Genomic DNA, 72,089 nt, shown 5'->3' on the forward strand with positions numbered 1-72,089 from the left:
AACAAAATAATAATAGTGGCCATCACAGACTTTGAATTCAGCACTGAATAAATCTACAATAAAATTGTTCATCTTCCTAAAAATACAAAATCTTTTTATCTTATGAATTTTGCTGGAGGACATGACAAGGTACGATTGCAAGTGATATCTTACATCAGACAGTGCTACATTTTTTGAGATGAGACAAATGTCAAATCAATTATAATTTCTCTTCAGGGTGCCTTCTCCATGATAGTTACATGGATAATCATCTGACTGAGGCCGTAGAGTTGTATATTGCTGGATGGCTGCAACCATTGGTGGTGATTTTCCAGTCAGTGGTCACCCATGACAATGAACTCAGAGTTAATTTGAGTAGTGAAACAAGTTACGGCTTGATTAGCAACAGTTGGGTCAGTACTTTGGAGCTATGTAAATACAAGCAACATTAAGTGTCTTGAATGCATTGGCCTTTATTCTGAGTAATATTGAAACTTGATGAAATGACTGAAATAATTGCTTGTCATATTGGAAGTATATAAACTGACCACTGCAAAGGACAGACACACCACCCACACCTTAGTCAATTTTCCCTGCTCTAACAATATAACCAGAGGGCATATACAGATTTATTGTCAAAGTCAGTCAGTTTTAACCAAGATTCAGTGAAAATTAGGATTTCAGGCTCGTAGAAGTTCAGCCGCAAGTGTATTATGCCTGTTTTATTATGCACACTCCTGGTTTTCATTTGTATAGTCCAAGTCATGAACATTTATGCAGTCATTTTTTGGAGGAGTCTATTATAATGTAGATGCTGCATTGAGAGGAGTAGGCAAGACTGGGGGCCTGCACACCCTTGGACCCAGAGTGGAGCTGTCCATAGTAAATATATTGCATTGCTCATATCACCTACAGCATTAATGTCAACATGCTGAGGAAAGGGCCTAGAAACTTCAAGCAACCTTAACCCTGAAGAGCCATGGCAACTCTGTGGGTCTCTGTGACCGCAATGCCAGACAATCTACATTGGGAAAAGGGTGAGTCAACACAACAGCATAATAACGTGTACCTTTTTTGGACTTCCAGTGCCAGACAAAGCCCCTTGCCCTCTGCTCTCAAGTGTTCATATTTTCCTTATACATCCAATTTAGAACCAAAACTGTCATATAATTTAAGGGGTCTACTTTTCTTGATTGAAATTTCAAAATCTCAAACAAGAAAAGTAGAAACCCACTTAAGCAAAAGTGCACCTCATCGAAAGGTCAGTTTCGTAAAAGCAGATTCACCAAATCGGAAAAAAAAAACTACTTTAAATGCTATTTTGCAGGGGTGCAGGCTCTCTTGCACCCCCTATGTGGGGGGCTGTTCCCGCCACCCCCCCACTTAAATATACTAACTCCAAGATTGCACTACAGTGGGGAAAAAGGATACATTTCCTTATCACCACTGTAATGTGCCTTGGTGACTTGGCTTTTGCAAAATTGCACTGTCAATGTAGTGCACTTTTGCTTAAGTGGGTTCGATCATCTGTCTGTCAAGAAAGTGTGTTTTTGACAAACAGAAGTACACCCCATTTAAGCATCCTGAGTGACAATTTATAAGTCCTTATTTATCCTTTCTTCTTTCTCCTGCACAGTACCAACTTGCAATTCCCAATGTATGTTCTCCATTTGCCCTGTTACATAGAGTTCATATCAGTGTAGAAATTAGCTATCCACAGTGATCTGTAGCAGTTAGCCTAATGATGTGGCTATTAATTTGACTTTTTTTAATAAACTTTATACAGTCACTAATGCAGACTTGTCTTCACCTGACTGGTCAGGAGAAATGTATCTAAGGCAGATCATGGCAAAATGTATTTCACTACCTAGGTACAGCTTTGGTTATTGGAAGAAGACTTCACTGTTTAGTGTGATGGCAAAAAAGACTGATTAAATCAGTTATGAATATGTTTATAAGACTCATTAAATATGTCACAGTCATAAATATGTTTATTCTCTAACATACATTTGCTAATGTAATGCTGAGGATTAAAGCTATGTACTTCTAATGAGTTATATCCTTTAGTCCTTGGACCTATTCCCTCAATTTCCATACATTTGCTCAATGTGAGACTCTTAGGAAATCACACGTGTGTGTGTGTGTGTGTGTGTGTGTGTGTGTGTGTGTGTGTGTGTGTGTGTGTGTGTGTGTGTGCATGTGGCACACACACACACACACACACACACACACACACACACACACACACACACACATGGTAAAACAGTAAACCATTGCTTCTTCAACTTATGCGTATTTTTACAATGGTACATAACTCCACACCTATTTCCTACAGCCCTCACAACATTATCTTCTCAGCATACATTGATGATGTAATCCTCTATGAAGCACACTCGGACACTGTTAATGTCAGACTTGTGCCATGGCCCTAGTTTTAAGTATTCTGTTCTCTAGTTTGTGTAACTACTTAGAAAGTGGATTAAATCTCATGACTGTCAACTTGTGTGCACGTACATACATACGTACATACAAATATTTCAATCACTGGCATTAACGCCCTTCTAGCTTGTCAATATACCAAAACACTTGTCCCCATAATGTGTCCCTCATCATCATCCTCATCAGCCCATTTTTCCCATTTTTTCTGCATGGGGTCAGGGTATCGTGTTAACAGTTGCCAACTCTTTCAATTCAGTACCACACTCCTGCCATCTTCAACACTCATTACTGACTGTCACAGATCTTCTTTCACATAATCTATCCACCTCATTGCTGGATGTCATCACTTCCTCTTATCTGCTTCCTGTCTGTCCCAAATCTTCCTCACCAGATTGTCTTCTGCTTTTCTGCCCATGTGTCCAAACCACCGTAATCTGCTCTCTTTGAGCTTTTCTGCAATTGCAGCTACTTTGGCTTTTGCTCTGATGTCCTCATTTCCTCATCTGTCCCACAGTGTGCATCCTACCACCCATCTCAGACACTTCTTTACCACCAGCTCTAGCTTCTTCAACTGTTCTGCCTTTACTGCCCAGGTTTCTGTACTATACAGTAGTACTGGTCACACCACTGTCTTGTACACCTTACTTTTCAGCTTCTTTGGCATTCTTCTGTTATAGACTACACCAGACACTCTATGGCAGTTGGCTGCAGCCCCTCTGATTCTATCCTTGACCTCTTCATTTAGACTTCCCTTCTTCTTCTTAACCACCCCTCCCAGATACTTGAAACTGTTTACCTGTTCCACTATCTTCCCTTTTATCTCTATTCTCAGCTTTCTCTGATTTCCCCAATTTGTTGCCATTACCACCATCTTATCTTTGCTTAGTTTCATCCCAGGTACCTTCAGGTTTGCATTCCATTTTCCTATCCTTTGCTGAAGTTCTAGCTCAGAGTCTGCCTGTAATGCCACATTGCCTGCATACAGCAAATTTGTTAATCTGTCCCTTTCGACCTGTATGAACAGCAGTGGGTTCAGAGCTGAACCTTTGTGTACACCCAATCCCAATGGGAACCCCTCTGTGAAGCTGACCACTGTTTGTACTTGAGTCATTGGGTCCTTGTACATAGCCTGCACTAATTCTATCAATGTTTCTGGGACTTCAAACCACCTCAGGACTGCCCAGATCAGCTTTCTTAGGACATATGCTTTCTCCAAGTCTAGGAATGCCCAGTTGGACTCTCTCCTCATCTCTAGCTTCTTTTCAAGTATGTGTCTCACTGCAAACATCAGGTCAATTGTGCTGTATCCTGATCTGAATCCAAACTGCTCATCTCCCATCTTACATTCTACTACTCTGCATATTGGTTTATCAGTTACCCTCCCCCGAACTTTCATGCAGTGCGACAGGAGTTTGAATCCTCTGCACTGCCAACAGTTGTGGATGTCCCCTTTGTTCTTATACAGTGGCACAAGTATACTTATTCTCCAGTCATCTGGAATATGCATTTCTTTCCACATTGCTATTAGTACCCTCAGGAGCCATTTCTCCCCTATCTCACCCAGCATCTTTATCATATCTGCTGTAACCTCATCTGAGCCTGCTGCTTTCCCTGACTTCATTTTCCTTAGTGCTGTTCTTACTTCTTCTAGGGTGGGGTCCTCTTATTCTCTCATCGTAGGCTTTTTCTGGGGCAGTACATCTTCTGTAGGGTTTGCTTCATTCAGAAGCTGCTGGAAATACTCCTTCCATCTGTCTTTGATGTTCTGTGGGCTGCTAAGCAGGTTGTTGCTGGCATCCCTTATGAAGGGTGTCTGACTATCTTCTTTATCGTTCTGTCTTTGCCTTACAACCTGGTATAGCTGCTTTGTGCCACTTACTGAGTCACTTTCCAGAAGTTGGTAGAGTAGCTCCAATGCCCTATTCTTTGGTATTGCAACTTCTTTCTTAGCTTCTTTGTTAGCCGACCAGTAGTCCTCCCTAGCCTGGTCAGTCTTTTCTATCTCCCACTTCCTCCTGCACTGCTTCTTTCTTTTGATAACTTCCTGGACTTCTGCGTTTCACCATCATCTTTCCTTATGTACCTTATTTCCATACCTGGCTCGGCCACATATCTTTTCTGTAGTCCTAACACATGCTATTTTTAGGCACTGCCATTCTTGTTTAACTTCACCTATTTTCTTCCTCTTCTTGGGGTGCTAGAGCCCTGAGTAATTCCTTGAACAGTTGTACTTTCTCTCCAGTCAACTTCCAGGTCTTCAGCCTGGTCTCTGTTGACCTTAGAGCCTTCTCTAACCACTGCTTGCAGCTGACTGTGGCAACTAATGGTTTATGCTGTGGGCTGACTGTTTCACTGGAGATGACTTTGTAATCATGGATTCTACCCCACTGCCTTTTCCTTGCCAGGAGGAAGTCTACCTGAGTTGCATGTTGGCTACTTTTGTATGTGATCTTGTGACTGTCTCTCTTTCTGAACCATGCGTTAGCTACTATCAAGCCATTTGCCAGACAGAAGTCTAGAATGGCTTCTCCTTCTTTATTCCTGTTGCCCCACCCATGTGTACCTAGGCAGTCTTCATATCTTGTTCTTTCTGTCTGTCCCGATAGTTGCATTCAAGTCACCCATTATCAACACCAGTTCATGTTGTCCTGCTTTATCTAGTAAGTCCTGCAACTGCTGTCTGAATGCACTCTTTTCCTCACAATCACAACCCTGCTGTGGGGCATAGGCTGAGATTATGAATACTGCCCTGTCATTACACTGGAGACTGATTGTCATGAGTCTGTCATTAATTCTGATGATATCCCTCACTGCCTTCTGAAGCCTCTCTCTCACCACAATTCCTACACCACTTCTAGCCTGTCCCCCACCTGAGTAGTAGAGTCTGGATCCCAATCCAAGTGGCTTTGCTGCACTGCCCTTCCATCTCATCTCTTGGCTATATAAGATGTCCAGCCTCCTCTGTATCATCATGTCATCCACTTCCAAGCTGCATCCTGTCAGTGGTCCTACATTAAGTACAGCAATTATCAATTCATGTTTGGCAGGTTGGTTGGTTTTACATCCAGCTTTCTCTCAACAGAGCTATCCTAGGTAACCCAGGCTAGGCAAAGACACCGGCTGGCCAGTAGCTTATTGACCCAGGGCTGCTGGGCTTTTTTTATGGTGGGCACACACTGACCAATAAGGGCACATACACCCCTCCCACCATTAGCAAGAGTCCCTGGCGTGGGTCAGAGTAGGCTGGGTCATCAACACACTTATGACTGAATTACCTATACGTGTAATGAGTGTCCAGGTTGTTCTTAAAAATATCTAATCTAGTACTTGCTTTAATGTAGTTTAGTACTCTGTTCCATGCATCAGCTGCTCTCTCAGAGAGCCAATAAGGACACTTTTCATTCCTATAGAATCTTTTATATAGGTGGTCTGATGATTCACTAGTACTTCTTTGATAACCCCATACATTCTCAAAAATAGTTGTCTCTAAATGCCCTATATACCTAAATAAGATTTCCTCTTAAATATCTAAATGAGACACTGTACAAGTTCAGATATTTTAGTCTTTCATAATAATTAAATTTTCACATCCATGGATGCCCTTGGTATATTTCTGCTGTATTGTTTCCAGTTTACTCATGCTTGTTTTCTTATAAGGTTTCCATATTGTTATTCTTTACTCAAGTTTGGGTCTAATGTAACTAACAAACAATGGCTTCATCATTTCTGAGTTCCTAGATTTTATAAATCGTTTTATACAACCTATAATTCTATAACTATCATTAACCAATTGGTTGATATGATTAGAAAAACTCAAAGCTGGATCTACCTATATACCCAGGTCCTTAAATGAATCTACAGTTTCAATCACTGTGTGCTGTATTAAATACCTTTCAATGTATGTCTCCCAAATCTGATATGCTTATGTTTTGATGCACTTATCAGCATATTATTCTCCTGTGCCCAGATGATCAAGTTAGTCAGATTCTTTTGCAGATATGCCCTATCTGTAACACATATGATCAGTTTACCCAATTTCAAGTCATCTGTATACAGACTGTAGAATAACTCAGATGAAAAAGATAGGTCTGAAACATATAATGTAAACAAGTAAGGGCCTAGAACAGAACCACTGGAACACCCTGACTGTAACCAAGCATTTCTCCTGTCCAATTACTGTATGATGCTTTCCATGTTCTATTTGTAAGCCATGCAGCTATACATCTTATCAAGAGTACATCAATACCTAGTTGTACTAATTTATTGATCACTGTTTTGTGTATCACCCTGTCAAATGGTGAAGTTAAATCTATATAAATTACATCACAACACAATGTTTCATTCTTAGCTGTTTTTATATTGTTATAAAACATGTTACAGGTGGCAATATATCTATCTTCAACATATGTATGCTGATAAATGGTTTCAAGTCCCAACTTTTCCAGTTCTGACAATAACTTATCCAATATTACCTTCTCCATTATTTTTCTACAACAGGAAAGTAAACTTAAGGGTATGTATGGCTCTGGGTTTGTCCTACTCCCTTTTTCCTTAAAGACAGGTTTATTATGTACATGTCTCCAATTTGAGGAGTCTCCCTATATTTATACAACCTAATAAAAATAGATATACCCCCGGATTCATGAAGCTCGGCGCAAGGCCGGTGTAAGGCCTGCACCGGCCGTGCGGCGCATATATGGTGTAGTAGCGCCATATGCATATTAATGAAGGTGTGCTGCCACCACATCCACGTGCATAGAACACGTGCACGAGTGCATGGGGCATTACTAAGCTGCGCCCGGAGGCGTGTCAATGTCGGCTGTCGATGAGCAACCTAAACTGCTGAATATTATAGTCTGCCTGCAATAGTAATCGCACCTATCAGTGTCCGTGGATAATGAAACGTATGCAAAGCATGCAAGACAGTTCCCGGCCACACAAAATGGAGAACCAAACAGAAATGCATGCAACACAATATGAGTTTCCGTCCATGGAACAAATGATATTTAAAATCATGTGTCCGTAATGTACTGCACTGTAAGTAGTTATACCCAGTGGAAGTGAAGCGCATCATGTCAGTGTGCCGCCAATACACACGTCTAGCCCCATGGGCAGGGTCACCAGCAGTCCCACAGTGGTAGTGATAGTACACAGCTGGGCAGTTGTGGCCATATAACAACCATAAAGAAACCTGACAGTCCAAATTGTATACCAAACACACACAAACATATGAATATTAAAATGTGCTATACACATGAACAGGAACATAACCGGCACATACACATAGGATGCTATATGCGGAACCGGGACATCCAAATGCAGAACCCATGCATGCAAATGCAATATGCAACAACCCCTGTATAGCACATAACCCGCACCCATGTCCGAATGTCCACCAAATCCAGCTACCAGCCTTGCGCAGCCGTACACCTACACATAGAGAGTATTCCCCATATGTAGTAGGAAGTATCGTCCTAGGCAGTGTCAGGATTGCAAATATATATCCCACGTTTGTAAACATCCCATCACAGTTACGTAAATCCAAATGCCCGCGCGTTCATGTTTTGGCAAAATGTGTGTACATCCCGCGTGGGATAAGTAACCTGTTGAAACCTCAGAGTTGTTTACATGCCACGGTGTCTAGTACTGTACACATCTGGACAAAACATGTATGTGTAGTCACGGTACTGTTCAGTTTCTAGACAGACATGCAAAACATACTACGCAGGATGGAACACCTGTCCACCATGCAGGTCTCCCCACTAGGGTTGCCACCTGTTCAGATGCCCAAGGTGGGACATCCTTTGTAGAAATGTGAGAATTTGCAGGATAAAACATACCCCCGGCCAGTGCAAAGGACAGAATTACACTTGTATGCCAAGATAAAAGCTTATTTCATAGCATTTGAATAGCTTATGCTATCCCAAATAATAGTTATGTGTTTCAGATACAAAATACCTGTATCATGCAACTAGTAAAGAAAATAAGAAATATACTTTTGTCTTAAAATCACAGGACATTTGCCATGTCTTAGGTTTCATCGCAGGACACAACTGTCCAAAGTGGGACTTCCCCTCGCAAAGAGGAACAGGTGGTAACCCTACTCCCCACTGAATTATCGACAGTATATATTCAACTCAATCACATACCGACACCACCTCTCAACCTATTACAGCAACAAAATCTGGACAAAGCCTAAAATGATGGGTGGACAAATAGGGACAGATGTAATTACTGCTCTCACAAACTTCGAAAGTTCACAGAATAATAGTATGTACATTAGCATGAAATGTTGTGAAGGATGTGGGGTAGTCCCCGAGTATTACAGAGGTCCGTACATTTTTACTGTAACAAACCTTCACATATGTTGACTGTACTACTGCATACCTGTAGTTAATTTATAGTTAATTCATGTGCAAAATAATAATCCTCATATGAATGAATACAGGAAATAGTCAAATGTGAATGGGAACACCACTCACCGTGGATTATGTATTGTAACCACCCCCACCCATATTATGTATTGCCAACATTATAAGCTGCTGATAGGTGCCCAAACACCTGTGTCTGTAAACACAGATAAAATGTTTAAAATGGACAAACACTGTCCATGTGCTTTGTCTGACATTTGAACACAGTCAGGGCAGTTCCATTCACCAGGCAGACAAGCCTAAACCCAGATCACCACATGAACACCCTGACAATTAAAGACCTGTATGTGTCAGGACTATAAGCCTTGGTGTTCTGAATATCCCTGCAGTGATTAAATATGCAGCTTGGGTCCAGAGCAGTAGGGAATAGGGAATGTGTAACATGTAGTACCGCATTTTTCCCAGCAGGAGAATGGATGCCTGTGTCGTAAGTGAAGCGGTGAGGCATATGTTAATGTAGCTATGTACTATGGATATGCATATAAATGAGTCAGAACACCAAAAGTATAGTGGTTACAGCATCCGGCCAACGTGAATGCAGTCCCGGTTCAACTACGACTACAGCACATATAATGTTAAAGTGTAATGAATGCGTCTGTGCTGTACAGTCATGTAAATATGTAAAGGTGAACATGTGTTTTGCATACGTCCGTTAACCGGATTATAGATAATTTACTGGTACTGTCACAAGTAATAAAGCCCACGTAAGCACAAAGACTTAGTAAACATATGTAACCCACAATAAGGATATGCATGTGCGCCTGCGCGTAACCCACAATAAGGAAATGCAAGTGCGCCTGTGCATGTGTGATCCGCTCACAGCATAGTAAATGAATGCTGTTTCCCCCACGTTAGATATACATGGCTCAAACCTGTTAACCCCGTAAAGTATGAAACCGGACAAAGGCATGCAAACTACCGGTACAAATAGGGACAAACCCCAGATATGTGCCAGAACAAACATAGAAAGTGGATAGAATAACGGGTGTGTCAGTAGCATGGATTCTCTGAAGGGTATGCAGTCGTAACCTGAACTGCTTGCCAGTATTTCCCACCGTAAGTCTCAAATGAAATGCCACTACATTGCCAGATAGACACAGGTTTATGTAAAACACACCGAAGATAAAGAGGCAACCAGCTGTACACTCTGCAACAATCTGTACAGTGGAAAGGTATGGTATGGATATAGATATATGTGTATACACATAATCCACAGACGTAAACCAGAGCAAATTATGAAATGAGGATTGTACATGTATATATGTATACACAACAAACATATGTCCCGTAGATATGACATATGTACATAAATAGGCCACGTTATAGCTAATATGGGTAGACAAACAGACATGCATGAAAGGTGAATAAACCGCTGCCTTCCAAACCATTGGCCAGAAAGTGACAGTCCAGCAAGTTCTACACTTTAAACATGCATATAGGTGTCCATTGCAGGACCCCAAAAATTGATCCATACATAGTGTCAACTGACATTGACTCAAAATAAGTGACCTTAGCAAATACGATATAGCTGTACATGCAACAGTAGCAGGTGCAAGGGTGATGACACATGTGTCGATAGAATGTATGACATACGAACTGATATCCGGAGAGTGGGGAGTGCATATAAGTGTCTCCACACTTCAGTACCGCTCACATTAAACATGTGTAATGGGTACTGTAGAGGGTTGTCAGGTATGGGAATCATGGGTATGCAGAAATGGACCTAGGTGTTGTTTGGCAGAGATTTCGTAGGCCCGTCCTGTGGGAGTGATGTGGGTATACCACACGCCTATATTCTCAATAATGGGGCAAACCATCCACTGGATATTGCGTAAACCATTTTGGGAATATGTAGGGCCCTATATCAGTGTCATGTAGGCGATTATCATGGATGGACATGCGTACGACCAAGATGGTAACCATAACTGGCAAACTGTCAGAATAAGACAGCTGCACTAAGGCATAGTACATGAAATACAAATAGGGATTATATTAGATATACCCCAGATAAAGTCAGAACGTTGAGAGAATACTGGCGTAGCCAGGAATACGAATGTTATGAGTGTTACTAATCATGTAATAGAAATGTCAGTCACTATTATCTAACCGCACAGTTCGTAATGCCTTGCCAGCAATTTACCAGAAAGGCACATTACTATGACAAATGTAACAAGGGCAAAAGTCAAACGTCAGGGCGTTTACCCATAATGTGTACAGGTTAGGGGTATGAAGGTAACCTGTCCAAAATACATGTACAGAACTAGTGATACTAGGTGGACAGGTGAGAAGAAAGACATCAGGACAAATGAGAAAACATGTACAAGTCATACGCATGTACTCCGACAAATGTAAATGACAACGTATGCCCTGTGAATGTCAATGTGGAAGGTTAATAGACTCAAAAGAAATGTGTCCCTCAGGGTGTCATGCAGTGTCACTGTAACAATGTCCAGTCCCCCATACTCGTACGTGAGCTCTGCCACTGACGGAAAGCGCAAATACCGGTGCACACATATGGCACATGATAGACTAATTAGTGTGGATAAGCAGCTGTTGGCCTGTGTGAGGAATACAACCCTCTGGGTGGGTGTGTCCTGCAATATAAATGTAATGGCATGTGGCCTGTGATGCCACCATACAGTGTGTGTATTGGTGTCAGAAAGTTGATATCTTGTATCAGACACATACTCCACAACTGTACAGATTTACGCAGAATGTGCAGAGTTCTGCCTCATATGTTTGGTGTGTTCCACGTAACATCAGTACCATTCTGGCACATTCCTGATAACTGAAGTCATGAAATAATGACAAATGTGTGTTTAAGACACCAAATCCGTCAGAAAAGCCATACTAATGCAAAACCTATTATTGTGTCAACTATCTATGTTTGTAAGAGCAACATGTCAATACTGCCCCTATGTGTCCCACTATCAGATAAGGCCTCGCCCAGAAGTTTGCTCTAGGAGGTGGAGTGGTATGATCAGAAACAGATACATGTGTGAGGAAACAGCATTATCGACTGCAAGATAACGCAGAAGATATGAAATGCACTGCCTCTGACTTGGCACTAACAAACACATGTTGTGGGGACACACACACATTACAGTCACACAGAAATGCACATGGCACCCTCAACGCACACTTACACAGACTACGGCACTCACAGACACAGTTGAACACTGTACCTACGTGGACCGCAACACCAGCAGCGGTGACTAACTGTCCCTTCATATCATCATACTATTACTCGCGGATGTACTGTTCCGGTACTGTGTTCTATCAGTCTTTCAGCCTTGTGGTTACGCATGTCGGTATGTTACACATTCCATGGTTGGCGGTATCCTATTTATTTGTACCTCCAAGGTGTTATGAATGAACTATCTATTATATTTGCAGATATCGCTGAATCCATCTATATCACCATATATCCCTCTATTGCCCTTTCTATCTGTATTATATATATGCATATGTGTACATATATATATATATATATATATATATATATATATATATATATATATATATATATATATATATATATATATATATATATATATATATATATATATATATATATATATATCTGGCGGGGAACGTGACAGGCACACAGTACCACCATCTGCTGTAAGGCTCATGTACTGTTCAGGTGTTGGCATTCCGTGTTCCACTGGCTGCTGTGTTTACAATGTTTGAGGGCTGCCTATGTAGGAGTCACACATTGGGCCACCTATACATTACAATTTACAGGTGGTCATGTTTGTGTGCCATCCATTTTACTGTGTGTGCAGGTGGAGAGGTGTCAGTCCGTAGGGGCCTACACTGTCAGAGTATGTGCTATACGTTCCCTCTTTGCCAAGGCGTAGGCATATTGGGCATGCCTCCGTCTGCCTACTGGGGCTGGCACAGTGTGTTCATGGTCTGAATCCCCCTGTGCCTGTAATGGCCTTGGCAATTGTGGTGGGCTATGAGGGCCTTCACCATTTTGTCCCTGCTGCAGCTGCTTCCGCAGGATCATATTATGTAGCATGGCACATACTATGATGATGTGGGCACATGTGCCTGGAGAGTACTGCAAGGCTCCACCAGATGTATCCAAGCACCGGAACCGTGATTTCAGCATCCCGAACACACGCTCTATGATGATTCTGGTTTGTGCGTGTGCCTCATTATGGCGTTCTTGCATGGGTGTGTGTGCATTTCTGATGGGAGTCATCATCCACGGCTTCAGTGCATAGCCAGCATCCCCCACAAGATGGCCATGTGGGATGTCCCCCCTGACAAATACCTGATACAGCTGTGAGGCATGCCAGATATGGGAGTCATGGTAGCTTCCAGGGCTGCCAGCACACACATCCATGATAATGCCCTGGGCATTGCACACGACCTGGCAGTTGATGGAGTGGAATCCCTTGCGGTTTATGTAGCGCCTACCCTGCTCACTGGGTGGTGACTTGATTTGTATGTGCGTGCAGTCTATCGCACCCAGTACCTCCGGGTAGTGTGCCACATGGTGGAAGTGGCGCATATTGCTGGTCAACTCCTCCTGAGTTCTGGGGAAGTATATCTGCTCATTGGCATGTGGTAACATGGCATCCAGGAACTGGTGTAGTACCCTGGATGCTGATGCCTGTGAGATACCCATTATATCTCCAGTTGGCCTTTGAAAGGTACCTGTGGCCAGTATTTGCAGGCTTACACATACCTTCGTGTCCACTGGGATGGGTTCCCCTCTGTTGTTCCTGGTTCTCAGGCGTGGCCGGCACAGCTCCACTATTTGCTGTAAGATGTCCCTGTCCACCCTGTAACGCTCTACTATCTCCAGGTCATGTAGCCCTGGTAGGTTACCCTTGGTCTGAACACTCTCCTTCTCCTCCGAGGCCTGCGGTGGTTGTCGGCATCATCCTCCACAACACCGTCAGTCTCTAACACATGCTGATGAATCACAGCTATGGCAGCTCCCAACATGAACATTTTAAAAGTTCCCCGTGTGTTTACACCTATGGTGCAGTGTTTGGGAATACACAGGTGTGTGTTGGGTGCTTTCACACTTTATACTATTGTGCTGTGAACACCGATGATGTCATAGGGTGTGTATGTATGATCGTAGCTACAGGGTATCTTATGTGTTTTACTGCCGGAACTACTATTGTGGTGCCTTTGGTGTTGAATTACATTTGCCTGCCGTGGATTACCTCTTGACCTTCCCTTTACATTTCTGCACATTGCACCTACCATTTTCTGGCGTGCATCCTGCAGCCTACTTTCATTTGTACTTTACTGGACCTGGCGTATCTTGCGTTATGTGTGCTACTGCCGGTCTGCTGTCAGTTTGCTTTGCTCTGCTGTGTCAGGTCTCCTATCTTTGCAATCCAATACCTCCCCTCCTTTCTTTGCATTCCAATGCCTCCCCTATCCTGTTTTGCAGGTTTCTGCAAGCAGACTTGTCAGCTGCCGTCGATTGGCCTTCGTGGGTTGATTGGTGTTGATTGCTCATTAGTACTCCAATTACCCTACTTCCGCATTTCCTTCTTTTCTTCCCCTGACCTTCCTGTTTCTGCTATTGTTTGTGGCGCGTGCGTCCGATTACTGGGTTTCAGGCACGTTTTCATCCTCGTACACATGCGCTTTTGGGCACCATGTGTGCTCTCAGCTAAATGATTCTATACCTTCCTCCCCACCCCTGTCCTGCAGCTTTGCTTAGCAATGGATAGGCCAGATTTGCATTGCTCCAATGTGCTTACTGCTACGGTGGCACACCCCTCTGCTGATGTCATGTATCTCCTCTGAGCCACTCCTCGGTGTTATACCGCTGCGCCATATGGTACAACCTTCATCCGGCGGGGCATTTGCGATTCAGTATTATCTGCCTCATTTGCATGGCATTGACTACTAATTCATAGTTACCGCGCCGAACACTATCGCAGGCCCTTAGCAACCCTTGCAACTTGGTTGTGGTGTTCCATGCCTACCATTGTGTATTATGCTGTAAACCTGATTTCTATTACGTTGCGATTTTATGACATTTTTATATAATTTCTTTATGTTACAGCTTCCGCACACATGTCCTGCGGTTGTGCTGTGCATTACTGTGGACATGACATTAAATGTTGTTATTTACGTGTTGTGCATCTTTTCTTATGCCATTGGCTGTGTATTTCACCATTGGCATATGTTAACGTTGTGATACCTGGGTCTGGCCCTCTTCCATAGCTCCGATGTTCTGTTTGGGAAAATGTAAACCGTGTTTTTTTAGTTTACATTTCCGTGGGCTTACGCTACACCTGCACCACTTCATGAATCGCTATATGCCTTCATTTGCATGGTGCGACACTGCACATGGGGTGATTAGCATACCTACGCCGGGGGCTGCGCAGTTCTGGCGTACGCCGGTAGTGCACGTGGAATTGGATCGTACCTGAATCGCTCGGCGGCCATATTTGGCATTATACCACCTACACTATGCCTGCACCTGGCGCAAGCTTCATGAATCCCGGGGATAATGATACTGTAAGTTCTTGCTGAAATGTCATTATTACTAATTCTGTCTCCTCCCTGTGCTTTGCTTGGATCCAGTTTGCATAGTTTTTTTTCAGTATGATCTAATTTGATTTCAGTATTTGAGGTTATCTGGATGTCACTTGGACAACTTATCACCCCTTTGTGGAGCCAAACTGTTTTACATAACATTTTTAAATATATCTATAACCTGTTGTGTCTGTGAATAAATGTTTGAATCCACACATTTATCACTTTGTTATGTCTTTACTCCTTCCACATCTTATGTAACTATAAAATGGTTTCCTATTATGCTCAATATCTTTATATAAATTTTCTTTCAATTTTTCTAGAACTTGTCTTATACTATGCTTAATTTGTTTGTCAAGCTTGTTTATTTCAGTTTTCAAAGTTATAGTTTAAACTCTTTTCCACTTCTTATACATTTTTGTCTCTCACCATAATCAAGTATCTTATTCTGATAGAAATGTATCCTCCTGATGATTGCTTAGATCCTGATGTTAAACATCTTTCTGATTTTTTTTGCATTCAAACAATTTCTCTTTCAAAACTTTTACATTCATTCTGTAGTTTTTTCACTGAACACGTCAATCCAATTAGTTTTACATAGTGACTATCTTGCTTCTATATGATCTGTTATTAATCTTCTGTGCATTGGTTTAAATTTCAGTTTGGCAAAATTAGTTAGCAACATATTAACCTTTATAACGCCATGATCACTAAACATCAATGGTATTAAAATTTGACATGAAGTAACAGCAATTTCTTTCGGAACATAAACAATGTGTAGTATGTTCCATTCCCTGGTATTTCTTTTTTCTTTTGTGTTACAGTCTGAAGCAACTGTTGTTCCTGAGCATATGTTATACATACTTTCCTTACTATGATTATTGAATGAATATTATTCTAGCCTGCTTCTGGTAAATGTAAATCCCCAGCCACTATTACTCTTCCTTCTTGTGTTTCATGCAAGAAATATATGAATTCCACTAAGTTATCAACATGTGACTTTGGTGGTCTATATACTCCAAAAATTGTTCCAAGGTTGTCTTTATTGTCACACTTACACAATCTATAGTATTGGTGTTATCACTGAACATGTAATAATCACAGATCTTATAGCTATGTTTAATCCCTATCATAACACCTCCACGTGATTTTTTGTTAGAATGTCTGTTACAGTAAAAATATACCCTGACAGCACTGGTTTCCAATCATTACTCTTTAGCACTTTCACAAATAATAACAACATCAATCTTGTGGAAATGTAGCAAATTTTCCAATAAAAAAAACTTTATTATTAATGCCGCTAGCATTAGCAACCATCAAAGATGTATTAAATGTTGCTATCTGTGAAATATTCAACTTTCGACCTGGCAAAAATCCTGCCTTGTGTTTCTCAAATACTGTAAAATATCTGCTACAAAAATTCTCTTCCCTGATCTTGACAAGTGCACACCATCCTGTCTGAACACATGTGCCTAAAATTATGCTCAGATATAATACACATTTCCATTTTATAAAACAGAACATTTTTTCATATAGCTATTTACCAAAAAATCTTTTCATTCACTGTGATATGGCTCTCCTTTCTATATGTGATTTGTGAAACACGCTTCCTAACACCTGTACAAGCTATGCTATCTAAGAGGGCTGTAAGTTCCCTACTAACAGTTAGAGAGCCCTTGCAGATGAAATAATTTCTACTGTTCATGAATAAAAACAGATCCATACTTCCTTACATTAAGGCATCCCAAGGCCTGTCAAACATCCTCTATTTTCACTCCTGGCAAGTGTAACACTATTCGATGTTCATTATCTTCTCTGCAAATGTAAGTATCAGTTCCTTTAATAACTGAATCTCCAATTACAAAAGTATCTTTTCTAACCAGATCTGAAGAAGCTTCAACTTTTAATTCAGTAATATCTGCTCCATCAGTTGTTACAAAGGAATGATCTTCATCACCATTAGTCTTATTAATCCCATTGTTTTCATTACTTATTATATCAAGCATACAATCCTCACCCAGCTGGCTTTGTATATGCACAGCTTGAGCCATGTTGTCCACATCGGTCTTTGTCCTCATTTTTTCTTACAGTAATGTTATTCAATCCTTCCACAATTAATGTTGATTTCTTCCTTTTCACCTGCCCCTTGCCTCTTTTTCTAACTTCTCTTTTGGAAAAAATGCTGTCTTTTTCTGTAGATTGACGGTTTTTGATTGAAAACTGTTATTGTTCCCTACAGTCTGTGTGTTACATAACAAAGCAGTGTCGTTTTTAGTATGTATTCTCTTTGCCTTACAGATACTTATCATTTTCTTTTTCTTCCTTGCTATTTGTTGTGAACGTCTTCCTTTCTTTTATTTCTTCTATATGTTCAGAATCCTCAGACTGCCGAATACTTGTATCCAGAATTTCAAAGCTGATCAGTGGCATTATCTCTTGTTTCTTAGGGGTTGAGTGATCTTTACACACACTAGACACATCCTTTCCTAACTGTGTTCTATTTGCTCTTTGCCTAACATTGAGTGGAATTCAATAAACCCTACATGGAGCGATTCTCCATGTAGGAATAGTGTTGCGGCTCGAGCACGGAACATGGCCGCCGAGTGATCCTAGAAACAGGGCTGAGGGACATGCACGAGCATGTGGACAAAGAGGTGTCCACAGAATGTAAATCACCTCCTAAGCTGGTGAAAACCATGCAAATGAGGTTGATTTGTGATTCATTAAGAAGAAAGACACCCATGTAGGTGCTGTGTAAGCGTAGGAAATGTATGTGGTTAGAAACCATGCACTAGACTGTAAAATTTATACAGAGGCTGTAAAAGCCCCAACAAAAGGTGGACAGTGCACAGTAGGCATGCAAATGGCCAAAACTATTGCCAGTAATTCCAAAAAGCAATGCAATATAATAAAAAAAAAAAATATATATATATATATATATATATATATATATATATATATATATATACATATACATAGATATATATATATATATATATATATATATATATATATACATATACATAGATATATATATATATATATGTATATATATATATATATATATATAAGAACACTTTATAAACCCCAAAATTCTGAAATATCGAATTTCAGAATCCCGAGATTATAAAGCCAAAAGCACAAAATATCGAAACCCCAGAATCGTGAATTTCAAAATCCCGAAGTCCAGAGATGTTGAATTAGCACTTCTGGTGTTGCGCTGTGTGAATGGACAGCTGGAGATTCAGGTAAGTATTTATGTTTAAGGGTTTTGGTTAGGGGCTTTAGTGTCTTGTCAGTGGGTTTTGTTACTGTGATGTGTGTGTGCAAGGGGAATGTAGCTTGTATGGTGGTGTTTTCATGTGTTTGTCTGTGTAGTGCAACCTTGGAGTTAGTATATTTAAGTAGGGGGTGCAGGGAGGCTTGCCCCCCTGCTTGTATGTAGTGTAGGTTTGTGTGTTTGTGTGTGGGGGGAAGGTGTGTGTACGTGTTTGTGTGTGGTGCATGGTTAGTGTAGGAGTCATGATTTAGAAATTTGCGTTTCTGGGGTTTTGGGATTTTAAGGTTTCGGCTTTATGATCTCGAGATTCTGAAATTCGATATTTCAGGATTTCGGGATTATAAAGTGAACCTATATATATATATATATATATATATATATATATATATATATATATATATATATATATATATATGTACATCACATTTAAGCTGCACTCAGTGACACGCAAACATGTTGTTATGCAAAGAAAAAAAATAAATAAAAAGTTTATAAAATGAAAATTAGACACTTGGAAAAGTATTGCATTATAGTGCCCAGCAGGCAGAGTCATACAATGGCAGGTTACAGTGGTTGCTAAGGAGAAAGGCCTTGGTGTAGTGAAGTATCCAGGGTATACACAGTTAGGTGTATGTAAATGAGCCAGGGTTACTAAATAGCAAAAAAGGCCACTGTCTCCACAGTTACAAACCATGGTAGAGCTAGAACCGTGTTGGTTTAGGCAGAACAGGTAGCTGATATCACAAGGGGGTGTGTCACAGTATGTTAAAGCAGATTAGAGCTTAGTGGTGCCTGTTTGTGCTCAGCTAAGTAGAGTGAAGTAGTGGGGTGTGTCTGATGTGGCTGTGTATGTTTTAGCTAGTTTAAGAAAAGATAAGCGTGATCATGGTTGTGGGAGGGTCAAAACAGCTGAACATGTTTATATTAGCACCGCAGGTTTGCATGGCATGTCACACTGCTTAGCAGTGAAAGAAATAGGAAAAAAATGTTTTAAAAGTTGCCTGGGAAAGCCAATCAGGTAGAAATGACTGACAAACCCTGTTCTGGCCCATTCAAACCCCTAGTGCTATACCTATCAAGTGGAATGCAGCATAATGAGCAAATCACACAGGCTGCAACTGTAGCCCACCACTATAATGCATGCATACACCTTACAATCTGATTTTTCCCCATACCCTGCACTATTGGAGTACACACCTAGGAATTTTAACTGACAAAATACTAAGGGCTGCTGCTGCTCTGCTACATCTGTATGTGCCTGATGCTGAATTCAGTGAAGATGATAATGCTGACAATAGGCCCAGACTGAGAAGAAGAGTGTTCAGGCCCAGGGTAACCTTCCATAGGCTACATGAGCTGGAGATTGTAGAGCACTACAGGGAGGACAGGGATATACTACAAAAACTCACCTAGCTCTGCTGCCCTCAACTCAGACCCAGAGCCAACTGAGGGAAACTCATCCCAGTGGAAACAAAGGTATATGTAGCCCTTACAATATTGGCTACAGGTACTTTTCAAAGACCAGCTGGGGATACAATGGCGATCTCACAGGCATCTACATCCAGGGTATTCCACCAGTTCCTGGATGCCATGCAAGCACATGCCAGTGAATACATTTACCCCGCACCACTGAGGAAAGGGTCAGTAATATGTATCTCTTCCACCATGTAGCACACTACCCTGAGGTACTGGGTGCCATAGACTGCACTCATGTGCACATCATAGCACCACCTGGTGAAGAAGGTAGGGTCTATGTCAACTGCAAGGGGTATCACTCCATCAACTCCCAGGTCATGTGCAATGCCCAGGGCATTATCATGAATGTGTGTGCTGGCAGCCCTGGCAGCTATCATGACTCCCACATCTGGCATGCCTCACAGCTGTACCAGACATTTAACAGGGGAGACATCCCATATGGCCATCAGTGGGGGATGCTGACTACGCACTAGAACCGTGGATAATGACACTCATCAGCATGCACACACACCTACTGAAGAACGCCATAATGAGGCACACGCACAAACTAGGAACATCATAGAGTGTGTTTTTGGGCTGCTCAAGTCATAATTCCCCTGCCTCGATATATCTTGTGGAGCCTTGCAGTACTCTCCGGCCACATGTGCACACATGTTCACAGTATGTGCCATGCTATACAATATGATACTGCGGAAACAGCTGTGGCAGGAACATCACAGGAAGGGACATACAGCACCCCACCAGTGCCAAGGTCCCCAAAGCCACAGGAGGACTCAGAGGAGGAACCTCCTGAGCCTATCCATGTAGGCAGATGTAAGAGTGCCCAGTATGCCCTGGCCTTGGCAAAGAGGCAATGCATAGCACATGCACTGTCAACCTAGGGACCTAGGGACTAACACCTTACTCCAACTCATATACAAAGTAAAGACAATGCCAGGCACACCACACAACCTGTACCTTACCATGTATTGGCTATGTACAGAATGCATCAGACAGAGACAGCCCTGAAGCACTGTTATCTCAAGCGCTGATGGCACAAGGTAAGTCACCTTTCTTTGCAAGAAATGAATGGGGTAGTAGACTGTGGTAGCATATGTATGGACCTGCCACATGTATGCAAGGGAATAGAGTGGGCTACCGGGATAGCTGCAGACAATTGACAGTTGTGTGGGACAAGAGGATCTCTCCATCCAATACTGGACAGCCCTTAATATGCAGTAGGCCCCAAGCCAGCAAAACCCAATGCACTGTGTGAGGGAATGACATACAGCAGGGTCACAGGACAGATGCTTGACTGTTAATGCTAGAGTCCCCTACCCCCAACACCCCTGTGTCCCCATAAAACTGTGGTCAGAGTATGTTTGCAAGGTAATAGCAGCAGACCACATAATCCCTGAGCTGCCCCCAATCAACCTGGTGACATGTACCATTTCCACTATATGCAGGGGTCAAACTGCTATGTTTGTCTGTGGTTGACAGTGTCAGGAAGTAAACTGCACTGTCTGGTGACTGTTGTGGCTTAGTGGGTAAGTGCATTACCATGGTTGATGGGGTACATGGTTCGAGACTGGCTGCAACTACAGTTTTGCAAGTGAGCTACAGCTATGGTAGGAGTTCTACAGACTGTCCGTATGTCAGCATTTCTTACTGCAAGAAAGCTGGACAAAGACAGACACACTGTTGGGACAGGGGGCTATGGATATGGACAGTACACAGCTCCCAGTAACCGAAACAGTGGCTAGTAGAACACCAGGTTGCAACAAGTCAGTGTAGCAGCAGTAACTGTGTCAGTACTTACAACAAGTCAGTGGGCACCATCCATACCCCACAAATGTACAGAGTTTAACAGAATGTCCACATTTATGGCTCCTATATCTATTCTGTTTGTCATAACATTTGCAGTTTTCTGGCAAACTTTTGGCAAATGACTAAAGGTTGCTGTGAGCAACTAATAACAGACAGGTGAAATGCAGACTTCATACCCATTAAAATGCATGCTAATACAAAACATTTCCATCAACTGTCTATGTTTGTAAGAGCAATATTAAAATTATGTCCCCATGTTTGGGCCTATGTCCCACTGTTGTATTTGGCCCTGTCTACATTAATGGTTGTAAGAGTATGACAGGTTTGGGCAACATGTACCCTTATAATAACAGTACAAGACAAAACGCCTGAGGAGCAGAGCAGATGTATGGGGCACTATGCTGGACAACTTGCAAAACAGGTACAGTCAGAGGTGTGAAATCCGTAACCCTGTGTGTGGTGTTACATCTCTTACACCAGTCACTGTATACCTACAACTACATAGAGCAGCAACTGTGGACAAAGCCAGGAACTGGAGCATGGCAGGACAAGTGTCCATAAATGAGGGGAAGGATGAACTACTGGCTAGACTAATGTAGAAAGTGCAGAATACAACAGTTTGTGTAGTAGCATAGGTTCCCTGCAGTGTATGGAGTCAGTAACCCAAAGTCTGTCAGCATTTCTTCACATCAGTCTATAATGATCTGCCCACTGACGTATATCACAGTGCTATGCAAAATGTACCAGACATATTATGCAAAACTCTGTTCAGTCCAGTACATGCTATACACACCCTACATATGGGTCAGATATTACAGACAGCACACAGCCACAAAATCTCTCACGCAGTATATCAGGGAGGTGCTGGACTTTTCACCAGGTCCAGCAGACAACTGGCTGTAGCACAAAAAATCCTGGACTGGAGTGCAGGTAGTTCTGGCCTGGAGTCCCATTGTAATTAATGATGGTCATACTGGGCATGTTCCTACACTTAGCTAATTTCAGCCCATGTCCGAATCTACACCTGACTATAGAACTGTGATGTCCATATACCTCTGTGCATACAGAGAGCTATGTATACCTCAACTGTCTCTCCCTATCCCCATCAGACATGATTGCCCTTATCTATCTGTATGTGGCCCATACAAGATATATCCGGATCTGTTGGGTTTAATATAGACACATCTATATAGGTCATACACACACACACACACACACACACACACACACACACACACACACACATATATATATATATATATATAGAGAGAGAGAGAGAGGCAGACAGAAGGAGGGAGAGAGAGAGAGAGAGAGAGAGAGACCTAGAAAGGCATAGTGTGATGTAGTGCTGCAGCCACTCGTACACCAATTGTAACCAGTGGTGCATGAAAATAGTAAGGTGAGCAGTAGTGTGTAATAGTAGGTATGTAGGGGTTCTTATCTCACATTGGCCACCTTGTGTGTGCCTGTGTATATATTCCACATACAGCAGAATACAAACACCCAACAGGCCTATGTCTGTGCAAGGGTCACTCATTTTATGGCCCTGTAACTGGTGTCCTCCACAGTAGTTGCCTCCCTGTCAACAACTAATGATGTCATCCACCCCACCAGCAGTGGCAGACACTATCCAAATGCATAAGCTCCATGGCATGTGCGATAACTACATAGCATTATAGAGTAAACAGCTAAATAGGTAGCAGTTCTTATCCCAGCAACGGCAACTCCGTGAGTGTGTGTGCATGTGTGTAAATATATCCCCTTGCAGCTGTGTGCAGTTCCTGCCTATGTATATGCAATGCCAATACATTTCAAAGCCTGTGCCTACCTGTGAACCCTCCCATTCCTACTTTACAGGGCCTGCTAATGTCATCAACCTTAAATGCACCATTAGACACTCTGCAAACACATAAGGTCTGTGGCACATGTGATAACTAAGTAGCACTATAATGTATACAGCTCAATAGGTAGGGGTTCTGACTCAACAATGGCAACTCAGTGCATGTGTGTAACTATATCCCCCTGCAGCGGTGTGTATGTCTTGACTATGTGTGTGCAATGCCAATATATTTCAAGGCCTGTTCCACCCTGTTAACCCTCCATTGGATTTTTTTACATGGCCTGCTGCTGTCATTCACCTTAGATGCACTGTTAGACACTCTCCAGGCACATAAGCTCTGTGGTGCATGCAATAACTATGTAGCACTATAGTACATACAACTAGATAGGTAGGAGTTCAAATCTCACAACTGACAACTCTGTGAGTGTGTGTGTGTGAGTGAGGCATATCCCCTGCAGCAGTGTGGCTGCCTTGTGTGTGCAATGGTTATACCATTTTGAGGGCCTGTTCCACCCTGTTAATCCCCCCATTTGATTACATTACTTTACAGGGCCTGCTGCTGTCATTCACCTTAGATGCATCATTAGACACTCTCAAGCCACATAAGTTCAGTGGCACATGTGATAAGTACGTAGCACTATCGTACATACATATAGATAGATAGGGGTTTTAATCTCACAACTGGCAACTCTGTGAGTGTATATGTGTGAGAGTGAGGCATACCCCCTGTAGCAGTGTGGCTGCCTTGTGTGTGTGATGGTTATACCATTTTGAGGGCCTGTTCCACCCTGTTAATCCCCCATTGGATTACTTTACAGGGCCTGCTGCTGTCATTCACCTTAGATGCACCATTAGACACTCTCCAGGGACATAAGCTCCATGGCGCATGAAATATGCATGTAGAACTATAGTGTATATACCTATATAAGTAGAGGTTCTATTCCCAAAACAAGGAACTTTGTGAGTTTATGCATGTGTGAATGCATTTCCCTTTACAGCAGTATGGCTGTATTATGCAGCCATCATACCTCTCAACCCCTTAGAGCAAAAAATCTGGATAAAGCCATACAGAAAAGTGGGACAAAGGCCAAATAGGGGCAATTTTTAAATATTTATCTTACAAACATAGAAAGTTGATAGCATAATAGGTTGTGCATTAGCATGAATTTTCAGAAGGCTATGAAGTCTGAAAATAAAATATCTGTCATTATTATCCAACTTCAGTCATTAGTGATTTGCCACTAATTTGCCAGAAAAACACAATGTTATGAAAAATAGACCAAAAATATGTGGCAAACATCAGGAAATTCTGCATAAATCTGTATAGGTGAGAGGTATGGTAGCCACCTGTCCCACCCTGCAGGCTGCAGTCCATGTTTGGACAGGTGTGACCTGTGAAAACAACTCAAACAATACAGAGGTCCCAAGAGTGTAGGACAATAAAAATTTCCTAAAGTTATGTAATAGTAGCATAAAGCAGTTACTGTACGTCAGAAATACCTTAATGTTATGAGAAATAGCATAAGATATGGAAATGTGACAAAAATAAGCTGTCAAATTGGAAGACCAAGAGAAGTCCTGTCTGTTACACTTGCTGTGGGTATGGATTGTCATGCCAACTCTCACAATACTACAAGTGTCCCACATTGCACATTTCATAAGGTGGCAACCCTACTCTGTGTTGCCTATGTCTGTGCAGTATGTAGACATGTGGAGGCCCTGTGAGTAGCTGCTGCCCCCAATGACCCACATGTATCTAGGCATGAATGCTAACTGCCACCACCTTATTTGGAGGTACTGCTTAAGGCTGTGGTGACTGGAAGTTGTATTCTGTCTGTCACTGACCCACCAACTGATGTTAACACACTGCAACTGGATCTTACATTGTGTATGGAAAGGTGGCAAGGTCCTGGCCTCAAGTTGAATGCAGAAAACTGTACCATCACACCATATGGCAAGGACATGGCCACACTATTTCCCACAGCAACCCTATAAACAAACAACCAGCATTGAGAGACCTGGGCACTCAGGTTGATAACACTGTTGCATTCAGCCATCAAGTAGCGGCAGTTGTCAGAAAAGCCTTGTACGTGGTTCACCACATAGGTAAAGGGAGTGCATCCTGATTACCTCTGTATTGTCCTCAGTCAGTACAACAATAATGCAGTACCATGGCCTTTTTCGTATGTACCTATCCAGACATCTGCAGACTCTGGAAAGGCCATAGTAATACCCACAAAGATAATTCATGGCCTTCAACGTCTGTTCCATGCAGACAGCCTTGAATCAGTAGTGCCCTGCTTGCTATTGGACAGATTATCCAGAGGTGGACTGTGGAATGCCTAGATGGCAATGCTGTGCCCAGCCCTTCCACAGCTGGCCCATATATGTGAGTCTAACTCTTCATGCATTACCAGCACAACAGGCCTGAGTCTGACATGCAACACCAACAAAACCTGCTGGAGAGACAGATTTGTCTCCCAGAGGCTGCTCTGTCTCAGGAATGCACTTCCAGGACATGTCAAACAGAGTACCATGCAGACTGTCATCAAGTGCAGCCATGATGAGTGGATGGGAAACCACAAATCCATCCCAGGGGTCGCACCTGTGTCCCTCAAAGACAGGGGCAACAGGTGCTGATCAATGATTGTGTCGGGAATAAAGTAATGGCTAGGCTTGTAAGGGACCCATGGCCATTACCCTACTAACCTTCTATGATCCTATGAACCCGTGATCCTACGTAAATCCCAGGTGACATGTATCAAGAGTAGCATGCTGTGTCAAGGGGTATGCATGCAAGATTATGCTGTCCACCTCCATTGTCCCTCACACACTATTCTACACATATATACCTAGCTAACCATGCACATATACAGCCATACCTCAGCGATGTCACATTTCTGCACTGCCACTATGCCATTCTGAGCTGCTCTACTGGCAGCAGGTCCCCACAGCATAGACATGCAGACATTTGGTACAGAAACAGAATAAGGTCTGGGAGACAACAGTCAGTCAGCAATACTAACAGCAATACAGCATCATGGCACAAAGATACATACACTTTGATGTGTACACATGACAATTACCAGCAGACATCACCTTACAGGGCATAACACTACTGCACTACAAACTGCCATTAAGTGTACTATATTCACCCTGTGCATCAGACACATATTAGCATGTCCCTGCATCAATGTTATGGATGACAGGGATGTGGCACAGGTATCATCACATGCACAGGGTTGGGTGTGGAGTTTCCAAAGGCCTAGGCTGTGCCAAACAGCTGACATTGTGTATGTGTGTGTGTGGGGGGGGGACTATATCACATAGTTGAAGTCTTAAAACTTCGAACACGTAATGTTCGAACCATTATGTTTGAAGTTACAGAACTTCGACTATGCATAAAAAAAGAAGCAATGGAAAACAAAATAAACTGTTTTAAGCAGGGGGGCAAGCCCCCCTGCACCTCCCACACCCCCCGCTACTTAAATATACAAACTCCGAGATTGCACCCCATAGAACAAAATGGAAACCTCTGCTTATGGATATTTCTATTCAAACGCTCGAACTTTTACAAATTCGAACTTATGGTCTCAACCATATGAGGTTCGAACTTGTAAAAGTTTGACTACATGATAAGAACCCGTGTGTGTGTGTGTGTGTGTGTGTGTGTGTGTGTGTGTGTGTGTGTGTGTGTGTGTGTGTGTGTGTGTGTGTGTATCTGGAGGGGTGCTGGTCAACTGGGTCATGGAGAGGAGCTGTGTGTGTCTGGTGGTGACCTGTATGTGACAGTGATGTGTGTGTGTGTGTGTGTGTGTGTGTGTGTGTGTGTGTGTGTGTGTGTGTGTGTGTGTGTGTGTGTGTGTGTGTGCATGTACACAGTCAAGTCATGTGCCAGCCCAGTATGAGAGTATGTTGGACAGCTGTGGACCGTACATGGCAGAATGTACAGTTTACCATCTCTGGCCATGAACATGGGAACTGGTTCCGCTAGGAGTGGTACTGGCACCACCATGCCCAGGGCCAGATGCGGTACTACTTTCTGATGGTGACCATTGTCTGCTGGGTCTGTATCCTTCATGGGACTGCCCAGGACCACTTCCCCATGACCTGCCACGTTGTGGTGTGGATAGCACCTTCCCTTCGGTAGTGCTGGTGGTACTGCCACTATGGGTCTGTGACTGTGCATGGCCACATGGGCTCTCAGCTGACATTGTTGCTCACCTACATCCACATGTCTGACGCCCTACTCCCACCACATTTTCAAGCACAGACATTGCACCGTTAAGGACGTACAAGATCTCACTCACAGTCTATCCACTACATCAGAGAAATGACACAAGGCATCACCAATGCCATGGATGGAGTCATGCATGCCAGGCAGTGTGGCATCCATAACCCTGAGCATCTGTCTGGTGTACCATTCACAATGTGCCTGTGCCTCCATGATGGACCAAAACATACGTCAGTTGAAATGTGCTGTGACACCTCTGACAGGTGCTGGATGGGCAGCAGTCCTCATTTGAGCACCCTGTCAATCTGCCTGTGTGGGGCCTCACCAGCTCTCTGGCTATGGCTAGTGTTTACAGTCACAGATTTCATAGTTTCCACACTCTCCTGTTCAATGCCACCACCCTCTGACTATCCAATATCTGTGGCAGCTGGGGACTGGGTATGTGTGGGCATACTGACTGTGTGTGGGGACATTGGGGGATGAAGTGGGATGTCAAACAATGGTACAGATTAAGCCTCCAACAACCCCACCTGTGCCTCACTCTGGCCACCATCATCATCAGAGTCTGATGAGACACTGACATCAGGTTGTGAGGGTGGACACACTCCACCCCCCATGGTCACCTGTGAGGGGAAGACAACATGACTACATTAATTCTTGCTCTGTAATGCCTGCTGATTCACAGACACACACACACACACACACACACACACACACACACACACACACACACACACACATGGGCACGCACACACACACACACACAGACATATGTGAGATGCCATAAATGCATTAGACAGACCACACCTTATCACTGATGCCATGCACAACACACAAGCAGACCACAACAGACAGGCCCTTAACAACATGCAGTACAGCTACATCCAGTTAATGTTGCTAGTACTATATACCTGTGAGATAAGTGACATGTCAGTGTATGTGATGGACCTTCACCTACAACACAGTGCACCTGTTTCCACAATAGTAATGCACCCCTTTATAGCAAACTGCCTAAACCTTCACAAAAGTATGTGCTAATATGTTACAGCACCTGCAAATATGCTACTGTGATTATCGATGTAATGCACTGCAGCGCACTCCTCTACAAGTGAACATGCACATATTGCAATATGGCTAAGCTTAACAGTTGTGTCCACAGCAAACTGGCAGCCCTTAACATGCCTAGGGTATAGATGAGCCATAACAAAACAGTTCCACACTCACCAGCAACAACATGATGGATCCTGGCCACATTAGAGGTACCCATGGATTTGTGGGGGAGATGCATTGTTAGCAGACATAAATGTGGCATTGGTGCAGGTTAATATGTGCATATATCAACATGTACAGTACAAACTGTGATACTACCCACATTGCTGACATTCACAATATGTGTGCACATGTGTACATTACAAACCCCGCCCCACAAATGCAGATTGACCTGGCATATGTGTACAGGAATACAAGGCTGCCACTATGAATGCTACAGTATTAATGGGATGACAAGTGGAGGCTTACCTGGACACTCACCAAAAGTCAACTGAGGGTACAACACTTGAAAATAGCAACTCCAAAACCCAAAGTAAAAACCACGATCCACACTGTTAAGTAAAACAAGAACCGATTGTTCTTTAATGCAAAAACTCCTGTACAGACAATGGTTAAGCGCTTTCATGTAATAGTACACTTCATCAGAACAAAGTACAGAACTAAGAAACCATTTTTAACATAAAAAAACGCCAAAATTAATTGATGAATGCAACGCCCTTTCATTTTAAAAAGACAGTACACAAAATTAATAGTACAGTTCATTAAACATAAACTACCCTTATCCAAGTCAACTATTCAGTAAATACAATATAAACTTGGTTAAACAATTAAAAGCAACAGTTTGAAACTTCATAAATACAATGTAAAAAATATGCCTTATCAGAGTACTTGAACAGTAATACAAAGTGCCTGTGCATAAGAAACGCAAGCCAAAACTACTGTAAGAATCAGTAATAATGGAATGAATACAAATGAAAATAAGAATACAAGTAACAAGCCTGTTTGTCATACAATAATTACTATTACCAAAATATTAAATACATAAGTTAAAACATACTTTACCCTAAGGAACTGTGAATCAATAAACATCAAACTTTCCTAATTAATGGCTTGGTAGGAATCATCTCATTTAATCCAGGAAAACTGGCTGCATTCAACTTGAGTTGCCATTTGATTTCCTTCTCTCCCACCACACTCTTGATATCACCACCCCTAGGGTTAGACCTTACAATTTCCAAAATTGCAAATTTAAATCTCGTACAAGTGTTGCTGTTGTTAATGTGCCGAAATAAAGCATTGTTGGCATCTTTTTTTCTCCTACAGTATGTGTGGTCATATATCCTGTTTTTTAGCTGCCTGTCAGTTTTACCGAAATAAAAACAAGGACAAGTGCAACACATTGCTAAATAGACCAAATGACTGGACTGGCAATTCCCATTGATAAACCAAATTTTGTTCCTGTTGATGTTCTTAAGGGTACAACAATCATCCTCACATATAAAGGCACATTGGGAACAACGACCACATTTCTTAGTACCACCACTCTTGGTGTTATTGTACAGAGCTAACTTGTTGGCCTTCAGTTCAATAAGATTTTTAATATTTGGCCCTGTTTTGTACACAAACGATGGCCTGTCACAAACAAATTCTTTAATTGTCTCATCACTGGTGATGATGTTCCAATTAGCTGCGACAATGTTTTTGACATGGCCAACATGTTTGCCATATTTGAGAATGAACGCTTTGGAATACTGTCCATCGCTTCTGTTGTTGTTTGTTGAAATTTGACCCAAAGAATTAGAACCCTATCCTAATAGTGGGGTATACTTCTTACCCCACTCTTGTACCACTTAATGTGTCACGTCCTTAATCAACTCAGTTGGATACCCTTTCTCCTTGAACATTCCCCCAATAAAGTCAATCTCAGACTCCATATTCTTTCGGTCAGAGGTCATCCTGGCAGCACGAATACACTGCCCCTTGATTATACTGCGTTTCTGGGAGTAGGGGTGATTACTAGTAAAATCAAGATAACCATTACTGAAAGTATCTTTCCTGAATATCTTGGATTGGAAGGATTCACCATCACTATATAAAAAAACATCCAAGTAACTAATACCAACGCTGTTGTGTTGGTATGTGAACTCTAAATAATTAGTTGACTGATTAATGTAGTCCATAAAATTGGATAAATGAGTAAAATCCCCCTTCCACAAAATAAACAAATCATCCAAATAACGGACGTAGCAAGCAATGTAGTCCATCCATTCACTATGTAAAACAACATCTTCCTCCCAATCCAAAAGCATAAGATTGGCATAAATGGGGGCACATGCTGCCCCCATAGCCACACCCGAGATTTGACGATAGTACTCGCCTTCAAAAAAGATGTAATTGTTGTTAATGACAATCTCTGTGAATTCAGCGGTGAGCTGTACCTTCTCCCAGCTGAATCCACTATGCTTCCTCAAGCAAGATGTAAATCTGCATAAGCCTTCGTCCTTGGGGATACAAGAAAAAAGGTCTTTTATGTCGACCGTGACAAAGGTCATATCAGAAGACCACAGGTCATTTGAAAAAATACCTAGGAATTCCCAAGAATCTTTGATAATATGCTGTATCCTGTCAATAATATGCTTCAACCAGCAGTCAACAACTCTGCCAAACTGAAAGGTTTTACTATAGCTACCTGCAATAATAGGTCTAAAAGGTGGATTTGCCACATCTTTGTGCACTTTGGGGATTCCAAAGATGGTAGCTAGTTGAGGAAAATCCACCTTCAAAAATTTGTATAGGTCCTCATCAATTCTGCCATCCAACAGAAATTCTTTCAAAAATAAATCAATCCTGTGGTGGGCTATGTTGACCTGATTGAGGCTGAAAACCTCGTACTGGGTGGTATTGTTTAGAATTTCAAATATTTTCGCTGTATAAGCATTTTGGTCGTACAGCACAATGCCACCCCCCTTGTCAGCTGACATAATCCTGATATTGTTTGCACTTAAGGTGTCCAAAATATCTCTCACTAGTCTATCGTCCTTACCATGAAAAGTGTAATTCCTCATCTGATTAAACAAAGCATACAGTTGCTGGGTAACTACATTCTCAAAGGACAATAGAGTTTTGTGGACAGGTGGTGTAAAAGTGCTTCTTTTTTTGAGACTGTTCCTAAATGTAATATTGCCTGACTGGTCATGGAAAAACACCCCCAGGTTCAACTTCCTGAGGAATAGTTTGAATTCAACTAAGGTGTCAACCAGATCAAAAGTTTGACCGGGAATAAATTTCATCCCTTTTGAAAATACCAAAAAAAGTTCTTTAGTAACTTGGTAAGTAGTATAATTATACACTTTAATATCCCCTTGTATATTGACAATATTATTGGTATTAGCTGAAAAGGATGGATTGATACTGTCACAACCGGATCCTCCACCAGTTAATCCCTGTGCCGGTACCATCGTTTGTTTGAGCCCTGTTGGGTTACAAACTCCGACCTTCCGTGTCCCCTCCCATCCACTTGATATAAAAAATCAGCCTCACCCATAGTACCAACATTGTCAACTTCATTAGTTCCATTGTTAACACCTTTAAAAAAATCTACATTGTTTCCTACATAGTTCCTATGCCATTTGTACATAGTCCCATTTTCATATTGTTTTAAATCCCTAGTAAATTTCTTGCATTTCCTATCAAAACTTTTCCTACTATTGCTCTCGGCATATGTAAACTGTTTTTCATATAATTTCTCCCACTGAGGAAAAATTAGATCATGCGTAATGGACTGACTGTCCTGATCAGCCTCTACCAATAAATAACTTAGCTTCTCATCATTACAATTTAAAATAAATTCAATAAATTGCTTTCCAAAAGTATTGAACATTTCTTCACATTTTTTAACATTGTCAACAGTCAAGTCAATCCCTATGGGTTGTTTAAAAAAACGAAGACCCATAGGAATGATGTTACATTCTAAACATTTGCGGAGATACTGGTTGTCAACCTGTAAATTTTTAATTTTATTAAGTTTGTTACCAAATGCAAATATTTTGCTTTTCAAATTCAAATTAGAACTGTCAGCTTTCTTAATATTCTCATGATAGGTGTCAACTTTGGCTCCACAGTTAAATTCAAAAGATAACTGCAAGAATTTGTCCAAATTGACTTTGTAATTACCAGTACTCGCTTCCCTATTGCTGGGCACAGCCGGTTTCACTGTAACATGCATTGCTTCAGTAGTTCCGAACTGCAGCCCATCCTTAACCAAGTATGTCCTTTTGGGTGGTGGACGCTTGGGTTTGGCACCCGAAATAAGAAACACATCTTCCAGACGGTTAGACGACCCACACGTGTTATTGGAACAATCCCCATTGCTGCCAAGACCAGCCGTACCAGAATTGGCGGTCGCCAAAACTCTTTGACCATTCGGAATCTCGTCAAAGCTCTCAAGTTCAGAAAGTGAGTGAATTAAATCAAAGCGTGCAGAGGATAACACTTCCTGTTCGGCCCGATTGGCTGTTACAACTGTCAGTTGAGTAGGCGGAGACATTAACGCAATCAACCTGGAAATCTCTCCCTTTAATATAGCCAATTCAGAATGAACCTTATCCAGTTCATCTCTTCGCACTGGAGAAAAATTGCCAAACCCTTCGTTGATGGAATCCATGGTTAACCACAACAATCACCAAAAGTCAACTGAGGGTACAACACTTGAAAATAGCAACGCCAAAACCAAAACCCAAAGTAAAAACCACGATCCACACTGTTAAGTAAAATAAGAACCGATTGTTCTTTAATGCAAAAACTCCTGTACAGACAATGGTTAAGCGCTTTCATGTAATAGTACACTTCATCAGAACAAAGTACAGAACTAAGAAACCATTTTTAACATAAAAAAAACGCCAAAATTAATTGATGAATGCAACGCCCTTTCATTTTAAAAAGACAGTACACAAAATTAATAGTACAGTTCATTAAAAATAAACTACCCTTATCCAAGTCAACTATTCAGTAAATACAATATAAACTTGGTTAAACAATTAAAAGCAACAGTTTGAAACTTCATAAATACAATGTAAAAAATATGCCTTATCAGAGTACTTGAACAGTAATACAAAGTGCCTGTGCATAAAGCATAAGCCAAAACTACTGTAAGAATCAGTAATAATGGAATGAATACAAATGAAAATAAGAATACAAGTAACAAGCCTGTTTGTCATACAATAATTACTATTACCAAAATATTAAATACATAAGTTAAAACATACTTTACCCTAAGGAACTGTGAATCAATAAACATCAAACTTTCCTAATTAATGGCTTGGTAGGAATCATCTCATTTAAACCAGGAAAACTGGCTGCATTCAACTTGAGTTGCCATTTGATTTCCTTCTCTCCCACCACACTCTTGATATCACCACCCCTAGGGTTAGACCTTACAATTTCCAAAATTGCAAATTTAAATCTCGTACAAGTGTTGCTGTTGTTAATGTGCCGAAATAAAGCATTGTTGGCATCTTTTTTTCTCCTACAGTATGTGTGGTCATATATCCTGTTTTTTAGCTGCCTGTCAGTTTTACCGACATAAAAACAAGGACAAGTGCAACACATTGCTAAATAGACCAAATGACTGGACTGGCAATTCCCATTGATAAACCAAATTTTGTTCCTGTTGATGTTCTTAAGGGTACAACAATCATCCTCACATATAAAGGCACATTGGGAACAATGACCACATTTCTTAGTACCACCACTCTTGGTGTTATTGTACAGAGCTAACTTGTTGGCCTTCAGTTCAATAAGATTTTTAATATTTGGCCCTGTTTTGTACACAAACGATGGCCTGTCACAAACAAATTCTTTAATTGTCTCATCACTGGTGATGATGTTCCAATTAGCTGTGACAATGTTTTTGACATGGCCAACATGTTTGCCATACTTGAGAATGAACGCTTTGGAATACTGTCCATCGCTTCTGTTGTTGTTTGTTGAAATTTGACCCAAAGAATTAGAACCCTTTCCTAATAGTGGGGTATACTTCTTACCCCAGTCTTGTACCACTTAATGTGTCACGTCCTTAATCAACTCAGTTGAATACCCTTTCTCCTTGAACATTCCCCCAATAAAGTCAATCTCAGACTCCATATTCTTTCGGTCAGAGGTCATCCTGGCAGCACGAATACACTGCCCCTTGATTATACTGTGTTTCTGGGAGTAGGGGTGATTACTAGTAAAATCAAGATAACCATTACTGAAAGTATCTTTCCTGAATATCTTGGATTGGAAGGATTCACCATCACTATATAAAAAAACATCCAAGTAACTAACACCAACGCTGTTGTGTTGGTATGTGAACTCTAAATAATTAGTTGACTGATTAATGTAGTCCATAAAATTGGATAAATGAGTGAAATCCCCCTTCCACAAAATAAACAAATCGTCCAAATAACGGATGTAGCAAGCAATGTATTCCATCCATTCACTATGTAAAACAACATCTTCCTCCCAATCCAAAAGCATAAGATTGGCATAAATGGGGGCACACGCTGTCCCCATAGCCACACCCGAGATTTGACGATAGTACTCGCCTTCAAAAAAGATGTAATTGTTGTCGATGACAATCTCTGTGAATTCAGCGGTGAGCTGTACCTTCTCCCAGCTGAATCCACTATGCTTCCTCAAGCAAGATGTAAATCTGTATAAGCCTTCGTCCTTGGGGATACAAGAAAAAAGGGCTTTTATGTCGACCGTGACAAAGGTCATATCAGAAGACCACAGGTCATTTGAAAAAATACCTAGGAATTCCCAAGAATCTTTGATAATATGCTGTGTCCTGTCAACAATATGCTTCAACCAGCAGTCAACAACTCTGCCAAACTGAAAGGTTTTACTATAGCTACCTGCAATAATAGGTCTAAAAGGTGGATTTGCCACATCTTTGTGCACTTTGGGGATTCCAAAGATGGTAGCTAGTTGAGGAAAATCCACCTTCAAAAATTTGTATAGGTCCTCATCAATTCTGCCATCCAACAGAAATTCTTCAAAAATAAATCAATCCTGTGGTGGGCTATGTTGACCTGATTGAGGCTGAAAACCTCGTACTGGGTGGTATTGTTTAGAATTTCAAATATTTTCGCTGTATAAGCATTTTGGTCGTACAGCACAATGCCACCCCCCTTGTCAGCTGACATAATCCTGATATTGTTTGCACTTAAGGTGTCCAAAATATCTCTCACTAGTCTATCGTCCTTACCATGAAAAGTGTAATTCCTCATCTGATTAAACAAAGCATACAGTTGCTGGGTAACTACATTCTCAAAGGACAATAGAGTTTTGTGGACAGGTGGTGTAAAAGTGCTTCTTTTTTTGAGACTGTTCCTAAATGTAATATTGCCTGACTGGTCATGGAAAAACACCCCCAGGTTCAACTTCCTGAGGAATAGTTTGAATTCAACTAAGGTGTCAACCAGATCAAAAGTTTGACCGGGAATAAATTTCATCCCTTTTGAAAATACCAAAAAAAGTTCTTTAGTAACTTGGTAAGTAGTATAATTATACACTTTAATATCCCCTTGTATATTGACAATATTATTGGTATTAGCTGAAAAGGATGGATTGTTACTGTCACAACCGGATCCTCCACCAGTTAATCCCTGTGCCGGTACCATCGTTTGTTTGAGCCCTGTTGGGTTACAAACTCCGACCTTCCGTGTCCCCTCCCATCCACTTGATATAAAAAATCAGCCTCACCCATAGTACCAACATTGTCAACTTCATTAGTTCCATTGTTAAAACCTTTAAAAAAATCTACATTGTTTCCTACATAGTACCTATGCCATTTGTGCATAGTCCCATTTTCATATTGTTTTAAATCCCTAGTAAATTTCTTGCATTTCCTATCAAAACTTTTCCTACTATTGCTCTCGGCATATGTAAACTGTTTTACATATAATTTCTCCCACTGAGGAAAAATTAGATCATGCGTAATGGACTGACTGTCCTGATCAGCCTCTACCAATAAATAACTTAGCTTCTCATCATTACAATTTAAAATAAATTCAATAAATTGCTTTCCAAAATTATTGAACATTTCTTCACATTTTTTAACATTGTCAACAGTCAAGTCAATCCCTATGGGTTGTTTAAAAAAACAAAGACCCATAGGAATGATGTTACATTCTAAACATTTGCGGAGATACTGGTTGTCAACCTGTAAATTTTTAATTTTATTAAGTTTGTTACCAAATGCAAATATTTTGCTTTTCAAATTCAAATTAGTACTGTCAGCTTTCTTAATATTCTCATAATAGGTGTCAACTTTGGCTCCACAGTTAAATTCAAAAGGTAACTGCAAGAATTTGTCCAAATTGACTTTGTAATTACCAGTACTCGCTTCCCTATTGCTGGGCACAGCCGGTTTCACTGTAACATGCGTTGCTTCAGTAGTTCCGAACTGCAGCCCATCCTTAACCGAGTATGTCCTTTTGGGTGGTGCACGCTTGGGTTTGGCACCCGAAATAAGAAACACATCTTCCAGACGGTTAGACGATCCACACGTGTTATTGCAACAATCCCCATTGCTGCCAAGACCAGCCGTACCAGAATTGGCGGTCGCCAAAACTCTTTGACCATTCGGAATCTCGTCAAAGCTCTCATGTTCAGAAAGTGAGTGAATTAAATCAGAGCGTGCAGAGGATAACACTTCCTGTTCGGCCCGATTGGCCATTACAACTGTCAGTTGAGTAGGCGGAGACATTAACGCAATCAACCTGGAAATCTCTCCCTTTAATATAGCCAATTCAGAATGAACTGGTCCACTGATTCTTACAGTAGTTTTGGCTTGCATTTCTTATGCACAGGCACTTTGTATTACTGTTCAAGTACTCTGATAAGGCATATTTTTTACATTGTATTTATGAAGTTTCAAACTGTTGCTTTTAATTGTTTAACCAAGTTTATATTGTATTTACTGAATAGTTGACTTGGATAAGGGTAGTTTATTTTTAATGAACTGTACTATTAATTTTGTGTACTGTCTTTTTAAAATGAAAGGGCGTTGCATTCATCAATTAATTTTGGCGTTTTTTTTATGTTAAAAATGGTTTCTTAGTTCTGTACTTTGTTCTGATGAAGTGTACTATTACATGAAAGCGCTTAACCATTGTCTGTACAGGAGTTTTTGCATTAAAGAACAATCGGTTCTTGTTTTACTTAACAGTGTGGATCGTGGTTTTTACTGTGGGTTTTGGAGTTGCTATTTTCAAGTGTTGTACCCTCAGTTGACTTTTGGTGATTGTTGTGGTTAACCATGGATTCCATCAACGAAGGGTTTGGCAATTTTTCTCCAGTGAGAAGAGATGAACTGGATAAGGTTCATTCTGAATTGGCTATATTAAAGGGAGAGATTTCCAGGTTGATTGCATTAATGTCTCCGCCTACTCAACTGACAGTTGTAACGGCCAATCGGGCCGAACAGGAAGTGTTATCCTCTGCACGCTCTGATTTAATTCACTCACTTTCTGAACATGAGAGCTTTGACGAGATTCCGAATGGTCAAAGAGTTTTGGCGACCGCCAATTCTGGTACGGCTGGTCTTGGCAGCAATGGGGATTGTTCCAATAACACGTGTGGGTCGTCTAACCGTCTGGAAGATGTGTTTCTTATTTCGGGTGCCAAACCCAAGCGTGCACCACCCAAAAGGACATACTCGGTTAAGGATGGGCTGCAGTTCGGAACTACTAAAGCAACGCATGTTACAGTGAAACCGGCTGTGTCCAGCAATAGGGAAGCGAGTACTGGTAATTACAAAGTCAATTTGGACAAATTCTTGCAGTTACCTTTTGAATTTAACTGTGGAGCCAAAGTTGACACCTATTATGAGAATATTAAGAAAGCTGACAGTACTAATTTGAATTTGAAAAGCAAAATATTTGCATTTGGTAACAAACTTAATAAAATTAAAAATTTACAGGTTGACAACCAGTATCTCCGCAAATGTTTAGAATGTAACATCATTCCTATGGGTCTTTGTTTTTTTAAACAACCCATAGGGATTGACTTGACTGTTGACAATGTTAAAAAATGTGAAGAAATGTTCAATAATTTTGGAAAGCAATTTATTGAATTTATTTTAAATTGTAATGATGAGAAGCTAAGTTATTTATTGGTAGAGGCTGATCAGGACAGTCAGTCCATTACGCATGATCTAATTTTTCCTCAGTGGGAGAAATTATATGAAAAACAGTTTACATATGCCGAGAGCAATAGTAGGAAAAGTTTTGATAGGAAATGCAAGAAATTTACTAGGGATTTAAAACAATATGAAAATGGGACTATGCACAAATGGCATAGGTACTATGTAGGAAACAATGTAGATTTTTAAAGGTTTTAACAATGGAACTAATGAAGTTGACAATGTTGGTACTATGGGTGAGGCTGATTTTATATCAAGTGGATGGGAGGACACGGAAGGTCGGAGTTTGTAACCCAACAGGGCTCAAACAAACGATGGTACCGCACAGGATTAACTGGTGGAGGATCCGGTTGTGACAGTAACAATCCATCCTTTTCAGCTAATACCAATAATATTGTCAATATACAAGGATATTAAAGTGTATAATTATACTACTTACCAAGTTACTAAAGAACTTTTTGGTATTTTCAAAAGGGATGAAATTTATTCGGTCAAACTTTTGATCTGGTTGACACCTTAGTTGAATTCAAACTATTCCTCAGGAAGTTGAACCTGGGTGTGTTTTTCCATGACCAGTCAGGCAACATTACATTTAGGAATAGTCTCAAAAAAAGAAGCACTTTTACACCACCTGTCCACAAAACTCTATTGTCCTTTGAGAATGTAGTTACCCAGCAACTGTATGCTTTGTTTAATCAGATGAGGAATTACACTTTTCATGGTAAGGACGATAGACTAGTGAGAGATATTTTGGACACCTTAAGTGCAAACAATATCAGGATTATGTCAGCTGACAAGGGGGGTGGCATTGTGCTGTACGACCAAAATGCTTATACAGCGAAAATATTTGAAATTCTAAACAATACCACCCAGTACGAGGTTTCCAGCCTCAATCAGGTCAACATAGCCCACCACAGGATTGATTTATTTTTGGAAGAAATTCTGTTGGATGGCAGAATTGATGAGGACCTATACAAATTTTTGAAGGTGGATTTTCCTCAACTAGCTATTATCTTTGGAATCCCCAAAGTGCACAAAGATGTGGCAAATCCACCTTTTAGACCTATTATTGCAGGTAGCTATAGTAAAACCTTTCAGTTTGGCAGAGTTGTTGACTGCTGGTTGAAGCATACTATTGACAGGACACAGCATATTATCAAAGATTCTTGGGAATTCCTAGATATTTTTTCAAATGACCTGTGGTCTTCTGATATGACCTTTGTCACGGTCGACATAAAAGACCTTTTTTCTTGTATCCCCAAGGACGAAGGCTTACGCAGATTTACATCTTGCTTGAGGAAGCATAGTGGATTCAGCAGGGAGAAGGTACAGCTCACCGCTGAATTCACAGAGATTGTCATCGACAACAATTACATCTTTTTTGAAGGCGAGTACTATCGTCAAATCTCGGGTGTGGCTATGGGGGCAGCGTGTGCCCCCATTTATGCCAATCTTATGCTTTTGGATTGGGAGGAAGATGTTGTTTTACATAGTGAATGGATGGAATACATTGCTTGCTACGTCCGTTATTTGGACGATTTGTTTATTTTGTGGAAGGGGGATTTCACTCATTTATCCAATTTTATGGACTACATTAATCAGTCAACTAATTATTTAGAGTTCACATACCAACACAACAGCGTTCGTATTAGTTACTTGGATGTTTTTTTATATAGTGATGGTGAATCCTTCCAATCCAAGATATTCAGGAAAGATACTTTCAGTAATGGTTATCTTGATTTTACTAGTAATCACCCCTACTCCCAGAAACGCAGTATAATCAAGGGGCAGTGTATTCGTGCTGCCAGGATGACCTCTGACCGAAAGAATATGGAGTCTGAGATTGACTTTATTGGGGGAATGTTCAAGGAGAAAGGGTATCCAACTGAGTTGATTAAGGATGTGACACACTATGTGGTACAAGAGTGGGGTAAGAAGTACACCCCACTACTAGGAAAGGGTTCTAATTCTTTGGGTCAAGTTTCAACAAACAATAACAGAAGCGATGGTCAGTATTCCAAAGCGTTTATTCTCAAATATGGCAAACATGTTGGCCATGTCAAAAACATTGTTACAGCTAATTGGAACATCATCACCAGTGATGAGTCAATTAAAGAATTTGTTTGTGACAGGCCATCGTTTGTGTACAAAACAGGGCCAAATATTAAAAATCTTATTGAACTGAAGGCCAACAAGTTAGCTCTGTACAATAACACCAAGAGTGGTGGTACTAAGAAATGTGGTCGTTGTTCCCAATGTGCCTTTATATGTGAGGATGATTGTTGTACCCTTAAGAACATCAACAGGAACAAAATTTGGTTTATCAATGGGAATTGCCAGTCCAGTCATTTGGTCTATTTAGCAATGTGTTGCACTTGTCCTTGTTTTTATGTCGGTAAAACTGACAGCCAGCTAAAAAACAGGATATATGACCACACATACTGTATGAGAAAAAAAGATGCCAACAATGCTTTATTTCGGCACATTAACAACAGCAACACTTGTACGAGATTTAAATTTGCAATTTTGGAAATTGTAAGGGCTAACCCTAGGGGTGGTGATATCAAGAGTGTGGTGGGAGAGAAGGAAATCAAATGGCAACTCAAGTTGAATGCAGCCAGTTTTCCTGGTTTAAATGAGATGATTCCTACCAAGCCATTAATTAGGAAAGTTTGATGTTTATTGATTCACAGTTTCTTAAGGTAAAGTATGTTTTAACTTATGTATTTAATATTTTGGTAATAGTAATTATTGTATGACAAACAGGCTTGTTACTTGCATTCTTATTTTCATTTGTATTCATTCCATTATTACTGATTCTTACAGTAGTTTTGGCTTGCGTTTCTTATGCACAGGCACTTTGTATTACTGTTCAAGTACTCTGATAAGGCATATTTTTTACATTGTATTTATGAAGTTTCAAACTGTTGCTTTTAATTGTTTAACCAAGTTTATATTGTATTTACTGAATAGTTGACTTGGATAAGGGTAGTTTATGTTTAATGAACTGTACTATTAATTTTGTGTACTGTCTTTTTAAAATGAAAGGGCGTTGCATTCATCAATTAATTTTGGTGTTTTTTTTATGTTAAAAATGGTTTCTTAGTTCTGTACTTTGTTCTGATGAAGTGTACTATTACATGAAAGTGCTTAACCATTGTCTGTACAGGAGTTTTTGCATTAAAGAACAATCGGTTCTTGTTTTACTTAACAGTGTGGATCATGGTTTTTACTGTGGGTTTTGGAGTTGCTATTTTCAAGTGTTGTACCCTCAGTTGACTTTTGGTGATTGTTGTGGTTAACAATGGATTCCATCAACGAAGGGTTTGGCAATTTTTCTGTAGTGCGAAGAGATGAACTGGATAAGGTTCATTCTGAATTGGCTATATTAAAGGGAGAGATTTCCAGGTTGATTGCGTTAATGTCTCCGCCTACTCAACTGACAGTTGTAATGGCCAATCGGGCTGAACAGGAAGTGTTATCCTCTGCACGCTCTGATTTAATTCACTCACTTTCTGAACATGAGAACTTTGACGAGATTCCGAATGGTCAAAGAGTTTTGGTGACCGCCAATTCTGGTACGGCTGGTCTTGGCAGCAATGGGGATTGTTCCAATAACACGTGTGGGTCGTCTAACCGTCTGGAAGATGTGTTTTTTTATTTCGGGTGCCAAACCCAAGCGTGCACCACCCAAAAGGACATACTCAGTTAAGGATGGGCTGCAGTTCGGAACTACTGAAGCAACGCATGTTACAGTGAAACCGGCTGTGCCCAGCAATAGGGAAGCGAGTACTGGTAATTACAAAGTCAATTTGGACAAATTCTTGCAGTTACCTTTTGAATTTAACTGTGGAGCCAAAGTTGACACCTATCATGAGAATATTAAGAAAGCTGACAGTACTAATTTGAATTTGAAAAGCAAAATATTTGCATTTGGTAACAAACTTAATAAAATTAAAAATTTACAGGTTGACAACCAGTATCTCCGCAAATGTTTAGAATGTAACATCATTCCTATGGGTCTTCGTTTTTTTAAACAACCCATAGGGATTGACTTGACTGTTGACAATGTTAAAAAATGTGAAGAAATGTTCAATAATTTTGGAAAGCAATTTATTGAATTTATTTTAAATTGTAATGATGAGAAGCTAAGTTATTTATTGGTAGAGGCTGATCAGGACAGTCAGTCCATTACACATGATCTAATTTTTCCTCAGTGGGAGAAATTATATGAAAAACAGTTTACATATGCCGAGTGCAATAGTAGGAAAAGTTTTGTTAGGAAATGCAAGAAATTTACTAGGGATTTAAAACAATATGAAAATGGGACTATGTACAAATGGCATAGGAACTATGTAGGAAACAATGTAGATTTTTTTAAAGGTGTTAACAATGGAACTAATGAAGTTGACAATGTTGGTACTATGGATGAGGCTGATTTTTTATATCAAGTGGATGGGAGGGGACACGGAAGGTCGGAGTTTGTAACCCAACAGGGCTCAAACAAACGATGGTACCGGCACAGGGATTAACTGGTGGAGGATCCGGTTGTGACAGTATCAATCCATCCTTTTCAGCTAATACCAATAATATTGTCAATATACAAGGGGATATTAAAGTGTATAATTATACTACTTACCAAGTTACTAAAGAACTTTTTTTGGTATTTTCAAAAGGGATGAAATTTATTCCCGGTCAAACTTTTGATCTGGTTGACACCTTAGTTGAATTCAAACTATTCCTCAGGAAGTTGAACCTGGGGTGTTTTTCCATGACCAGTCAGGCATTATTACATTTAGGAACAGTCTCAAAAAAAGAAGCACTTTTACACCACCTGTCCACAAAACTCTATTGTCCTTTGAGAATGTAGTTACCCAGCAACTGTATGCTTTGTTTAATCAGATGAGGAATTACACTTTTCATGGTAAGGACGATAGACTAGTGAGAGATATTTTGGACACCTTAAGTGCAAACAATATCAGGATTATGTCAGCTGACAAGGGGGGTGGCATTGTGCTGTACAACCAAAATGCTTATACAGCGAAAATATTTGAAATTCTAAACAATACCACCCAGTACGAGGTTTCCAGCCTCAATCAGGTCAACATAGCCCACCACAGGATTGATTTATTTTTGGAAGAATTTCTGTTGGATGGCAGAATTGATGAGGACCTATACAAATTTTTGAAGGTGGATTTTCCTCAACTAGCTACCATCTTTGAAATCCCCAAAGTGCACAAAGATGTGGCAAATCCACCTTTTAGACCTATTATTGCAGGTAGCTATAGTAAAACCTTTCAGTTTGGCAGAGTTGTTGACTGCTGGTTGAAGCATATTATTGACAGGACACAGCATATTATCAAAGATTCTTGGGAATTCCTAGGTATTTTTTCAAATGACCTGTGATCTTCTGATATGACCTTTGTCACGGTCGACATAAAAGACCTTTTTTCTTGTATCCCCAAGGACGAAGGCTTACGCAGATTTACATCTTGCTTGAGGAAGCATAGTGGATTCAGCTGGGAGAAGGTACAGCTCACCGCTGAATTCACAGAGATTGTCATCGACAACAATTACATCTTTTTTGAAGGCGAGTACTATCGTCAAATCTCGGGTGTGGCTATGAGGGCAGCGTGTGCACCCATTTATGCTAATCTTGTGCTTTTGGATTGGGAGGAAGATGTTTTACATAGTGAATGGATGGAATACATTGCTTGCTACGTCCGTTATTTGGATGATTTGTTTATTTTGTGGAAGGGGGATTTCACTCATTTATCCAATTTTATGGACTACATTAATCAGTCAACTAATTATTTAGAGTTCACATACCAACACAACAGCGTTGGTATTAGTTACTTGGATGTTTTTTTATATAGTGATGGTGAATCCTTCCAATCCAAGATATTCAGGAAAGATACTTTCAGTAATGGTTATCTTGATTTTACTAGTAATCACCCCTACTCCCAGAAACGCAGTATAATCAAGGGGCAGTGTATTCGTGCTGCCAGGATGACCTCTAACTGAAAGAATATGGAGTCTGAGATTGACTTTATTGGGGGAATGTTCAAGGAGAAAGGGTATCCAACTGAGTTGATTAAGGACGTGACACATTATGTGGTACAAGAGTGGGGTAAGAAGTATACCCCACTATTAGGAAAGGGTTCTAATTCTTTGGGTCAAATTTCAACAAACAACAACAGAAGCGATGGGCAGTATTCCAAAGCGTTCATTCTCAAATATGGCAAACATGTTGGCCATGTCAAAAACATTGTCACAGCTAATTGGAACATCATCACCAGTGATGAGACAATTAAAGAATTTGTTAGTGACAGGCCATCGTTTGTGTACAAAATAGGGCCAAATATTAAAAATCTTATTGAACTGAAGGCCAACAAGTTAGCTCTGTACAATAACACCAAGAGTGGTGGTACTAAGAAATGTGGTCGTTGTTCCCAATGTGCCTTTATATGTGAGGATGATTGTTGTACCCTTAAGAACATCAACAGGAACAAAATTTGGTTTATCAATGGGAATTGCCAGTCCAGTCATTTGGTCTATTTAGCAATGTGTTGCACTTGTCCTTGTTTTTATGTCGGTAAAACCGACAGGCAGCTAAAAAACAGGATATATGACCACACATACTGTATGAGAAAAAAAGATGCCAACAATGCTTTATTTCGGCACATTAACAACAGCAACACTTGTACGAGATTTAAATTTGCAATTTTGGAAATTGTAAGGTCTAACCCCAGGGGTGGTGACATCAAGAGTGTGGTGGGAGAGAAGGAAATCAAATGGCAACTCAAGTTGAATGCAGCCAGTTTTCCTGGTTTAAATGAGATGATTCCTACCAAGCCATCAATTAGGAAAGTTTGATGTTTATTGATTCACAGTTCCTTAGGGTAAAGTATGTTTTAACTTATGTATTTAATATTTTGGTAATAGTAATTATTGTATGACAAACAGGCTTGTTACTTGTATTCTTATTTTCATTTGTATTCATTCCATTATTACTGATTCTTACAGTAGTTTTGGCTTGCGTTTCTTATGCACAGGCACTTTGTATTACTGTTCAAGTACTCTGATAAGGCATATTTTTTACATTGTATTTATGAAGTTTCAAACTGTTGCTTTTAATTGTTTAACCAAGTTTATATTGTATTTACTGAATAGTTGACTTGGATAAGGGTAGTTTATGTTTAATGAACTGTACTATTAATTTTGTGTACTGTCTTTTTAAAATGAAAGGGCGTTGCATTCATCAATTAATTTTGGAGTTTTTTTTATGTTAAAAATGGTTTCTTAGTTCTGTACTTTGTTCTGATGAAGGTTACCTGGACACTCCTCAGCTGTGGAAGCTGTGCCACCCACCTTCACGACGTATGGTGTGATCGATTCTTGTGAGCTGGTGGCTGAACCTAGGTTTGCCAGGAACTCCTCTGTGGCCAAGAGTGGTTGTTGTGTAGCAGGCCCTCCACCAGTGCCAGCATGGTCCCTGGTCACAGCTGCAGCCCTATGCAATGCATGATGTATCATATCAGTGCCACTGTGTCGGACTTGCTCATGCATGTCCTATAAGGTGTTCAAATGCACGTTCCTGTTGCATCTATCACTGCTTCTTCATAGCCTGTCTACATTGTATTGATTGGTGTCAGCCTCATACTGTTTTAGTAAGCACATGGACTGTAGACCCACCTCTTAGGTCTCCCTGGCCTTTCTCCCTCAGATTCTGGAATATATGGCTGGACAATGTCCTACAGTTCCCCAGACAGTCCAGTTGATATGGCCATCCTGGCACCGTGTAGCACTTGCCTCATGTACAGGAAAGGACAATGTTCTACTAACACCACCTAGGAACACACTGTGTGAGAGATGCAATGACATTAGGAACTTACAGTCCATGGTCTCTCCCTGTCAAGCCAGCATATCTGTCCCTGAACAGGTTGTCGACACAATCAATACACGTCATACACCACCCACACCTACACAACACACACACACACACACACACACACACACACACACACACACACACACACACACACACACACACACACACACACAGATGCACACACACACGCACACACACACACACACACACACACACACACACACACACACACACACACACACACACACACACACACACACACACATATGTAGAGATCCTCAACATACACATCCACAAACAAAGGAGACTTCCAAGGCAAAGCCACATGTGAATGCCACAGCCCTACACAGCACATACCACACACAGCCACACACCTGTGTCCCACAGCCATGAAGGCATCACCACATATCAAACATATTACACATAGGAGACTCCATTGTGAGACACACTGATATGCCTCTCACCAGGCTGTATATGTGTTTGGTCACAGTTACTTGTGTGTCAGGGGACAGAATCTGCCATATCACATACTCACTGCTGTCACTCACCAACAGGTATTATCATGAGTCTGTCACAGTGCATGTTGGTGTGCCTGACCTGAGATGTACCTCCCTGAACTATATCAGTGAGATATGAGTGAGCACACTGATTATGTGTCCCAGGCAGGTATGTCCCTAGCCTTATGCAGCATTCCACTGTCACGCAAACTGATGCCGCAATACGATCAGGAAATGATTGACTTCAACATGTGGCCTATTATCTTGTGATATTCCAGGGGGTTCCAGTACCAGAGAGCCTGGGATGATATGGTCAACAGACCATGATGCTTTGCCAGAGATGGCCTCCATCTGTCTCAACTGGACTTCAAGCATCTGGCAATGGTTCTCACCACCCCCATAGTGACTACATTAGGAAAACTGGTGAGGTTATCACTACCAATATACAACTCTCAGTGCAGTAGCCATTGAAGGCCATGCTGCGAAATGCTAGGAGTCTACACATGACTCTGCCCTGAGTGCAAGCATTCTTAACCCTGGGAAATGCTACTATTTGTGCAGTCACAGACACATGGTTCAAAACTGCAGAGAGCACCCTAGCATCACCTGGTCAACCATCCTATCACACAGTCAGACCCCAAAGTGTGGGCAGTAATGCCATGGGACATGGGGTTTCAGTATATATGAGACACATACACACCTCCATGCTGTACAGGCAGTAAGATGCACAGGGGACACTGTGGGGGCAGTTTACCATTACCAACACCTATTCAAACCATAGCTAGCTACCGGCAAGCACATGTGACCAGGAAGCCCATTCTGCTTATATGGACCTCATCAACTGTATTAGGATTTGGGTCTGTACCCTGATCCTGGGTTACTTGAATGATCCAAACATATGTTGAAAGATGTACCCATGCCAACACACAAATGGTCAGAGAGCCATCAACACTGGAATTACAAACACCTTGGTGCAGCTAGGGGCTACCCCCACATGAGGTGAAGATGTGTTGGAGTCGAAATTATACAAAATGGGTTACCACTGCAGTATCCATACAGTGTCATCCTCAATGGCAAAGCAACCATCATGCGGTCATGTTTGGAGTCACCATCTCCCACAATACCCATCTAGTTAGGGTCAGAAAAACATATACCTCCAATGTGGATTACAGCCTCCTGTGGGGTGATATACACAGCTTCACAGCCCCCAACCCCTCTGTAGGAACTGGCACCAATATCCACACATACACACAAGTGCTACACATGCATTTGTATAGATGCATGGAGTCAGGTATACCCGACAGGACTACATCATCCTCTGCAACGATAGGTACACCTGTCTGGTGGACATCTGCAAGAAAGTGTCTATAACAGGGATGACATACCGCTGTCTGAGATAAAGTAGGAGCAGGTGCCCATTTTGGAGCAATGTCTCCTTAGCTTGAACAAGCAAATAGGATCAGTTCTGGAAACATGCACAGCAAACACAGAGCCAACATTGTCGAGACAATAATCTCCCCTTCTGCACATATGTCTGCAACATCAGAAGAAGCACTTGAATCTGTTCACTTGTGGTGGACAAGGACACCACCTATACCAGTGCTGTAGGTTTAGCATACTTGATACCTGACAGAGTCAGTGTAGGCTTCGCCCCCTGTTCTCCCCATCAGTACATCAAGATGTTCCCAGTACCTGCTCCCTTCTCCCATATGTAATGAACAGGTCACCACTGCCATGTGAAAGTCATGGTATACAGCCACCATGGGAGCCTATCACATCACATAATGCATCCTACATGACACCAAGCATGACCTTGCAATACCATAAGGCACTGTATTCAAAGGAGGCCTGACTACCGCCTTTGCCCAGCCATGTGAAGGGAAACCACTGTCACCCCTTTACACTAAGGTGGGGAGTCCACCAATGTGTCACATTATATACCATCAGCCTTACTAGGCTGACCTGCAAGGCCATAGCACAGTTTATAGTGAACCTCATTAACAAGGACATTGGCGACCTCCACACACTCCATCATGCACAGTTAGGCTTTGTCAAGGAAAGGATCATGTCTGTTACACTCGGTTGACCTCTTTGACACAGTCTCCAAAGCCATGCAGGGGGGTGAGAATGCACACTACCTACCTTGACTTTGAGAAAGACTTTGACAGTATAACCCACTTGGCCATAACAGATATATGTTCCCAAGTATGCATCACACCATATGTTACCAGTGGGGTAGCACACTGGTGCTCTGACATGACCCACCTAATCCACATAGGGGAATCCACCTCAAGCAGTTGACCCATAACTAGTGGCGCCACCTGGTGTTCTGTGTTTGGGCCTCTGTTATGTGTGATGTACACTTCTGATGTGCAGGGCACAGCCATTGGGCTATGGGCAACCATGTTTGTAGATGACTGCATGCTGTGTGCTATCACCGGATTGCCTAGTGATGTGAACACCAGCCTAGGAGGGTCTCATGCAGACACATGATGGGTGCCAGAAACATGGCCTCAGGCTGCATACTAGGAAATGCAGTGTCAACCCCTTTGGGGAGACTGATGTCTCTACATATTATCACAGTACTAACAACATCCTAGGCATGCAATCAGAAGTGAGGGGTCTCTGCACACAGGTTGATGGCAACATGACAGTTCACCACCATATTGATTGCGTTATAAGGTAAATCTTCTACATGGCCCACCTCATACATAAGGGTATATCATCCAGGGACAAGGGGTCGTAACATCACTGTATTCCACCCAATAAGGCCCATTATTGAGTATAATGCCCTGTTCATCATTCACCTCACACAGCACATGCAGCAGCTGGGCACATCACAGAGGTTCCCCACCAGGGAATACCAGGGCCTCAAACATCTACCATACACACAGGCTATAAGCCCATCCCTCTACCCAGTTTCATACATACTTCTCAGAAGTGACCTCTGCCTAGCATACAAGGCAATCACAGACTTGATTTTGTTGGGACTGCTGCACAAGTGCAACTGAAGTTCCATTCTATTAACCCACATACATGCCCTCAATCTGGTGTATGACATCAACTGGGCTTGTTGGCATATCAGACGTGTGTCCCACATACTCACCCTGCTAGGGAATGGACACCCTTTCCACATCAGGCAGAGTAGCTATTTACACCTTTGCAAGCAGAACCTGGATAACTGGATGGTTAAGAGTACATACACCCTTGGGATACCACCTGTGTCCCTGTTGAACTGTGGCATCAGGTGCTACCTTGCATACACATGGGCTAACATCTAGGACAGGCTTATGGGGGCTCAGGGCCCATAGCCTAGTAACCTCGTATAATCCTATGTATACCAGTTATGGCCTGTGTGCTGTGACAGACTGTGTTGTTATGTATCCACACCCATCACTGCCATCCACTGTGATGTGTCCTCTATGGGCAATGTTACAGTACCATGTCATACAGCCACCATCCGACAAATACGTGACTGGTACTACAAGTGTATGTGGACATTCCAGCAACATGTGTGCTACACAATACCTAAGAGCAGTGCAAACATGGTGTAGGGTTTCCTGACATCTGCAGTACACAGATGTTTGTGGAATGTGTACATGTGCCTGATATATGTGGACCCCCCTGCCAGAGAAATGTGGTTGTCTGGAAACCAGTTGGACAATATGTATGGTTGTACCCAGACTACGGGGAATGTGTCTGTGACATGGCAAACCCCCTCAGGACACAGTAATAGTACATTAATATCTGGTGCTGTATTCATTCCCTTACATTGTATGCTCAATATGTGCACACCGCTGCTGAGGTGGAGCCTTTGTCCCCCCACTACTGCTGCATATAACCTTATGTCCTGCTGCAGGGGGTCCCAGGTATGCTAGACATAAGCTGTCAGGCAAAGAGATACAGGTGTGGAGTACACAGTGACCTAGCCAGAGTACATCAGGAACAGTCAGAGACACCTGGACCATGGTTTAACTATCCCTGTATGACATTCACAGACTGAGAGGGGCTCACTGACAGTGCATTATGTGATATGCCAGCTGTATCCCCCAGTAGTTACTGTCACTATTGTACAACAGACAATCCAGTAGCATTCGTACATTAGCTGACCATTGCTGGTGGGACTCAGGGGTCAGAGCTGTGATCTATGTCACTGCAGATAGTTCCAAAAGGGAAGACTGTAGGTGCTTGACAGCTGACCAACAGCAAGATGTCATTCCAAGATATGTTGCTGAGACCTACTGTTGGAATTCCTATTTCCCATGACTGCATTCCCCCATCTGCATTCCATTACATGGGGAGTTCTATGACACACCTGTTATAGTGCTGTACTCCTTTGTGAGCAGAAATCCAGTGTTAGTTTTCATAGAAAAGTGCAGTCTGTCTTCATGAAGAATTCACAGGCCTGTTTACCACAGGCAGCAGCGTGCCTTTTGTAGGTAATGCTCATAAACAGGTGATTGCCTGTGCACCAATCTGTGACTCACACTTGCTAACAGCATCCAGAACATCTGGGTTGCATTTTCATTAGCCAATGGCATGGCAACACATTGCTATAAGTAAGGTCTTCATGTAGGCCTTGGCCCTTTTCCTGGGCTGTGAGGAGGACAATATCAAGGTGTGCAAGCTACAGCATCAGAGAGGGTGGGTAGAAATACCATCTACTGTTTGGATTGATGTGGTATGTCCACAGTTTTGCATGCTATATTTTCTCATTGTTAACAGACTTGCTGATTATGTGGCAGTTTACTGTTTAACAATGTGTGCTGGGGTCAGTAAGGTGACAGGCTGATGTGAGTGTCATACATAATTTTTATCTGAATGTGCCTGCTGCTGCAGTTGATACTGGTCTATCAGCTGTGCATGTTTGTAGGGGGAGACTGTGACACATGTCCCTGTCACTTAACCATTTCCCACCCAACCCTTTATGTATGGGTGTTGTGTGGATGGCCTGTTCTAGGTGTTTAGGAGGTTTGTTAGGTCTGTAGCAGGTAGTTGAACATACTGCTGCATGTGTATCAGGCTGCAGCTTCTGCATTCTGGCTAAGAGTTATACTGGGGATTGTGAACACATAGGTGGACAGCAAGCTGTATATGTGAGTAAGGGAGCATTGACAGCTCACTTGTGACAGCATAGCCAGGGTGAGGGTACACATAACAGTCCAGGGTGAGGGTACCCATAACAGTCCAGGTCAGGCATGTGCCTCTGGTACATATGTTTCGTAATAGTGCCATCCAGAGAGTGGTAGGCAGAATTTAGGACACATATTCATATTTTGACACGTGTCCCACCTTACAGGCCTTTGACATGCTACTGTAGGTGGCAGTGACTGTGGTAGCAGTAGCCAGTTCTGCTGGACATTGCAGGGCTCACTTATTTCTATGTTGTATTGACAAGCAGGTAGTTGTCATGCAACAGACCGGACTGTGGGTGTCCAGATGTCACACATGCTAGGTATGTCACAGAGTTACTGAGTCATTATTATGGCAGGTGTCGTTGCAAGACATATGTGCATGCATACAGTGTGTTACACAGGATTGGCATGAGCATGTGTGCTCAGATGAGTATGACATGTGACACTGACCTGTCTGTCCTGATTTTGTAACCTCAATCTGCACTGACTTGCCAGTAGTTCAGCACACAGAATAGGTTTATGACAACCATCTCATACGTAGGTGGCATAACTGTGGAAATTCTGCAAAAGTCTGTGCAGTTGTCAGCTCTACCTGATATTGCAGGCCTCATGTACATCCATCAACATGTATTTGGCTGTGTACTGGTTCAGTGTCTTCATCACAGGCCCAAGTATGCTGTCATTTATCCCATTATATGTAGAAGTAGTGCGTCACTGGCAATCAGGGTATGTTTGTAAAAACACCAGCTTTTCTTCACAGCTGAGTGACCTCGTGGGCTAATGCACTATGCTGTGGTTCAGAGGGTCCTGAGCTCAATACTTGGCAGGGGTGTATCTTTTTGCTGATGTGACATCACTGTAATGCATGATATAGTTATAGAAACACCAGTTACTCTCCAGATCTAAGCTGGCCTAGTGGGCTAATGCAGTATGCTGTAGTTCAGAGGGTCCTGGGTTTGAGACTGGGCAGTGGTGATTATTTTATTGATGTGCATACCAGTGTCAGAATCAGATAAGGTGATTAAAGCTGTTTTAAGTGGGTTTGTGTGGGTTTGCACAAAGTGCCACAATGTTAAGCAGTGCTTAGTCCCACTTAAACCCACTCTATTTCCAAAAAAAGAAATGAAAAAAGGGGTAATAGGAAAGTGGGGAAATTGGGGGCAAGTAGGGGGAAAAACAATATGAAAGGCAGGTAGGAATGTGCAGGATGGGTGTAGGAAAGGACCATAGCTCTCAATTTCTTCTACAGCCACAGCTGTGCATGTTGTGGACAATTTGGAATTTAGAGCCTCACATCCCATAGGGAGGGGTGTGGGTGACATAACTTTGTTAATTAATTGCTGGGATGATTGATGGCAGTGTATGTGGGAATGAAATGGAGGGCTATGTATGGAGCGATATTTTTTTTGTGGTACAGATGCTTTTTTTTAAGGAGAGAGTGGAATGTTGGGGAAGGGTTGTAGGCACATTTGGTGAGGTAAGTTGGGTAGGAGAGGTTGTGTTTGCAGACAGACAAGACAGGCAAGACAGTGGACAGGGGTGGTGTATGACACATGAGGGGGTAAACATCTTGGATGGGGAGGGTGTTTGGAAATCTGAGAATCAAGTCCTCCCAGATGGCAACAGTGGGCCCAAGCTCCCCACCCATGGGCAGTCACCACTACTCCTTCACGGCCCTGAAGGTGGCTGTGCTGGGGGCTGGGTGCTGGGGCCAGCCTGCCTCTCCAGGTGTACTAGTCTGCCCTCAGTCTGGCACAGTTGGTCATCCAAATTGCACTGGATAACCCTGCGCACCATCCTTGGGAACTGATTTCTGGTGACCACATCTCCATGCTGGCACCCAGGGGGGAATGGGTCTGGTCCCCTGAGGTGGTTCCACCTGTGTGTGGTGCAGGACCAGTGGAGGAGGCAGCTGCAGATTGGGTCCCAGACATACTGGGACCTGGTGCCACAGCCAGATGAGGTGGGCAATCATGCTATGATGTTGAAGTTTGTCAAAGTGTATTGGTTAGTCATGAACAGAACATTTCAACATTTGTTATAACAGCATGCATGGGTGTTCCAATAAACTGAGAACAATAGAATTCCATAGCATACAGAACACAGGCATAAATGGAATAACAGTCATTATTGTAACAGCATGCCAGTAACAGTTATGGCAAAAAGCCAACAACATTGATATTTCAACAGGGTATGATAGTATGCAACCATTGTAATACATAACCAATAATTACACTAAAAGCACCTTGAGGAGAAAGAGTGCTAAAGCAATGACTAATAAACCAAAAGCAAGCACTTGGACAGCCGTTTACACCCTATAACTTTATTCACAAAGCACAGCAAACCAGTAAAAAGAACATAACACTGATCTTCTTCGTTCAGCTTTTCCCAGTTAGGGGTCACCACAGCGGATCACCTGTCCGCTCATGATTGGCAGTAGAGTTTTACAGTGTCAAGTTGCCAGCCTGGCGCCCGACCTTCCACAGAAGGCACACACACACACACATACACCCACACACACACACACACACACACACACACACACACACACACACACACATGCACACACACACACACACGCACACACACGCACACACACGCACACACACGCACACCTAGGGCCAATTTAGAGTGTCTAATCCACCTACAGCATGTCTTTGGGATGTGGGAGGAAACCAGAGCACCCGGATGAAACCCACGTGACCACAGGGAGAACATGCAGACTCCACACAGAAGACACCCCAGCTGAGGATTGAACTGGAGAACCTCTTGCTGTGAGGCAAAAATGCTAACCGCTGCACCACCGTGGCCTCCCCAGAACATAATGCTGATAATGAGCAGTAAGTTTCCATCCAAAATTTCCTCAGAATCTGAGTTTGCTGTGCTTTGTGAATAAAGTTATAGGGTGTAAATGGCTGTCCGAGTGCTTGCTTTTTGTATATAATCAATAATATAACACAAGGCCCAACATTAGGTTTTGAGAACAACATATGTGAAAATGGAACCCTACCCATAGTATAAGAATAATAATTTGTGATGCAGATGGTGGGAGAGAGACATTCCATTACCAACTGTATAGGCTATATTTTTCACAACAGTACTGCTCAATACTCTACAGGTTTGCCCTTACTTTATGTCTACATGTGTCTTATAGCTTCTGTAGCACATAAATACCTCTCAAGCTATCCAAATGGGATAGTATTGGCCAAGCTGTGACACCTACAGGTAAATAATTACAGGGGACTATTACATGTCAGGGGGAACATATATGACTACCAAGGTGTACTCTGCACTGATGTTGTGTGAGTGTGCTACTGGCATACTTCAACTGGGTTTATATCTGTGTCCAAGGTTTATGGCACCAATGATCACTATCTGTGACAGTGTGACACTTGAGAGACATGTATCATGCACAGTACAGAGAGTTTACACTTATCCTACTGTCACTGGCAGGCATGGGATTAGACTATCAGCAGACATTCACAGGCACACCAGGCATACAGCCGTACCAACAATAGACCATTTAATTTGTCTTATTAACTTGGAATAGTACTGTACTTTGTGTCATTTTATTTAATGGAGTCTTAGCACCTTGCTGAGAAATGCTGTTTATGCATTACTACATCTGGACACAGACATTAGTATACCCTTCATACAGCTACTACAGACATTTATTTACCTGTACGTTCTGTGGGGTGAATATCTGTTAACAATACATAACTGCTTCTATAAATAGTCAGCACTACTTGTCTGTTACTGTAAATATATCTTAGCACCTGTCCCTGGATTCAAACCCCGGTCTGTGTGTGGCAAAAGTAACAACATATATATTGCTTATCACATTAAACTAGTGGGCCACTGCAGTGGGTTGACTGAGGGATATGAACCTAAAGCTCACCTGGTGACAAATGTGGCCTGGTAATATAGGCAGAGTGTCACACAAGACAGCAGTGGCACATTTACACTTTAGCATGACAGTTATTTATTGGCCAACATTCGGTCACTTCATGGTGTTATACCCATGTTTACTTCACAAAACCTATAATATTTGATTTCTTGAACAACAGCCTAGAATACACACAACAATTGGCAGAACACAGATTTATTGAGGGTGACATGACACAGTGATTGGTATACAGCTGACAATCTTTATTGTTCTACACTTTAAATAATGCAGGCATTGGAAGACATCTGTTATTACACAATCTATGCAGTACTACCTTTATTTCTTCACAAGTCTGACTGCAGTTGTACTGTATTTCCTGTAAATTAAGAATGCAGTTAATTTATTCCCTTCACATTTTGAATGCCGGTGTACTTTATTACCAGAGCATATTCCCAAACATTATTAATGCTGTATTAACTTTCTTTCCATAACAGTAGCATGTTTCATACTTTCAGCTATATTGAACTGTACTTGGCAATACTCATTTATATCAGTCCAGATCTATGTACACATTCATTGAAGTGCACTCACAACAGACTATACCTACTGACAGTTACTACTGTACTGTTTCTTAATTAGATTACTATATATTGCAAGATATATCTGTACTCACCACACTCTCTGTGCATCCTGGCCAGCACCCTGCATGGGCCTCCAGGTTGTGAGCATTCTCTTCTGCAGCTGTGGAGGGAAAACATACCATTATGCATACCTGTCTATCAGATATTCATACTAGAATTTGGTAAATCAATGGTTCTTATACTTACAGACTTCTGGGACATTGTGGTCCCAAGCATTTTGGATCCACTGGGCCAAGAGCTCCCCCTTCCTTTGCTTCAGGTCTTCATAATAATGATGCACCTGCTCACAAGTGTGGGGGATTCCAGTTGTAGTGGTGAGGTCACATGCCAGCTGGTCCCAGGCCTCTGACTTGTATTTAGAGCCCTGGTACTGCCCCTGCAGCAGCTGGTCACCATGGTCTTTAACAAGGAGCCCAACCATGACCCTGGACTCCAAAATGCCCCAGCGCTGCACCCAGAAGCATGCACCCTCTCCAGCTCCAGTTATAGCTCCTCCAGTGATCAAACTCCAACAGGTTCTGGCTGTATTCCCCCCTGCTCAGCTTAAATAAGGCTGTTTTCCCACCCTTTGCTGCCATTGGACCATTTTTAAAAATGCTAAGCTTCGCTTAGCACTACACAAACCCGCTGAGCTCAGCTGAGCAGTGCTTAGATAGGGAATGCTTATCAATGCTTAGCAGTGTGCAAACCCGCTTAGTTGAGCTGAGGGCTGCTTAAACTGGGATTGCTTAGCAGTGCCCAAACCAGCTACGCAGAGCTGCGCATTGCTAAGTACTGCTAAAACAGGTCCTGTTTAAGCATTGCTTGGCTTGGCTTAGCAGTGCTTAGCAGAATTTAGATAAGGTTAAACTAGATTTTTATATAATAAATAAAATATATATTCACATGAATTGCTCATTAATGATACTTTATTATTATGTGTATGTATTTTATTGTGCATGACCTAACCCTATGTATGTTAATTACATTATCTTGGGGTGTGACTGTAATGTATTAGACACTTATGTGCAGCTGGGGCTTTCTCCTCATATCTCCACTGAAAATGGGCTTCTGGACCAGCTGGACAAACCCGGTTAACAAATATCAATAACTACGTTGATAAAAAAAAACATTAATATATTAATGCTATCAGATGTAAAAGCTGAATGACCTGTCTGGGTATTCGAACCGTGCACTTACTACACATGAGGCTGTGACTCTAACCATTCAGCTAACGCGGATGCGAAGATTTCAGCTATACATTTCTGTATAGCTTTTGGTAATTTTTAAGCACTGCTGAGTGCCACATCGCACTGCAGAAACCTGCTCAGCTATGCTTAAACGTGACCTTTTCCATTAAAATTAAAAGCTTCTGGTTTCCATTTTTAGATGTCTGCCACGTGTTTCTAGCTAAGCACCGTGCCGCGCAAACACAAGAAGAAAAAAATTGAAAGTAACATTTTAACTTTTATATTGCAGTTCCGTCTGGCACTTTGACAGTACAGAGGGTGTTTTATGGACAATGTAACACACCCCATACAAAAAAAAAATGGCCAAGTACACACATTTATCTTTTATATTTCAGTCCCATCCAGCACTTTGACAGTGCAAAGAGTATATTACCCATCTCCAGAAAATGTAATACACCCCGTGCAAAAAAAAAAAAAAAACACTTGGGAAGGGAACACATTTAACTTTTATATTTCAGTGCCATCTGGCACTTTGACAGTACAGAGGGTATGTTATGGACACTGTAACACACCCCCTGCAAAATAAAAAAAAAAAAAACATTCGGGAAGGAAACACATTTAACTTTTATATTTCAGTGCCATCCAGCACTTTGACAATACAGGAGGTGTGTTACGGACACTGTAACACACCGCTTACAAAAAGAAAATGGCCACGTACACACATTTAACTTTCATATTTCAGTGTCGTCCGGCATTTTGACAGTGTAGGGGGTGTGTTACACATCTCTGAGCAGTGTAACACACCCCTTACACTGATTCAGTAAATGTGTTACACTGCTGTCTCTCAGTAGCGCTCCTTCATTAATATGCAATGTGCTCTGCTGAGGGGGAGCTGCAGAGACAGCCATGGTACACTCTGTGTAGGGCTTGCACTATTCCTACATGGAGTTTATTAAATATGGGGGATTATTTATCTCATCAGTCCAGTTATTAATATCTGTAACAATAGTTCTCTGAGCCATGCCAATTGCACAAGTGCAATCATCATCAGTAAGTCTAGATTTACTAGTAATAATGTTAAGCAAATATTTCAAATTTTGACATAAGGAACACAGATAACCACTGTTATCAGGTGTTATCTTTAAATATACATAGCATTTATTACACTTTACAAAATATTTATGCTTTAGCAAATTAGTAATGGCATACATACTCATTTAAGGAATCCATTTTCAGATGCAAATGAATAAAAAAATTCTAAAAGAAAATAATCAAAATCAGCTGCCACAGAATTCAAAGAGAGATGAAATAAACTTTTAAGAGAAAAATCATACAACATACAACTAAATATTAAATTAAGTACGGTAAAGTTGTTGTTCTAACCATACAAGTTGTGAAAGTCACGCAAAAGCTGGAATTCCTTTACATGCTGTAGTATCTTCTCTCTATCTCTCGCAGTCGCACCACTTTTTAACAGTAAAGATCAATAAATCACAAACCAAGACAAGATTGTTTATATAATAGCTGGATTTTCCTCTCTGCATCTGTGTGAATTTATAGCTGACTAGGGCCATTGGGAAGGATAGAATTTTTCCTGTCTAAAACCTAACCCTTTTGTGACACCCCAGCGCTGGCCCAGTAGTCAAGGAGCCTCAATCCTCACCACTGGCAACAGCAGGAAATGTACACACTGGGAGGATGACATGTTCACACACAGTAAATTGCAATTTCTCTTAAGAGCACACAGAGATCACAGTCAGTCTGGGGATGGGTTCTCCATCTTTCTCCAAATCCCCAATAAGACTCCCCACTGGCACAGCTGTAGGATTGAGATCTCAGCTGAGTGGCCAAGCCAAAACTTGCAGCACCCTCACTGTTCAACTAGTGCTTCATGTCCCTACCCAGGTAGCTGACTCACACACTTTGAGGTTTGATTTATATATAAACACACACACACACACACAACTGGGAAAGGCTGGCACAGGTTTACTAGCTATGCACCCTTCTGCCCAGACTGTAAGGTAGTTCCAGCTGCCACCAGCCAACTCTTTATCAGCTACTCTAAGGCCCTTAACAAAGGGTGTCTAAGCCTACTGTGTAATGTTACTATTAATCAAAATGGTAGTATGACCAAGAGCAAGGCTATTTAGGCATAGCCTGTACAGTGTCACCAAACAGACAAGCAAGTACTCTAAGAGCTTAAATATATTTCACAGATATCAGCCACAAAGATAGGTTTAAATATATTTAATAATACATAGATAGTAAAAGAACAAGACAATACCTAGGAAGTAATCAGTTACAGCAGAGTTCAAAATCACAGGAAATATTTAAAACAACATTGCAGGACAGTCTCAAATAAATAAAGAAAACATCTAAGCTATACTTTACTATATTCCTACCTAAAGCTAGCTGACCTTTACAAATATTTTTCTAGTTTTGAAGGGATGTTGGCTATTATAGTCTAAATAAGAATTAGAAAACGTCTCTTTTCTAAAAATAGTAGAGCAAAATGTCTTTGCTACCATGTCTTTGCTCAACCTTACATCTAAAAAATCAATACTCATATTAGAATTTTTACTAGTGAATGTCAGAAATGAATGTAATTCATTTTAATGGGTAGCCAAATCTGTGTGAGCTGAAATAAGTTCCTTCCAAAAAATAAAAATATCATCTAAAAAATGAAGGTATAAGCTCCATCTTTCATTAAATTCTAATGGAAAGACATACTTACGTTTCCAAGCATACATAACCATGTTTGCATATATGGGGCACAACTGGCCCTCATTGCTATACCCTGTATCTACTTAAAATAGCTACCCTCAAACATAAAAAAAAATATTATCTAAAATCATTTCCATAACACTTACAGCAACATTTATCATAGTACTATTCAAATCTGTTAAGTCCAGCATAGCCTACAAAAATAATTCAAGTCCCTCTTTATGAGGGATGCTAGTAAAAAGGACAACTACATCATTGTTGTAAAAGAAACTTCTGGGGAAAATAATTCTTCCTTTAATCTAGACAGGTAGTCCCATGATCTTTCAGTAGGTAATTGATATTAACCACAATTGGTTTAAACAGTCTATCTATAAACACACCTAAGGGATAGGTGGAACTACCTTTAGATGTGATAATCACTCTATAGGGTGGATTGATTACGTCCATTTTGGATAATAATTTTTTTATGTTTGAGGGTAGCTATTTTAAGCCTTCTTTCCATTAGAATTTAATGAAAGATGGAGCTTATACCTTCGTTTTTTAGATGATATTTTTATTCTTTAGAAGCAACCTATTTCAGCTCACACACATTTGGCTACCCATTTAAATGAATTACATTAATTTCCGACATTCACTAGTAAAAATTCTAATATCAGTATTGATTTTTTAGACGTAAGGTTGAGCAAAGACATGGTAGCAAAGACATTTTGCTCTACTATTTTTAGAAAAGAGACATTTTCTAATTCTTATTTAAACTATAATAGCCAACATCCCTTCAAATTTAGTAAAAATATTTTTAAAGATCAGCTAATGAGGGCTATGAGAATGTGTTCTAACTGGGACTTACTGAGGAAGGAGGTTTTATTTATTATAGATTTATTTCTGGAGAGGGGGTACCGCAGAGATCTTATTACTAAGGTGTTCAAAGAGGTAGTACCAGCTTGGGGTGCGAAATTTAAACCCATTTTGGGTGTGGGTGTCAATCCAGCAGAGACTGTTGTGGATACCTTGAATGAGCAGTTTACAAGTAGTATGGTGCTTCCATTTGGTGAAGGTTCCAAAGAAGTTAAAGCTATAATGCCAAAATACTGGACTATTTTTAGGAGTAACCCTGATTTATTTAGAATTTTTGGGGAAGAGCTGAAATTTGTGGGCAAAATGGGTAAGAATCTGAAGTACTTGTTTGAGCACAACATTATTTTACACAATCCATTTAAGAAAGGAACTAATAAATGCGGTTGTTGCTCATATTGCAAATACATTTTGGATGAAAAAATAATCTATTTACCAATTAGGGCTCACGTAGTGGTGTTTAAACCAAGGAATTGTACAACAAGAGGTTTAGTTTACTTGGCTGTTTGTGATTAATGTAAACATTTTTATGTAGGGAAAACAGAGAGACAGCTTTGTAAACTTATTTATGAACACGTGTATGCAATCCTACATAAAAATGATAAAAACGCTTTGTTTAGACACTCATTGGAATGTGCAGAATTTAAAAAGTTCAGATTTGGTATTTTAGAGGTTGTACATAGATCTTCAAGAGGCAGCTGGTGGGAACTGGATATTGAACTGTGTGAATTGAAATGGCAGTTTTTACTTTGTTCATTCCATGAACCTGGTGTTAATGAAACTTTGTCTATAGCCCCAGTTTCAAAGTATAGGGCTTTGACAAGATGAATTTATTGTATAAAATAAGGTTTGTCTTTTTAAGAAATATTTTTTCTAATTATTTAATTGATTAATTAAGTTGTTAATTGAGCAAGTATATTTAAGCTCTTGCTTGGTGTGTGTTTTTTTATTCTGATGAAGTCTCGGTATTATCCGAGATGAAAGCGCTCGATAAATTAATTTCCTGTGGTATAAACTGGCTGATTTGGATTTATTTCTTGAAGGACTTTGGTTTTGAGGACACTGCTTATCCTGGTATATTTTCAAAATACAAAATGTCCAGTCTCTCTCTGAGAGAGTTCTTAAATTCATATTAAATATTACTGCTGGGTTAACTTGGATGACATCACTTTTTGTCACCTGAGTTTAGTTCCCAAGCTAACCTCCCTTTCTCAGAAACAAACAGAATTTAAAATCTCTGTGTGAAAAATACATATTTCTCAGATGTCTGAAGACCTTGGAAGTCATAAAACAATAAAACCTGTCTGCATCTCAAACCTAGTAATTACTTCTCTTCCAAGACAATACAACAACTTCTAGCTCTAGACATTGTGTCTGCTACTGAACTGAAACTGAGAGATAACTTTTATATCACAATAGTAAAAAAATTAATTTCAACTTATTTTCTCTGAATTTTTTCCAAGTTAACCTTTTAAGTTCCAGATGCCACTGTTAAAAGTATATACATTTACACCAATAGTTTATATGCATTTCTGTACTAAGCCAGCAGGGTATGCTGTGGTTACATTTTAGCTCAGTACATAACATACAGTTCTGTATAAATCATATGAATATTCACAAATGACATAGAATTATTTACAAAAATCTAAATAGCTGAGCTGGCAGTATTTCCCTTCTGTTACACCTTTCTAACAGCTAACAGTGAAAATTAAAAATAAAACAACACAATATAAATTAAAGTTAATGTTCTTGTCTACAAGTTATCCCTTCCTTTCTACAAACAATGAAAAATGGTGTTAAAAAATAAAATATAAATTCAAATAAAAACTTTGGTTACTCAGCTACTGTACAGTCTATCATAAACCAATACTAGATTCTGTAAATAAGCTCTAGGGTGGTGAACTGCCGAAATATTGAATAACATATCAGCTACAAAAGGTCAAAACACATTAAGTCAGATGCAAGTGCTACCAGCTTTTTTAGAAGTACAAAAATATGTTAGCTTGTACAAGATAGAACCAGGGACTGGGTTTTTGGCATTTCCCTACTTTAGCTTGATCTCATAGTTTATATACAAGTAGTAGAACATGTCTCAAGTTTGTTTGGGGTTTTGTATTCGATCTGATGGTATTATATATTTCATCTGTTCAACATTATGAATGCATGTATTTTTATACGCCTGTGTATCTATATATGGTTGTTATTCACAGTTGAAGCTTCAGTTCTTTGACAAAGTGAACTGTTTGGCAAATTCATCAGCAGTTTTGATCATCAAGCTCTGCAGATGTCAAAAAAGGAAGACTGAGTGAATGTAGGTTAGGTAAGTGCGAATTTGGAAGTTTAACTCTGAAACTTTTAGATAAACTGAAAATGTTACCATTAGAGGTTGAGAGTGTGTTGGCAAGTGTTTATGGATTATGGTTAGAGCAAGAGCTATATAAGGGAACAGATTTAGTACTGAGAATGTGTGCTGCTGTATGTGATGTATGTCTGAGTGTATCATGTAGTTGTAGTGTTACAGAAAGTTTTTTTCTAAGATAAGATGTGTCATTGGGGTTACTGATATGGGGGCAGACTTAGGGTTATGGTAAGCATGCATTAATAAGGTAGTGTAGTGGGGGGGACAAAGCCCTAACTGTGCCCTACTCCTAATACCAATTCTTAAAAACCAGTTCCCTAACACTGCCACAGGCTAATTATTTCTGAATTTAGTAGTAGTTTTTTTTTTTTTGGTTAATGAATTGCAAAAACTAAATGTTTTACATTTTTTTTTTATTTTATGTATTCATTTATTTATTTATTTTTTATATTGATGTGTTACTGCTCATTGCTAGGAGTCTAAACAAGAAACTCAGTTTCTTATAAGCTCTCCTCACCCTAGAGAATGATGACATCTGAGCAGTTACTGAGACATGGTTTAAAGCCACAGAGAACAGCCCAGCAGTGCAAGGCTATAATGCCTTCCACACATTTAGACCAGCTACCTCACAGACAGGGAGTAAAGGTGGAGATGTCTTGATTTACATAAAAAATAAATATTCCTGAAGGCTGGTGAAACAGGACAATGCACTTTAGCTTCTTCATGTCCAAATCACTATAGGCAAAATCCCATACCACTTCCTTGCTAGCTATGGGTCCACATCTATATCCCGGGAAAACTGTAATATATATATTTAAGTTTACTGGAAACACTCACCATCCAACCCTATGCCACATTCATGGGTGACTTTAATTGCTCCTCTATTAACTGGGAATCCTATACAACACCAGATGTACAGACACAGAGATTTCTGGATTTTGTAAACACAAACTCCCTGGATCAGATTGTCAGTATGCTGACCAGGGGTACAAACATATTGAATCTGGTCCTTCCTAATATGGGAAAGTGAGGTATACCCCTAGTGTAATGTCCCTTTTGGTAAGATCTGACCAAAAAACTGGTCTCTTTTGAAGTAAAAATAAAACCTGGAACCTCAGGTAACCCTGGAATGTTCAGAAACTACTCTAAGGCTACCTTCCTACTATTACGTGATAACCTGGCAGAATTTCAAGCCCCCATTAAACCTGAGAACATTGCTGCCTATGTGGAACTGTTCACAGAAACCATGTACAAGCATGTGAATAACTGCATAGAGGCAGCTGTATCCACCAGGAATAATTACAGAACTTACAAAAAAAAAAAAAAAAAAAAAAAAAACAAGCCGCCTTGGTGGAATTATAACATCAATAGGTTCTCTAACAGAAGGAAGAAATCCATGTTACAAATTAGGAGAGGTAGCACCCATGAGGATAAAAGCAGTCTCATCAAACTTAACTAACATCTCACAGGGAAAATATAGTCTACCAAAGCCAAATTTGAGATAACTTTGGTCTTCAAAGCCAAGTACAACAACAAAACATCCTTCAGCTGAGTCTGCAACCTCAAAGGTAACACATATGCCTAAATAGCCTTGCTCTTGGTCATACTACCATTTTGATTAATAGTAACATTACACAGTAGGCTTAGACACCCTTTGTTAAGGGCCTTAGAGTAGCTGATAAAGAGTTGGCTGGTGGCAACTGGAACTACCTTACAGTCTGGGCAGAAGGGTGCATAGCTAGTAAACCTGTGCCAGCCTTTCCCAGTTGTATGTGTGTGTGCAGAGCTCAATGTTAATAGAGCTACGTATACTGAGCCAGAAGATATAGCAAACACTGGCAGACAAATTCAACTGTAGCTTTACCCCTCTCTCTCCCTCAACTGCCCCTGAAGAAATACCATCAAATATAACTCCCCCTACTATCACTAGGGAACAGGTCCTCAATGCTCTCTCTAAGGCCAAAAATATTGCAGTGTTGGGCCCATACAATATCCCAGTATGCCTTCTAAATAGCATGAAACATGACCTATCAGACCATCTGGAATCACTATTTAACTGTAGCCTCCAAATAGGTTTCTTGCCTAACAAATAGAGATCAGCAACAGCCATCCCACTGCATAAAGGTGGCCCATCTACAGGTTCTAGAAACTGCATCCCCATAAGTCTCGCCAGTCTCATAAGCAAAGTCATAGAAGGAATTATCATGGAAATGATCAACAATGACAAAGGAAACTTCCAGACACTGGACCCAGCCAAGTATGGTTTCATTAAGGGCAGTCCATACCCACGTAACCTGGTGGACGTCTTTGAGAAGGTCACCAAAGCAATGGATGAGGGCAACATGGTTCACACTGCCTACCTTGACTTGGCCAAGGTAGCATCATTGACAAACTCAGGAGGTTAGGCATATACCCTTATGTCACCCAATGGATAGCCAACTGGCTCACAGACAGGACCCAGGAAGTTAGAACTGGGGAGCCCACCTCTACAAAGAGGCCAGTCTCAACTAGAGTCCATCAGGGATCAGTCCTGGGACCACTCCTTTTTATCATTTACTTCTCTGAAGTCAAGGTCAATGTCAAGGGTCTTTGGCTGACTGAATTTGCAGATAATTGCAAATTAAGAGCAGTCATAGAATCCCCCATTGATAATAATCTTCTTAAGGCAGGGCTGATGCAGAGAAATAACTTGTGTCAGAGCCATAGACTAAAACTAAATGCCAAGAAATGCATAATAGTATCTTTTGGGAAAGTCATCCATCCTTGGTAATTATCATATTGATAAGACAACTCTAAGAGAAGACCCAGTAGTTAGGGACTTGGGGACACAGATAAACAGTAATCTAGCCTTTGACCATCATGTGGAAATCATTCTATGTTGTGTAAGTTATAAACAAATGTATGGCATCTAGGTGAAAGGAAGTCATTGTTCTATTGTATTCAGCATTCATCAGACCTATCATTGAATACAATGCCCCCTTTGGTATGTACCTAGCCGGGCACATCCAACAACTGGAACATCCACAGAGCTTCCTCACTAAAAGAATACATGTCCTATGTAGACTGTCTGAAAGCCCTAACCTTGTATTGTGTCTCCTACAGGTTGTTGAGGAGAAATCTATACCTACCATGCAAGGCATTGTCAGACCCCACTATGATGGACCTCCTGTATATTCGCAAAACAAACAGCAGCAGAATTACCCACGCTGAAGACTTAAACCTTGCCTGTAATATAAAGAGGATCTTCTGGAGAGACAGGTATGTATCCCAGAGATTACTCTTCTCTGGAACAGGCTCCCCATCCACGTGAAGCAGAGATCCTCCCTAATCCAGTTCAAGTGTAATTTGGACAATTGGATGGGAAACAGGAACTCCAATTGCATATAGCACAGTGGTGCAGTGGTTTGCATTGTCGCCTCCCAGCAAGAGGTTCTCCAGTTCAGTTCTTAGCTGGGGTCCCTTCTGTCTGGAGTCTGCATGTCCTCCCTGCGTTTGTCTGGGTTTCCTCCCACATTACAAAGACATGCATCTGGAACATTTCTCCCCAGGCCTCCACTGAAAATTGTCTCATTCCAAGTTGGACTTTCCTGGTAAACAAATGTTAAATAAATAAATAAAATATGGATGGAAAAGTACTCAGAAACACATATTTAGAAAACAGAGATTGGCAAAATGATAGAAAAATATAAGCACACTATCAAAGAGAGTATAAAATCTATACTATATTGCAAAATTCTACCACACTTGGTAATTTGTTTCAGTAAAAGGGAAATTTAAGATGTGTGTTCTCTTTCTTTTTAAATTATTAGTGTCACTAGTAAGTTTGCCATGAAGTGTGGTTTGCTGTGTACTAAACAGCTTCAAAAACGATGTGTTGAGGGGAATTTAGAAAATTGTGTCAAGGGGTAAATCAAGCCAGAAAATAGGGACATACCCTAAAAAATAGGTACATCATGTGGAGGGGTAAATCAGACCTGGAAAGGGGTATGGTCCTCCAAAATAAGGGCAGTTGAGAGATATGCTTTGGTGGTAGTAAAATATCCTACTCCCACCCCCAAATTTGATACCAGCAAGTCCATCTTTTCAAATTACCCCCATTACTCTATTTAATTCATATACAACTTGCGCTTTATCCTTTTTGCATATCTAGCCTACTAACAGCTATTCCCTTCCTCACTAATACTTCTTTTACATTCAGGTTTTGTCTACTCCATATTCTTTATTTTTCCAGTCCCAGGTGCTAACACAGTTCATCACTTTCACAGACTATGTTTGCTGCAGTATCACTCCTTCCTTAAACTGCTGCAGTGGATTTAAAATCTAATTTAGAATCTGGTAAAGCAAGTTATGAGAATCAGTTTAGTGAAATGGGAAACTGCATTTTTTTCATTGTTAACCAGAGGAATTAGAGAATATTCAAGGGTATTGGTCTCATATCTCATGAAGGGGTTCTGATTAATGAAGTTCCAGAGTAAGCTAATTTATTTACTGGATATTTTTTTGCTATAAGATCCTAGGTAGCACTAAATAACTTGAATCTTTGTACAATAGACACTATCACCAGTGCTCCAGCCTTTACTGAAGATATAATAAGAAATCATTATCTAGAAGTAAAGATGGTAGTAGTCCAGGCTCAGATAATATTCCAAGGTGTTTTCTCAGTAAGGCAGCTAACTATATCATCTTGTCTTACTAGCTTGTTTAACTTACTTCTGCTTATGTGCATGAGAAATAGAAACCAGCTAACACTATACCTATTCATAAGGGAGGCATAGTAGATAAAATAACTAACTTCAGACCAGTTACTCTAACATACTTTCAATGTAAAAGTTGTGAATGATGTTTACTTTCAATTGTGGAGGCAAATGGAGAATTAGGCCTCTGTATGATCTGTTTCAACATGGATTTATTAAAAACTGATCAACTTTTACGACTCCATAAGACTTTTATGAGTTGTTTATTTTAGTCGTTTCAATGCATTTAATTGCATTTCACACCATGTGATTAAAGAATCCATGAAAAATTATTTAATAAATCATTACATAGTAAACTAGGTAGCTAATTGGTTTAGTAACAGACAGACAGGTGAGAGTAAGTGAAGATTCACAACTTTTTTTAGTAGGCAAGAATTACAGCTTGTGTCTCCCTGGGTTTGCATTAAACCTCTCTTGTTTAATACAGTGTTTTTCACTTATCCAAACATCTAAAACCTATCAGATATAAAAATATGCTGACTATATCAAAATAGGTGTTCAAATCACCAGTAATAAGGATGCCATTTTATCTTTGCAATGTGTCTACCTGGTTTAAGGCATTTAGAATAAACATTCAATGAAAGAAGAATGGAGTAATGTTTTTTTTGGCAGACTCACCAACCCTCAAACCAAAATAAGTAAAGTTTGTTTAGTTATCAATACTAAACAAATATAAATGTTGTTACTAAAATCAGCAACAGCCTAAAATTTAAAGCATATGTGCAATCATAGAAAAGTAAAGTTCTGAGTATTAATTCTTATAAATTTTACAGCATAGGCACAATTAATTAATCATAGTGAAGCTCTTTCTATCCTATGTAAGACCAGCATTACTCTATGACTTTGTTTTGCTCTTATATTAGAGGGAATTCACTAAAAGAATTATAGTATACAAGTCATTCGCTTTTAACACATGGCAACAAATACTTAAAATATATTCAATTAGTTATAGTTATTTGAGAGGAAAATTGTGTCTGGCATACAGAGCTCTTCATGCTGATGAATCCAGGGCCCTAATGAACATCACCATTCTCCAAACTGATATTCTATCCAGGGGAGGCAGTTTCACATTCAAGGCAGATGGGTATAAGACTTCACAACCAATGGTCTTACTTTGGAACATGATACTTTTAAACATTAAGTAGAGTGAAACACTGCATGCTTTTAAGAAATCGCTTGATGCTTGGATGGGACCTTTGGTCTATTCAATGACTTCACAATCTGTGCTCTAAATGGCCAGTTTGGCCAACACATACTGTATTGTTAAACTATGAAACTGGGCACTACTGCATTCATTTCCATATTCTCTGATTTATGCTAACTTACATTTATATCACATTCCAGATAAAAAAGTTAGAAAATCTCTTAGTAGAAAGGTTGAGATACTGTCCTGCTCTGCTTATCAGTTCAACCGGAATGAAAATACTTAAGTTCTTAGGTTCAAAGGTAAGTACTAGACGAGCTGCCCTTGTGGACCATTTTAAGCCTATCCAATTTCCCTTTTGTGCTTAAAATAGCTTATCCTGTTTGGTTACAGATTAGCCTCACCCATCCCATGGTCAATAATTATATATTATCCCTATCATACCATAAATAATTTGAGGGGACCCATGCATGGAATAAAGCATTTAGGAGCTGCCTATGTCCATTCATAGTACAGGGGGTAGTCCCAGGGTAAATTTTCTGTTTCTCATCCATAGATCCATGTTACATTTGAATACGGACAAGGATGGACTTTGTTTTTAGTGGACGGGGAGTCTGTTCCAGAGCAGTGGTATCCTCTGCGAGACTACCTTTCCCTCCAAAGTATTCTGTTGATGTTGCAAAAGAGGTTTAGAAACCTAGATTAAGTATTGCCATTTGATCTGCTGATGTGCAGTAAATCCAGTATCAGTATTGGGTCTAAGGATGCCTTGTATGCCAGACACAGGTCACCTCTTAGTGGTCTGTAAGATACTGAGTAAAGTGACAGAGCTTTGAGTCAGTTAATATAGGACATGTTGTTTAGGTCTTGTATCCTTTTTGTAAGGTACCTGTGGGCATTCCAGTTGCTGCGTGTGTCTATACAGATGCATGCAAAAGGGGGTATTGTATTCAATGATTGGCCTAATAAGGGGTGAGTAAAGGGGAGAAATGACATCCTTAGATCTCAGCACAATCCCTTCATTTATAAGCTGTGCAATATAAAAGGACTTTCTTACAATTGACACATGCTGGTCAAAAGTTAGGTCACTGTCCAGATAAGTTCTCAAATCCTCAACAACTGGGTCAATTCTTAGGAGAGTATAGTTAATGAAGTAGTCCCCTGGGAAGTTCCCAGGGGATATAATAAAGCATTTAATTTCAGTCCTTGGTTTGGTGCCAGTTATTTGGGACAAACCTTCCTGCAAAATGGCTAAGTCATATGGGTGCAATGACTGCTCCTAGCTTGCAGTCATATGCAAACTTGCTCATCCAGAGCTCTTTGGTATTGGCCTTTACTTCACAAAAGTAAATACCAAACAGGAGAGGTCCCAGCACCGAACCCTGGGGGACTCCACTGGTGACTGGTTTCTTTGTGTTGGTAATTTCCCCTATTTCGATTTCCTGAACCCTATCTGTGAGCCAGTTGGCAATCCAGCAGATGACGATCTGTGACCTGATTATTTTTTCTGATTGGGTAACTTGTACTTTTAACAGTTCTACAGTTTGTATGGAGTGTTATGGTCTGAAGAAGTGGCCTCCAGCCATGAAAGCACTTACCTTTTACGTTTTGCCTTCTAATTGTTTTTCTATTAAAGTTTTATATGTGTCAGCCATGGTGGATGAGCTTGTTTTTACCTGTTGGATTGTATTTTGTGCTAACTCAACATTCATTCATATGGTATACTTCTGTTTGTTGTTAATCCAGCAGGTGACATGCAGATTAATTCTCAGTTTATCTAGCTCTTCT

The sequence above is a fragment of the Protopterus annectens genome, chromosome 3.part1 (genome assembly GCF_019279795.1).
Source record: "Protopterus annectens isolate FY-2018-M chromosome 3.part1, PAN1.0, whole genome shotgun sequence".
Taxonomy (NCBI): Eukaryota; Metazoa; Chordata; order Ceratodontiformes; family Protopteridae; genus Protopterus; species Protopterus annectens.